Here is a 72,089-nt window from a genome sequence, read left to right on the forward strand (position 1 = left end):
ATTTAGTAAAATATTTTACATTTTTGTTAGAAGTCTCTATTTACTTTTTTCCGAAAGTCGAATATTCGAGAGTATTTATAGATATTAAATTTTAAAAAAAAATTAAAAAAATAAATATAATCATAATAAAATTTAATATAATTCAATTAAATGTATTAAATTAAAATACAATCTAAATACAAATTTAACGTAATTAATATACACACAAAAATTTTAACATACAAATTAAAATAAATAAAATAAAAAAATTCTAACAAAATAATATAACAATTTTTTGGTAACTGATCATAGTTAGATAATAATATTCATTTCTTGTAATGACATAAATTTAAATAATTAGTTATTATAACTTTAAATATTATACACATCAGTAATTTGTTTTTTAATAAAACTTTAATTTTAAAAAAATCATTACATTCATATACTTAATATAAAAAAAAAAATCTAACTTTTTATTTATAATATTTTGGAGTAACTATTTTATCTATTAAAAATTTAAAATATTATAAATCAATAAATTAGTAATTAGTATGTTAGATAATAAATATTCTCGCCGAAAAGAAAAATATATGTAATTTTGTTTGATATAAAATATTTATATAATTTATTTACCTATTATTACAGTACTTAATTAGCGGATTTTTTATTTAAATTAAAAATATATAATATTTACTAATTTAAATAAACATACAACTATTTACTAAAATACATTTTGGGTCACATCTCGGATACAGTGGGAGAAACCACACTAAAAATAAAAACGTATCACGAATGTACTGTTACCGTGTTGTGACACGCCACGTACTAGTCATATCTCGGATACAGTGCATCCATGATATGACCAAAATTAGTTTTTACCCACTGCATTCGAGATATACACAATTAGAGTGATCAGGGACAATGCATCTGAGATATGGTCAAGTGTGCATGGCAATTTTTATTTATAATCTTTAGAATATTTTTTTTAAAAGACATATATTTACATGGATAAACAAGTCAAATTATACATTTGGATGCACTAAAAAAGAGTCATACATTTGATGGAGGTCTATAAATATAAGTATTAAGCAAAATACATATATGAATAATAGTAACTAATGCCGTCCAACGGCAGGATTCAAGTGGTGTCCAATCCCACATCTACGAGGATGGGACACTCTGGGAGGACGGTATGGACGAGGACGAACACCTGGCTAGCTGGAAGTGAGTGGTAGACGCTGGTATGGTGGTGGAGGAGGAACTGATACAGTCATGGGAGGATAAGGAGCTGATACAGTCATGGGAGAAGGCGTAGGAGGTGATCTCCAGACAGTACCGGAGGTGGAATCGGCAGTGGCAGGGGTGGAGTCTAAAAGTGGGGTGACGGAGCAGAACCTGACTGGTGCGGTGGTGGAGGAGGAGTCTGATAGTGCCCTGGAGGAGCTGTCCCATGCCGGGTAGAAACACCGCTCGACGTCCATGGTATGTCGGTGTCGTCTCTTCTGTGGCGATAACGATTGGCCAAGGCATCCACCGCATGACTGGGTGCTCCGAGGATCTCGAACATGTCATCGATGTCCATCATATTATCGGATCCAATGTCGAACTGGGGCTGCTCCCAAGCTCTGTCATCAGTCGGGTGGTCAGCTGAGGTACCCGGCATAAGCCTCGAAGCAACGTCAGCCTCATGGTCAGCGAAGAATGCGTCAGAGGGATGCTCTACATGCGCATCGGGAATGACATCCTCGTGTACCCCCTCCTGTCAGGCATACTTGGCCTCCTACTGCTGGTCTGCATCATGAGGATCCCCACCGTCCCTACGGACGCGCTGACCACGTGCCTGTCATATCTCGGATGCACTGCCCTTAATCACTCTAATTGTGCATATCTCGGATGCAGTGGGTAAAAAGTAATTTTGGTCATATCACGGATGCACTGCATCCGAAATATGACTAGCACATGGCGTGTCACAACATGATAACAGTGCATCCGTGATACGCTTTTAATGTAATTTCCTCCACCGCATCCGAAATGTGACCCAAAATATATTTTAGTAAATAGTTGTACGTTTATTTAAATTGGTAAATATTATATTTTTAATTTAAATAAAAAAATCCTTAATTAGCACATGTTTTTTTCTTAACCACATTTTCCTACCTTATTTTTCTCTAATGTCATTAGATTTATCGATCTAATTAGACTTTAATTTTCATATAAGAAAAGTGAAAAAGCCCAAAAACATTTAATTGGCCATGGATTTTAACGTGGCAATCTGTGACTGGCTAAAAATTTTACTTTAGATTTTAGAGGAACACGCGGAGCTGAATGATTGGGTAAAAGTGGAGTTAGTCTCCGCCTGTCGCGCACGTAGGCAAATCCGTGCGAGTCCCTCGTCTTTGTCGAGCATCAAAAGGACCGAACAGCATAAAAATAAAGAAAAGTAAAGGGCAAATTCGACATTTCACTCACCCCACTTCCCTTTCCCTACCGATTACAGAACCCGAGCACGAAGAATAACAGAGACACAGAAACAGAGAGAGAGAGAGAGAGAGAGTTTGATAATTTGTGAGAGAATTTCTCAGAAACCCTAATTTCGGAGAGATCGGTGATGGCTTCGTCCAAGGACCGTGAGACCTTCGTCTACGTCGCCAAGCTTGCCGAGCAGGCTGAGCGTTACGAAGGTTTACGGCTTCTTCCTTTTCTTCTCGGACCCCCTCACATCGATGTGCTTGAATTTTTTTGATAACTGATGTTTTTCAAATTGCTTGTTTTTAGTTGATTTATGCTCTTCTTTGATTTTATAGCAGTTTCTGTGGAAAAATTTTATTCTTTTTTCGATGAGTTTGGCTTACTGCATACTGTTCACTGTCAGTTTGGTTGTAAGGTGAGTACAGAAAAGGAGATTGGTTAGGTTTAGGTTTCTCTTACTGTTGGAAGTCCTCAATTATTTTGTAGTTTCATTTTGCTGATTTTGTTTCCTTAGAGAAATTTTGGAGATTGGTTAGAGTTTGAAGATTTGAGCATGTGATTAATTTTTGTAACTTTGGGGCTGCATGTTCAAGTTGTGGAAATGATAGTTTTAACTGTTTTGAGTATTATAGTTGATTGAAGGGTGTTCTCATTTGCCTTTGATCTTGTCAAATGTGAAGCTTAGCTGATGATGCTTTTGTCCTTTTGTGCTTGTGAATTGTGACAGAGATGGTGGATTCAATGAAGAAGGTCGCAAATCTTGATGTTGAACTCACTGTTGAGGAGCGGAATCTTCTCTCTGTTGGTTACAAGAATGTGATTGGAGCTCGCAGAGCATCTTGGAGGATCTTGTCTTCCATTGAGCAAAAGGAGGAAACTAAGGGGAATGAAGTAAATGCGAAGCGGATTAAGGAGTACAGGAACAAGGTTGAGGCAGAGCTTACAAACATCTGTAACGATGTTATGAGGGTGATTGATGAACACCTTATACCTTCGGCTACAGCTGGTGAATCAACTGTGTTCTATTATAAAATGTTGGTATTCAAGTCTGATTCGTCATTACAGGTTCAGTGTTATATTTTTTGTTATGGATTAGGTGACTGTAAGGTGTTTGAATAATCTGTTAACAGGAAAGGAGATTACTATCGTTATCTTGCTGAATTTAAGAGTGGCAATGAGAAGAAGGAGGCTGCTGATCAGTCAATGAAAGCATATGAGGTGCTGTTTATATTATTATATATTGTTTTTGCTGTTTACACTTTGACTGCATCTTCTTCGCCATCATGTACCGAAGATATCTTCGGATCTGCCAATAAATATTGCTTTTTGTTTATTGCAGTCTGCTACCACTGCAGCAGAGGCTGAATTACCCCCTACACATCCCATTCGTTTGGGTCTTGCTTTGAATTTCTCAGTTTTCTATTATGAGATCTTAAATTCACCTGAGAGGTTTGTCATTTTCATTTTCTATCCTGAATTATAATGGTAGATTGGAAACTTAGTGTTCAGTATGGGATATGCAATTTAAGCATTTTCCAAAATTCAGGGCCTGTCATCTTGCAAAGCAAGCTTTTGATGAAGCTATTTCCGAGCTTGATACCTTGAATGAGGATTCATACAAAGATAGCACCTTGATCATGCAACTTCTCAGGGACAACCTTACCTTGTGGACTTCTGACATCCCAGAAGATGGAGGTAGTTAATAGTTATTTGTAGAAATTCAAGTAACCTTGTTCTATTGTTTTTCTATTACTTTTGCTAATATATGTAATAAGAGATGGCACTAGTTTTCTATGAATGTTCACTCCATTTTTCTTGATTGCAGAAGATGCCCAGAAAGTCAATGGCACTGCCAAGCTTGGTGGAGGTGAGGATGCTGAGGTTAGTACTTCTCTCAACTTGGTTCCTATAATTTCGTTTCTGTTTGATTGCATCAATTCATACATCTAATTACCTTCTTTTTGCAGTGAGTTGATGCTTGGTGCAACCTCCATAGGACTTTGATGCATGTGTTTGGGAATGAAACAAGAGGGCTGAGCACTCATCTGTGTATTAGCTAGAGATAGGGTTTTTCTATTTGTTTCCTCTTCTCTCTCTTTCTCTTTCTCTTTCTCTCTCTCCCTCTCTCTCTGTTGTCTTCTTGATTGGTCATACTTCCCAATAGGGGAAAAAGAAACAAACTCCATTTGTGCTATAATTATTGTATGGTTTTTAATTTGTGTGGTGGCTGGAAATGGTCTGTTTCATTCCCTGCCTTTCCTCCTTTGTGGGGAAATTGATTGATGAGTATTGCTTATGTTGTAATCCCCTATTTCCAATGAAATACTGCAACTTCATATGGAAATACTGATGTATTCCATATTGATTTTTAGATTATACTTCATGGCATTTTACTTTGACTTCTAAACCTTCACAATATCATATATTTTGAAAAGATTGGTACATTGGGTTACTACTCTCATTTTCATGGCAGTGGACCAACCATACATGTAACTGAATGCAAAGTTAATATTAGGTAAATTTATGAGTCTAATCATGAAATGGGGTATGATTGAAAAGGTAAGAAACTACTGAAGAGTGTGTAATGTTTTAATTTTTGTATTATCACCAGGGTTGGAAGCTTGAGGTGAACCAGGCCAAGTTTAAGTTTACGAAAATTGAATTCAATTTATTAACAATCAAGGCTAATTGAAAAGTTTAAGTTTGGCTCAATTGCTCAAATAGTATATCCATAATTTGTGTGTGTATATATAAAGAAAATTATAAATTTTATATCAAAAGAGAAATATAAAAATGTATTTCTTTTATCATAAATAACCTAATTAAATTCGTCTTATTTATTTATTAATTATTTAATCTGCAATAAAATAGATTAAAAAAATATGATTTAGATGCGATATAAATAAAGCCATATTAACTTCACATATTTAGTAAACATGCATGTCATATAAATTAAAAGTATACATAAGTAAATATGTATTAATAGTAATAATAAGTAACATATAATTATAATCAAGTGCATGAGTCCAATTAATCGAGTTTATCCAAACTTAAATTTCATTTAATATATGAGATCAAATTTAAGTTTAGACTTTGTTCACATACTCGTAAACTTAATTTATTAAACATTTAATGATCTGAATTTGAATTTGTTAAGAAGTCAGTTTGAGTGTTTATCAATTACTTTGGGTCTTGATTGATACTGATACACAATGTCATCATTGCTCTTTACATAATCTCATGGCTAGTAAATATAAAAGATCATTTACACATAACTTTAAAATGCCATTACCTTTACCATAGTTCACCTGAGGGAAGTATACTGAAGAAAAGAATAAAAGAAAGAGATGCATTATTTGTAATGATCATCCCATGTGAATCCTATATGCTTTATTTAATAGTAATAGTAAAAGAGTATGATGTTGACTTATTCTATGAATAAGGATGAATTATATACCAGTTATCACACATCTCTCAGAAAATGAAAGGGATTATTAAAAGTAAGGGATTTCACTTCACACATCATTTGAGGGCTGCTGATTTGGGAAGAAGATGGGATGATCCCAAAAGATGCTCAGAAGAGAAAGCTCTGTCAGTGTAAATAACACACTTCTTAATCAGCAGTGGCTACCGTTAAAGGCACGTGCACCTATTCAATAATTTTCCACTCCAAATATTTTTCCCCCACAAAACTCACTTCATTCCATAGAAGTTTAGAAAAAATTTTAAGAGGAGTGTTAGGAGTTAGCAAGCTTTGTAATTTATAGTTATCAATTAATTATCATTAATGTTTTTAATAGTGTGAGATTATATTTATAGTGTAAAATTATTTACTTTTTTTTTACTAGTTAAATATTGATAAAATTTTAATAAAAGTGCTAGTTTTTAAATTTCTCAATTCTTAAATATTCCGTATATGCATTTTTTTAATATTGATATTTACTATACACAACATAAAAGTAAGAAAGTAAAAGTATAATAAAATATAATATAATAATTTTGAAGTTGAAGTATACATTTTAGAATGTAATTTGTATACGAGAATGTTGTAAAATTTTCATACAATTTTGAGCATGAAAAGTTTGGTGAAAGTGATGAAACTATGAATCGCATATAAAGTATAAACTGATAGTGGCATCGCTTTATGCCGCAAATAATAAGTTCCAGTGGATGGAATATCCATAGGATGATGCTCTTCTAGTGACTCACGTTCACCAACTGTTTGATACTTTGCTTCACCCAAAAGACCAAACCACGCTGCATACCCCGCTCTGGTTCTCAATCATAGATTAATTCCTTACACACAAGGTGATCAAGTTCTATATAATCTATTTGAATAGTTAATTTAGCATCTAACTCTGTGTTAATTACCAATTCATTTTGTGTGCACGTTCCCTGTGACATGCAAGTAAATGAATGGAACTGGACCATGTGGTATTTATTTATAGGATTGCCAATCACTTAATAACCTCGTATTGTATATAACATAGATTTGGATAGGCACAGGTTTGGTTGCTGCCATGAGTTGCTGTTATGAGTTCAAAGGTTGCAATGAGGAAACAAAGATTTCAGCTGTCATTTTTGACTTGGATGGAACACTTCTAGATACTGGTATTGTATTCTTTATTACCCCTTTTGTTTCTCTCTATCTATGTTGTGGCAAAAAATGTGTTTCCGAAAAATGTTATGTGTAATTATTTTCGTTCAAATGTATGTTGATGCTTGTGGTGCAGAGAGAGCAACAAGGGGTGTGTTGAATGGATTTCTGGCAAAGTATGGAAAGGAACTTGACAAGGAGAAGGAGGAGAAGAAGAGGGTAGGGATGACACAGCAGGAATCTGTTGATGTAATTTTGAAGGACTATGAACTCCCATTGACACCTGAACAATTCATCAAAGAAATCACTCCTCTCTACAGAGAAAGGTAACACTCAAATTCTTCCTATAACAAAAATTTATGGCATTGGATTGATTCTTAATGTTGAAATGAAAGGTAACTGCTCGTTTGATACACAAAAACACTAAATAGTTAGGTGGATAAATTAATTGTTAACTGTAGTAGTTAGTCAGAAATGTGATTTTCTAAACATGTTTTCAAAGCTGATGGAGATTATGGACATGTTTTTCTGAACTTTTTTTTTCCAAATCAATTGGTTTAGGTGGACAGAAGCCAAAGCCTTGCCCGGTGCTAATCGCCTTATTAACCATCTCAAGAAAAATGGAGTGCCTATGGCCCTTGCTTCAAACTCCTTGAGAGAGAACATAGATGTGAAAATTTCTCATCATAATGGTTGTTTCCACTTTCCTGTTACCTAGCCAGTTATCACTTCCTTTTTTATTTTTATAATCACCATGCCATTTGTAATTATGCCAAGGAAAAACAGCATACTTTTAATTCCTTTTGCTTTCTTTCCATTATAGTTTTGTAATGAACCAAAGAATTAGCCTAATGTGTTTAAAGTTTTTCCAAAACACACACGGATGATATGACTTTGGAGGAATGTGCATCATTATGTTTGATAATGGTCATCAAACTCGAGAGTTGTGTTTAGGTAAAAAAGTTTACTATGTTAAAATTGTAAATTTATATTTGGGAACCTAAACTTACAAGTTAATTCCAGAGTTTGATAACCTTGTGGCTGATTAGTAACTGGAAATTTAAATTGATTGAAAGCAGTTCCTGAGTAGAGGATCTGCTTTGGAAAGATTTCCTTCTAAACCACAGGATGAAATTGTCTATACTTTTTTTTCTTTTTCTTTTACATTTTCCTTTTGTTCATGAATGCTTTTTGCATTGCCATGTTATATAATAAATTTCCAGCTTAAACTTATATATTTGATGATGTTTATAAGAATTGTTTTCTGCAGGTTGGAAAGAAAGCTTTTCTGTAATTCTAGGAAGTGATCAAGTTAAATCTGGGAAGCCTTCTCCGTATTTGTAAGATTCTCTGCTACTTGTAATTTTAAACATTGACATCTGAAATGCCTTGAAGGGAACATACGAAATATTTATAAGGTCCCCCAGGCAGAGTTCTTTCAGATATTCTCTTGACAAAGTCAATAATCCATGGCCATCAGTCTCAATTCCATGCAATGACTCCATATTTTCTTAGTTTTACCTACATGTCCATTTTTTAGTTAATTTTACTTTTGCAGTTTGATCATGCTAGTAAGAAAGTCTATCTGTTACAGATTTGAAGAAGCTGCTAAGAAAATGGGTGTAGATGCATCTAACTGCTTGGTGATTGAGGATTCCTTGTAAGTTCCCCAGAGTTTCTCCAAGAATATATGTTTAGTTTTATTTTGTGATTTTACAGTCTACAATATTTTTATTTCATGACTTACTGCTAATAAATCATTGAGTTCTTGACCAATTATGGTAGCTACTAAACATTCAACCCTGTATTATCATAACATCTATGCCAAGTTTTTATTCACCATTTGTGCAGCCACTCAAATGTTCTTTGTTGTAATAGTCATCTTTGCTGCATATAATTTGTGTTCTGCAAACTGCAATGTACTTTACCAGGGTTGGTGTCAAAGCAGCAAATGCTGCAAAAATGAAGGTAGTAGCTATACCGTCTCGAGGAGAAGTCGATTGTTATCTACTAGCAGATACTGTGCTTCACTCACTTTTAGAGTTTCAACCTGAGCTATGGGGCCTTCCACCTTTCGACGACTGTATGCACCACACTCACATCTTAGATTTATTTTTTATACATACTATATTCTCAGATGAGACCAATCTTTACAACCCAAATATTTGTGTAGTGCTAGATAACACATTGCCTATTGAGCCGATTCATGTGAGTGGTGTGTATGTTAGTGGAGCTCTACATGAATCTACAGGTTGGTGAAATTCTTATTTTCTTTGATTTCATAAAGTTGACAAGGTGATGAACAACTAATATTTTGTGTGTCGTGAACTATCATGTTCCTACTTAGATGAGTTATGACATTGAAGTAAGAAGTTATCTAACATACTCTTTAAACTAATTAGGAATGTGATTAATCTCAGATCTTTCAAAGCAGCTAACACAGTCACTCATTCCTTCAACTACACTCTTTCTAATTTAACAATTTTTATTTCAGCAAATTCCTAATGTTGTCCCTCACTGAAAATATGAAGGACAAAGTCGTTTCTCAAGATTTAAAAATGAGAAACTTTTCCATTCAGAAAAGGTAATTGGAAAAAACTGGTATTTGCACAAGCACAAAAACACCCACACAAAGGTCACAAAATCAAGGGAGTGGATAAGGAAATCTCACCCATGTACTCGTATTGAATTTAGAAAATGCAGAATTACAGTATGAAGTAATGAAACAGTAGGAATGAAAGATAGGGGCTGATATTAGAGAGCCAGCCTCTCTCCTAGTCTAATTCTCACTCCTTATTCCCAAAATCTGTCTTCTCTCCCTCAATCTATTATCAAATACCCTCAGCTCTCATGCTTCCCTCACTACCCGAGCCATGTGGCAAGTTAGTTACAACCATATTTCCCAAATCATTCTTTCCCATTTTACCCCCTCTCTTATTTTTCCTACTATAATGAAAAGGTAGAGGTGGAATTTTCCTTGATTTAAGATTTGAAGCTTCTATTCCTCTCTCCTGATACCCTTACATCATCAGGGAATGTAACAAATTTGTTCTTCAATACAAAATTCGCACACATACTGGAAGGACTAATATGTCTACTAATTTTGAATTATAAGGGAGTGTCAAAATGGTGAGGGATGAATTTGTCACTTTCAAATCCTAACGGTCCACTTTGTCCCTTGTGTTTCTGGCTAGGGACTAAATCAAAGGTTTATCATTTTCTTTTTATATCAATCTGATGAACTTTAATTCCTTAATGCAGAGAATGCAACAGGTGCTCTTCCTGGTCAAGTTTTTGGACTTTACTTTGGTTGGGGCAAGGTTCATGCTGATAGGAACTTTAAGATATTGGTTAGCATTCATTTGAACCATCTCAACCATGTTGCCAACAAAAGAATAGTGAGTAGCCAAAAAAGAAAAATGATAATCTTTTTTAAAAAAATTCAATGCAAAATTCTTCTTAGTATACAACATATTGCTATCTGGACAAACCATTGATTCTCTAAATGCTGCATTAAGAATATATTCTCTAATGAAGATTATTGTGGCTCATTTTGCAGCATATATGCCTTATTGATCCCAATAGTGATGACCATATGTATGAGCAACAGCGCATGCAAATTCATCTTGTTGGCTACATAAGTGCTTTTGACAAGAAGGTAATGATGATAATCTTATTATGCATGATGCCAAACAAATCTTAACAAAACAAAGTTGACTCTAGTAATTTTCCCTTTCTGGTATCTAACTTGTATGTATGAACAGGAACTCACATCAAGGGAATTGGAGAAACTAGAAGAATACAAGTCTATTGCAAGAGCTTCACTGGATTTACCATCATTCACTTATTCTTTTTAAGTAAAATAAAGCTTCACGTGGAGGATGCAGTTCACGTGAGGCTTTACAGTAATTGTTTGAGAAGATGAAACAAAAATTATCTAACTTGTTGCAGATTTCATAGCTGTGGAATTAATTTTATAACATAAGACGTGCATTGAAATGATTCATAAGGAAAAGGAAGTGCTTGTAAAGTTGTAACAGTAATAAATAATATATTACGAAATTCTTAAAGTGAAAATGCAATAATATAGCAATCAATTGTTGTTCATCATCCATGCATGCGTATATGTGGGAAAGAAAAATGCTATTGCTTCTTTAATTTTTCTTGGTTCTAAATTATACTTGAGAGTTGAGTGAGTCCCTAGAGGAAAAAAATACATGTATTGTTATTATAAGAACATTGATTATAGATAGACTAAACTTTGGTGCTGCCATGAGTTGCTGTTGTGAGTTCAAATGTTGCAACGAAGAAACAAAGCTTTTTTGAAGCTGATGGATAATATAGACATATTTTTCTGAACTCAATAAATATGGAGCGCTAATGGCCCTTGCTTCAAACTCCTCAAGAGAGAACGTAGACACACAAATTTCTCATCACCATGAAGGTTCTTTCCTGTTACTTAGCTAAGCAGTTACCTATAAGTCAGATTGGCCATTCTAGCTATGAATTGTTAATGCATGAATTTATAAGAATAAGTTTGTATATGAATTACAAATGTCCATAAGATCTATCTAACTAATTATAATGCTGTTTTATAGAGGAATTGGGTTGATACCTAAAAGTAATGACCAAAAAATAATAAATTTTGTTGTTCATCTAGTATTTTTTAATTATTAGAAAATTAGCAAAATTTATTATTTTTTACTATGAGTTAGCCGTTAATGTTTAAAATTATGTGTTAAAATATATTATTAGATTACTAAACTAAAATAATTGAGTTAATAACTAAAAGAAATGATTAAAAATAATAAATTCGGCTGGTCATATAACATGTATCTTCTTATAATTAGAAAATAAGATGTACAGAAAAACAATAGTATAAATGGTTAATTTTGACTTACAAATATAAGATTTTTAATTTTAATTAAATAATGTTTTTCTAAATAATAAAAATAGACTTGTTATTCTTTTTCAAATTTTTTGTTAAATAACTTTTTATATAAAAAATAATTTATTTTAGTCACGCAAAACGCATAAGTCAAGTTTACGTAAGTTTAATATAAAAATCCTTCTTTTCATGATTTATAAGAGCATTTTTAATGTTTAGTATTAATTCCATTTTATGTTGGGTCCCATAAAATATCACATAAGTATTTGTGGGATCAGTGACGAATCCAAAAAATTTTGATAGTGGGGCAAAATATATAATATAATAAAAAATTTTATAATAAAAATATTATGTGTAAATTATCAAATTATTCATTAATCGTTAGATATTTATATATAAATATATGTATTTTTAATTTGTATTTTTTATTTCAATATGTATACATGTGATTATTTTTTATGTACATATAATATAATATAATTAGTCTTTAAAATATATAATTTACAAATTAAAATACTAAAATAGTAATTTAAATGATAACATATAATTTAAAATTGGGTAAAGTATATTTTTTATCCCTGAAATTTAGCAAAAGTTTTAAAAATGCACTTAAGTTTTATTTTGTTTTAGTTTTGTCCCAAAATTTTTTTATTTGTATCAAACATACCGTTGACGGCTAAATTTTCAAAAACTTTAAAACTAATCTAACAATAATGCATGAAAATTATGCTTAATTTGCTTATGTTGAGAGTTGTTCTTATGAAATTGTTGTTGAATTAGTCTTAAATTTTTTGAAAAATTAGCCGTCAGGGGGTATATATTTGATGCAAATCGAAAACTTTTTGAATAAAATTGAAACAAAATAAAACTTAAGTGTATTTTAAAAACTTTTGTCAAACTTTAGGAACAAAAAATATACTTTACTCTTTAAAATTTTATTATTTAGGTTTTATATTTAAAAAAATTGAATAATCTTTTTCTTAATAATAATAATCGAAATATATCTCTTTTTATGTAGAATAATACTACATATTGAAGTTTTTTGTTAACTAAGTCCAACCAAATTAGTCTAAGATAACAAAAATCAGTTATGACTAACATTATTCAAAGTCTTATTGTTTAACTTAATTAGATTTAGTTCATAAAAAAACTTGAATGTGTAGTATTAATATATATATATATATATATAAATTTACTTCTCATACAATTAGAAGCCAAAAATATTAAAACTAATATAAAAAAGATAAATAATACTGTTTCGAGTCGATTTCTAAGAAAAAACACAAATTTTATTTAAATTGAGAATTGATCATTCTAACAATATCTAATATAAAATTTTTAAATTGACTATGAAGTACCAAAAATTGAGTAAAAAATTATTGTGGGGTCAAATTTAATAATTTAGTGGGAGCAAATAAATTTTATTATCATATACTACTAAAAAAAAATTTTAAATTATAGTGGAGCATTTGCCCCCACACTTATACACGTGCACCCGTCCCTGTGTGGAATCATATATTATAATATTTAATTTAAAATTTAATATAAAATTTGTCACTATAATATTTAGTTTCATTTCAATTTAAACTTTAAATTATTTTTAATTATTTTAAATAAATTTAATTAAATTGTGAATATTTAACTAAAATAAAAAATATAGAATTAGAAAATTAACAATTATATACCATATTTCAATTGGGCGGAAAATTAGAATTTTGTAAATAATTTAAAAAAGAACTTACGTTAAATTGATTCGGATTTATTTTCCTACCAAATTGATGATAATAAAAAATAGAATAATAAAATACGAAGTACAATTGAATACATCTAATTTATTTGAGTAAATTTTGATTGAATCTTTGTTACAATATTATAATAAAACAACGTTATAATATTACAATAAAACGTTATAATAACAATGTTACAGCAACATCATTAGTGTTCATTGAATGAGTTTAAATAAATGGCAGCATTTCACTCTTCTTTTTTTTAAGTAATACGATATCTTTTTACTATATTAATGCCATTTCAAAAATATATCCAATACAAATTTTAATTTTAAATTAGTTCATTTAAATACTCAAAATTAATCTATTGGAGTTGCTCTAAAATTCTCTGCTAATAAACATGCCACATCATTTTATATTTATGGCAAAGAAGTCTTAATTAGCACAAGTCGTAAATTTAATTTCCATAATGTTTAGAATACAATAAAAAATCAGCTCAAATTAGAGGTGTAATCAATTCAGTTTTAGGTTGAAGATCAACCTAATCGACCTGTTTGATTCTTTCACAATATCAACTGTTTAGTTTGTTGTTTGTAGGACAATCGAACCGAACCAAACTAACAGCGATTTGATTCGGTCGATTTTTCATTTTTTTTTTAAAAGTTAATAATCAGAATTTCAATCACCATAAAATGAGTTTAAAACGGTCAATAAACTAAAATAACAAGAATATATCACATCCAAATTCAATATAATTTTAATTTGTCCCAATAATTAAACATAAAAACAAAGATAATTAAAAATGCTTAACAAACAACAAAAATAAACACACTTTAAATTAAATAATAATCGAAATAGCCACTTTAAAACTAAATAAAAACCAAAACAGCCACCATGCTTAATCTGAATCCACACCAGATTCATCATCATTTTCTCCGATTGGTGCAATTTTTACAATTCGCCCTCGTTCAATTGAGAGTTTGAACTTGAAAATACACCGAAAGCATTTCCAACATACACCAATTTATAAACCAAATACACCAAAACATGAACGAAACAGATTCATCAATATAATAATTCAAATTCAGAACTCCTATACTTCATTTAATTCAAACCATCAACCATGAACTTAAATTTTCACAAACAAAAACAAAAGTATTCACCTACAAAATTATAAACTACTAACGAACTACATTAACTAGATTCGAACCACACTTTAGCCACTTGATTCGATCCAAAACAATAATCCACTTCGCCCTAGTTCAGTTGACAGTCTGAATTTGAATCATTCATTATCTTCAAAAACGAAATACTTATTAAAACCTAATTTCACAGCTTAATTTCAAAAACTTTGATCCAAATCTTCAAATCACATAAAAGAGCATTGATTTTGAACAAAGAGAACGTAGAGAAGGAACTGAACATAGAGAAAAAAGAGAAATACAGAGAATGCAGAAATAGAAGAGAATGTGAAAAACGCAAAAAATACTAAAAAAATCCGAAAAAAAAAACAAAATCCACATGAAAAAAAGCAGTTATATATATTCACACATTGAGTCAAAAGTTTATTAAAGATATAGCGCGTGGAGGTAAATTAGGTCAAAGCTACTTGGTTGATTAAAAGACTTGAATATAGAAATTTATTCAAAATATAAATATATAAAGGTAGCACAATACATGTACATTGTGGTCCACTAATTATGATTTCACACGTCAAATACCTCTTTATATATAATTTAAAAGTTTATGAACTTGTGCTTAAACAAAAATTTCTCTCTCGAGAAATTGGTATGAAAAAAAAGGGAGGGGATGGACAAATTGTATGATAAATAAATGAGTATTTATTCATTTTGGTCCTCAAAAAATTTTAAATCAAACACTTTTATTCCCAACTAAAATTAATTATTCGATTGGTCTCTAATAATTAATTCCGTCAATCACTTAAGTCCTTTGGGTCGTCAACTTTAACGGAAGATAAAATAGTCCCTGACAACTCTAACAGGGGATAAAATGGTCCCTGACCTCATTTGTTCAGAAACGACATTGTTTTCTTCCAATTTCCATCATATCTCTCATAATACTAACAGTCTAACACTGTAACTTCAAGTTACATAATGCACACTCTACAATTTCAATGTTCACAAGAAGAAAAATCCTCAACTTGTTCTCAACCAATTCATACTCGGGAAACTAATGACTATGTCTCTCGAGTACTTGTCGTCTTCGATGGATCACATGAATCTTGACAGCAAGTCTGATTTGTTAAGACTCATCGTTGTTGTCGCCATCTCCCTCCTCATCTACCCTATCATCTCCATAACCACATTGTCTACCACTCCAATCGCTTCCTTCAGCTTCTTCTCCGAAGCAATGTTCAGTAATCGCTTCAGTTTCTATATGAGTGGCAACGACGACATTGCTCATTGTACTGATAGCTTAGATACGAGGTTGAGGCTGTCTGCCAACTTGAAATCCGAAAGAGAAGAAATGAAACACTTAGAGTCCATTTCAAATGAGAATTTGCATATGATGTTGAAGAATAATCTTCTCATGATGTCCTAATGTCCAACAATCTATATTGTTTGCCGGAGAGTGGAGAAAGTCGTACTCTTGGGATAGTTGTAGAACTTGGTTTTGAGGATGTGGTGGACGTCGTCGGGGTTGGAGGTGATGCTGTTATCGAGGACGTGGAAGTGGATGCTTCTGGTGGGTGAAGTGCGGAGGAGGTGAGTATACCAGTCAGAGAGATTTAGGAAGTATGTGGTCCATGACATGTTGAGATAGATGCAACATTGATGAATGAGATTTTTGACGGTTTAGAATTTCACAATTAAATTCTCGTCGAAGTATAGCTTCTAAACCAATCAATAATCCTTTCATACAAATATTTGTTTGTCACAAGTAACAAACCCCTAAAATTATAAACCGAAGTATTTAAACCTCGGGTCGTTCTCCCTAGAAATTGCGATAAAGTGTCTTGTTATTGGTTGAAGGTATGTTTTGGAGTTTTTAGAATAAGAAGCAAGAAATGTAAATGGCAAAGGAAATAAACTAATAGCTAAAAAGGTCTTGGCAAAGTTTGGTGGTCAAGGATCTCTATCCCTATCACTAACCACAACATGAGAATTAGCAAGGATCAATCCCATTAAATCATCCTCTTACTAGGTAAAGAAAAGTCAAATGAGCTATATCAATCCAAGTCCATAAGTCCTAACTCTCCACTAGTCCAATTAGTGAGAACTAGAGTTAATGGCTCCCAATCATCAATCACTTGGACATTAGTAACTCAAGAGTTCCTAAGTTACCTTCCCAAGTCAAGAGGAACAAAAATCTAACTCACTACTAAAAGGAGCATTTTAACAAACACATAGAAGGCAATAAAGGCAAACATTATTAATTGTAAGAATTGAAGGAATCTACAACTACAAAAGCAAGAGATTAACAATAGAAAGGCAAAACAATTATGAAACAACAAAGAACTTACCAATTGCATTGAAGAAGAAATGTAGATCTACAAAAGAAAGTTCATAAGCTACAACTAACAATACAAAGGAATTACAAGAGAAGTAGAATGCTACAACTACAAGAGAACAATTAAGGATGAAAGAGGAAAATTAAGAGAGAAGAAGAAGAAGTAAATCTAGATCTAAACCTAATCCTAATTCTAATTCTAGAGAGAAGTGAGAGCTTCTCTCTCTAAAACTACTTCTAAACTAATCCTAATGTGAATGAATGTGAAAAAGGTGAAAAGATCCCCCTTTCCTTCAATCCTTGGTCCTTTAAAGCACTTCTGGCGCCAAAGTTGGTTGCAACTGGGCCCCACAGCTCCTCAGAATTCGCTGGGCACGTTTTCTATTTAAAAATCATGTGCATCCATCGACGCGTACGCGTACATTGCGCGTGCTCATCCCTTGAGTTTTTGCGATCCACGCATGTGCGTAGAGTGCGCATGCGCATGGATGAAAGTATCCAAATCTTTGGCTTTTTCATGTGTTCTCCACTTTGCATGCTTTCCTCTTCACTCCTTTGATCCATTCTTAGCCTTTTCAATCTGAAATCACTATCAAACACATCAAGGCATCTAGTGGAATCAAAGAAAGATTAAAGTCATCAAATTAAAGATCTAAAAGCATGTTTTCACATTTAGGCACAAATTAAGGGAGAATCACAAAACCATGCTATTTCATTGAATAAATGTGAGGAAAGGTTATCAAAATACTCTAAATTCAACACAAGATAAATCCTACAAATAGGGTTTATCAACCTCCACACACTTAAATCAAGCATGTCCTCATGCTTGAACCAAGAGAAAGACAAAGGATATCAACATTTATTCAATGTAAACTAACTAAATGCAACCTACCTATATGCAACTATCTACATGAATGCAATTGCTTGGTCAAAATAAATCAATTTCCAAGAAGCATATATGCACAAGGGCTAAGGACTAGCAAGTCTAATCCACAATTGAATTGAGTTATTAAATATTTTTATAAACTTGCAAGAAAAGAGATTATCATAGGTGAAAACATGTAATTGAGCAATCGAACCATCTCTGGATGTGTTTGCACTCTATTCGCTCAAGTATTTAGGGTTGATTCACTCAATTCTCCCCTAATCATACTTTCCAAGATTTATTTTTCATCTAACAATCAACATTTATTCCGTGCATGCATACAATTATCCTGAGGTCTTTTCTTTAGGTTGTAATGGGGTTAGGGTCAAGGTAGGATGCATATTTGGTCAAGTGGACTTGAGATTTGAATCTTTGACAAGTTTAAACTTCCCACCTAACCTATGACAACCTATACAATTAAGTTCTAGCCTAACTACCAATTTTTCACTTTTTCACATACTCATGCATTCTCTTTTTATCACAACTCATATGCATTGATTTTATTGAGTTTCACTTTGCTTTGGGACATTTTGTCCCCTTTTTATTTCTTTCTTTTTCTATATATTTTTTTCTTTTTTTTTCTTTTAATATATATATATATATATATATTTTTCCTTTCTTTTCGTTTTTTTCTTTTTTTTTCTTTTTGCAATAAAGTATATACAAGAGCATCAATGCATAAGGTTTTACATTTGATTAATACATGAGCATGTACCCAATTCCCAGTATTTACAACAAAGATACAAAACTACCTTTTTATTCACCCAATGTCCCAAGTTTTCCCACACTTGAATGATACACATACACTAGCCTAAGCCAATCAAAGATCCAAATAAGGACATTTATTGTTTTCCGGTTTACGGCTTGTAATGTGCTAAAATGAAGAACATGTGGGTTAATCGTAGGCTCAAATTGGCTAACAATGGAAGATAAAAGGTAAGGCTTTTTGGGCAAGTGAGCTAAATAAAATGATGACTTCAATCATATAAATGCATGAATACACAAAATAATGGACATAAAGAATCAAACAAATCAAAGATCACAATCATAGAAAGAGAATAATGCACACAAGAAGAAAAATAAGTGGTTATTATAAGATGTAACCACGCCGTTAGACTCAAATCTCACAAGCTTGTGTTCTTAGCTCAAAACATGTCCCACAAAATATATATAATTCAAGCAAGTTCTATGAAGAGTTTTCACTCAAATCAATTGAAGTGCCCTATAGATAATTTCTCAAAAAATTTTATTATTTTGACTAAGCTTATTATGTATATATATATATGCAAAAATAAGAAAAATGCTAATAAAAAATCCTAAAACCTAAAAATGAAATGCAAAAGTGTTGGGATTAGAAATTTGTCACCCGAAATCACCGATTGGTCGGACGACCTCCCCACACTTAAAAGTTTGCACCGTCCTCGGTGCACTCAAAGATGAGCAAGGGGATATGGCGACTTTCCGAGTTGCTACCTTCAGCTGGTAGGTTAACCGGTTGCTGCGTGTTCTTTCTTCCGCTTCTGTTATTGCTTATGATGACTCATCCTAAAAATAGAAGGTAAGATAGTAAGAAAGATAAATGCAAAAGTAAGGAAGCATACATTGTTGGAATGAGGTAAATCACTAGAACTGAGTGAGTGAATTAGTGTGACATTAAGAAAGATTAGGTATGTGAATTCTAAATTAGGCGCCTTTTAGAACACATATTAGCATAAAAAGTTATGTCACAAAAGAAGCATGCACTTCACTTATCCTAGTGTGCTTGAAATGCTCTAAACTTGAGGGGTAAAACAAGCATTAAAGAAGCATGAGAGCATTCAAGCCATAAACATATGGATGCATATAATAATGAAACATAATGCATTAAGATAAATGCACAACACCCATCAAGAAATTGTCTAGTCAAAGAAAAGGATTCAAATCACATGGTGGCTAGCTACAACATGTAATTCACGAAGAGTTACAAGCTCGAAGGCAATTCTCATCACTTGGTATTCTCGAAAGGTAAGCATGAAGAGCTCAAAACCAAGTAGCAAAATATAACCTCAAAAAGAACATCCAACAATGAACATCTAAAAACATTGATGCTAAAATAGCATTTAGGAAATAAGAGGCAGCAATGTATAGTAGACAAAATCTATAATCCAACACTGATAATGAGAACAAGAAAATGAAATGAAAACTAAACTAAGTACTTAACTAACTAGCCTAAGAATTGGTTATAGATAGTGTTTGGAAGTGTTGGATGAGTGGTAGGAGAGGGGAAGAAGAAAGGAGAAGGAAAGAAATGGAAAGAGGAGAAGAAAAGAAGTGGAGTGAAGTAAGGGCATCCATGCGTACGCGCACATGGCGCGTGCGCGCGGATGGTGGTGCAATGGACGCGACGCGTACGCGTGCATGGCAAACCAGAGAAGGGACACGTACGCGTCAGGTACGCGTCCGCGCAGGTCGATTTGTGCTTCAGGCATAACGTTGGCGCAGTGTGGGCACAACTCTCTGGAAAATGGCTGGAAGGTGGGATTTTGGGATCCACGCGTACGCGCACATGGCGCGTGCGCGTGGATTGGCGAAAATTCTTGATGCACGCGTACGCGTGAGGGGCGCGTACGCGTGGATGGTGCTTTGTTTTCAAAATTTTTCTATGTTTTTGCACCAATCCAAGCATTCTAAACCTCCAAACAGCTACCAAAATACCATAAAATCTTATTTAACATACTAAACTACTAACTAAACTCAACAAATCAATCAAAATATGAATTTAAACTAATTCTACCAATATTTATAAAAGGAAAAAAATGAAAAGAATTTACCATGGTGGGGTGTCTCCCACCTAACACTTTTATTTATTGTCCTTAAGTTGGACTTATGGGGAACTCCAATCAAGGTGGCTTGTGCTTGAATCCATCTTTGAACATCCACCAATGCTTGAATCTTTAATAAGCTCTATTCTTTAAGGATAATAACTCCAAGCATTGATGGAGTTCTTCACAAGCTTGGGGCTCCCAAAATTGATTCTTCTTGTGCGATCTGGGATCCCACACTTTATTTTCACACCCATCTTGAAGTTGCCTATCATTGATCCATGTGGGTGGTAGGCATGATGAATTCTCAATGAAGTGACCAAACATTCTCCTAGACCCAAGCGATTTAGCTCTATACCAACCTTTACTATTAAGCTTTGAACATGTCACCATAATGAACCTTGATTTACAATGCCAACCACTAACTATCTCCCTCTTGCTTTTAAATTCACAAATATTTCTAAGTTGACCATCCGTCTTAAGCAAACCATATTCAAGTGGGATAATAAAGCTTAGAGATAAGAGATTTACCCACTCGAATGAGAGAATGGATGGTGATGTGTTGGAGGGAGGTGTCTCCAATGTCCTTGCAAGCTCTACTCCCTTATGTTCTTTCTTGACCACCTTCACATCTTCACAAACTTCTTCAATTTCAATTCTTTGTTCATCAATTTCATCTAACTTTTCTCCGTCACTCAAATCATATATGGGAGGAAGAGAAAAATCTACCTCCACATTGCTTTCTATCTCTTTGGGAGAGGGTTCTTCAAACTCAAAGGATTCACCACCAAGAAGATTGGATGCATGATCTTCATCTCCAAGGGAACTCAATTCTTGCTCCATTCCTTCCAAGTCTTTATTCAACAATTGTCTTGGAGGTTGTGCACTCTCCTCCTCAACATCAAATTCAATCTTCTTGGATAGGTTCTCTTCAACTCTAGGTTTCCAAGGAGGTTCCGCATCTTCTAAGTCTTCAACCACTTCTTCCTCTTCTTCAATAAGCATAGGCTCCTCCAACTGCTCTAACACAACATAGCACTCCTCCTTCTTCACCGAAGTTTTCAATCTCTCCTTCATGCTATGCTCTTCCTTGGATTCTTCACATGTAGCTATAGGAGTTCCTTGAATATTCAAGCATTGGGAGGCTAATCGGCTTACTACCTCGGTCAAGGTAGCCACAAATTGTTGCACATCTCTTTTCATTTCATCTTGCCCTTGAAGAAGAACACCAAGGGTTTCATCCATTAGAGATTGGGGTGGATAGGAGAGTTCATTGTTTTGGAGAAAGGGTCCATGATAGGAAAGTGGTTCTTCTTGGTAAGGGTGTGGAGGTGGTGGTTCTTAGGAGTATTGATATTGGAATGGTAGTGGTTCTATGTATGGCTCATATGGTTCAAAAGGTGGTTGGTATGGTGGGTAAGGATCATGGTCATATGGAAGTGTTTGGTGAAAAGAGGCTTGTGAGTATGGTTGAGGGCTATGTTGAGGACATGGCTCATAGGCATATGGTGGTGGTTCTTGAAAGTCACAAGGAGATTCACCATAGCCATTGGATTGATATGCGTCATAGAATGGCTCTTGTTCATAGTTGATTGGTGGAGGTTGTTGCCATGAGGATTGATCATATGCATATGGCTCCTCCCACCTTTGGTTGTCCCATCCTTGATACATCTCTTCATTGTAATCTCCATTTCCTACAACATAGTTTTAATCAGACTCATAGCCAAAGTGAGAATTCATGATGAAAAGAGAAAATAAGAAACAAAATCTAATGGAAAACAAGAGAAACAAAATTCTATAACTAGCAAATAAAGCAAAAAGCAAGATATTCACATTATTTACATATATACAATAACCAATAACATAACACCATTGCAATTCTCCGGCAATGGCGCCATTTTGATGAATGGGATTTTTGACGGTTTAGAATTTCACAATTGAAATCTCGTCGAAGTATAACTTCTAAACCAATCAATAATCTTTTCATACAAACATTTGTTTGTCACAAGTAACAAACCCCTAAAATTATAAACCGAAGTATTTAAACCTCGGGTCGTTCTCCCTAGGAATTGCGATAAAGTGTCTTGTTATTGGTTGAAGGTATGTTTTGGAGTTTTTGGAATAAGAAGCAAGAAATGTAAATGGAAAAGAAAATAAACTAATAGCTAAAAAGGTCTTGGCAAGGTTTGGTGGTCAAAAATCTTTATCCCTATCACTAACCATAACATGAGAATTGGCAAGGATCAATCCCATTAAATCATCCTCTAACTAGGTAAAGGAAAGTCAAATGAGCTATATCAATCCAAGTCCATAAGTCCTAACTCTCCACTAATCCAATTAGTGAGAACTAGAGTTAATGGCTCCCAATCATCAATCACTTGGACATTAGTAACTCAAGAGTTCCTAAGTTACCTTCCCAAGTCAAGAGGAACAAAAATCTAACTCACTACTAAAAGGAGCATTTTAACAAACACATAGAAGGCAATAAAGGCAAACATTATTAATTGTAAGAATTGAAGGAATCTACAACTACAAAAGCAAGAGATTAACAATAGAAAGGCAAAACAATTATGAAACAACAAAGAACTTACCAATTGTATTGAAGAAGAAATGTAGATCTACAAAAGAAAGTTCATAAGCTACAACTAACAATACAAAGGAATTACAAGAGAAGTAGAATGCTACAACTACAAGAGAACAATTAAGGATGAAAGAGGAAAATTAAGAGAGAAGAAGAAGAAGTAAATCTAGATCTAAACCTAATCCTAAATCTAATTCTAGAGAGAAGTGAGAGCTTCTCTCTCTAAAACTACTTCTAAACTAATCCTAATGTGAATAAATGTGAAAAAGGTGAAAAGATCCCCCTTCCCTTCAATTCTTGGTCCTTTAAAGCACTTCGGGCGCCAAAGTTGGTTGCAACTGGGCCCCACAGCTCCTCAGAATTCGCTGGGCACGTTTTCTATTTAAAAATCATGTGCGGCCATCGACGCGTACGTGTACATTGCGCGTGCGCGTCCCTTGAGTTTTCGCGATCCACGCGTGCGCGTGGAGTGCGCGTGCGCGTGGATGAATGTATCTAAATCTTTGGCTTTTTCATGTGTTCTCCACTTTGCATGCTTTCCTCTTCATTCCTTTGATCCATTCCTAGCCTTTTCAATCTGAAATCACTATCAAACACATCAAGGCATCTACTGAAATCAAAGGAAGATTAAAGTCATCAAATTAAAGATCTAAAAGCATGTTTTCACACTTAGGCACAAATTAAGGGAGAATCACAAAACCATGCTATTTCATTAAATAAATGTGAAGAAAGGTTATCAAAATGCTCTAAATTCAACACAAGATAAACCCTACAAATGGGGTTTATCAGACATGCGTGGCAGTTACACCATGGCTTGATCTTGGAGGTGAAGAGGAGGAAGGAAAAGATGAAAAAGAAGACTGTGAAAGTGAAGAAGGAGAATGTGAATGTTAGGGTTATGCGAGATATGATGAAAATTGGGAAAGAACAGTGTCGTTTTCGAACAAATGGGTCATGGATCATTTTGTCCCCTGTTAGAGTTGTCAGGGATCATTTTGTCCGCTGTTAGAGTTGTCAGGAACCATTTTGTCTTCCATTAGAGTTGACGGAGTCAAGGATTTAAGTGACTGACGAAATTAATTGTTAGGAACCAATCGAGTAATTAATTTTAGTTGAAAACTAAATTGTTTGGTTCGAAATTATGGTTAAATACTCTAAATAAAACGAGTGCTAAATTTCCTTTTTTTCAACTTCTTTTCATTAGCCTTTTGATTAAGCGCACTCTTGCAATCAAAACAAGTTCAACTCTTGTAAACAAACAAAAACATACTTTGGTTGCTCAGATTGGTTTTGTGTCGTGTAGCACCTCTTCCTAATAACCTAGCTAGTCGCTATACTTACAAAGCCAAATGCAATTAAGCAATTTTCACCACAAAAATGTTTATTAAACCGTCCAATCCATGACAAATGCTAGTTGACAAAGGTGGTGAATACAAGTAATAAAAAAGAATAGCTATATTTGCACATTAAAAGTTTAGGTTTATATTACTAATAAACACGATTTAAAGGTGAAAATTAAGTTTATTGAAGTGAAAAGCCACGCTAAAAATCTAAAAATGGTTAAATTTGTATCGAAATAGTATAGTGAAAATGAAAGATAAGATTGGACGATTCATACAATGAGATATTCACTTCGATCTCCACCAAGCACAAACATTGTCCATTACTACATCTCTAGTGGTTCTCTATCCATATATGTACACACAAGCACACACAAAATGGTTCATCAATGAACTATATATAAATACAAAACAGCATTTACATATCAATCTTAAGCAAAGCATTAGATAGATATCAATCAATGGCTGATAATAAGGAAGGAGGGATTGTGAAGAAGGGCGACGAGGAAGGCCTAAAGATGGCCGTTTCGTTGCTGCAAGAGTATGAACTTCCGGCAGGGCTTCTCCCACTTCAAGATGTGGTGGAAGTAGGGTATGTGAAGAGCACAGGGTACATGTGGATAGTGCAGAAGAAGAAGGTGGAGCATGAGTTCAAGATGGTGAAGAAGCTAGTGAGCTATGACTCAGAGATCACAGGGTTCATATCAAAGAAGAAGATCAAGAAACTCAAGGGTGTGAAGGCCAAAGAGCTTATGCTGTGGCCACCAGTGAGTGAGATCAGTGTTGATGATCCACCAACTGGGAAGATCCACTTCAAGAGCCTTGCCGGAATCACCAAGACTTTCCCGGTTGAGGCCTTTGCCGCCGGCCAGTAATAGTATATGAAAAATAAGTCATCTTGTCGCTGTTATTCAACTTTCATTACATTAAAGCCAACATTTGCATGCTTGGCATAGAATAAGCAGATAAATGCTTTCATTTGCCTACTACTTTACCTGGTGTTGTTGGATTTGATTCAGCTATATTATATGAAGGTTTTTATGGTTTTGTTTTATTATTATTATTATTATTATTATTATTATTATTCTTTCATGCAAGTATTTAAACTTCAACAACAATAACAACAACAACAAAGCCTTGTTCCACTAGGTGGGGTCGATTACATGGATCAAACGACACCATTGATCTCTATCATGTCTAGAGAGAGACCCATTCACATATAGATCTCATTTGATCACTCCATTGATGGTCTTTCTAGGTCTTTCTCTGTCTTTCATCCCTTATCCATCTTCTATCTCATCCACCCTCCTAATTGGGTGTTCTGTCGGTCTTCTTTTCACATGTCCAAACCACCTAAGATGCAATTCTACCATCTTTTCTACAATAGGTGCTACTCCAACTCTCTCTCTCATATCTTCGTTCCTTATTCTATCGAATTACGTATGACCATTCTTCCATCTCAATATCTTCGTCTCTGCCACACTTAACTTATGTTCAAGCTTCCCTTTGGCCGCTTAACACTCTATACTATAAAGCATAATCAGTCTGATAGTAGTGCGATATAATTTATCTTTAAGTTTTAAAGATACTTTTTTGTCACATATAAAACCAGACGCATTTCACCATTTTGACCAATCTGCTTGGATCTTATGATTTACATTATGTTCAATATCTCCATTATCCCATATGATGCACCCAAGAGCCAAGATACTTAAAACTTTTAACTTTTCGTAGAATATTTTCTCCAATTTTCACCTCTTTATTAAGGTTTTCCTTTCGGCGACCAAACTTCTATTCCATATATTCCGTCTTGCTATAGCTTATGCACAGACCATACACTTTTAGAACTTCTCTCCATAAATCTAACTTCTTATTTAGGTCTTAATTAGAAATTTGAAACGAACTTGAAAGATTGTAGTTGTTTATCCAAGCACCGGTTCTTAATTTTTATTTTTTTATTTTTTTGTATTTTGGTCTCTACACAGGATCTTAATTTTGATTATGACCCGAGAAGAAAATACTGTAATATCATTTCAAACATAATGGGAGAAATGAGAGTCTTAACCAATACTGTACAATTTAATTCAGAATCAAACAACAAAATAAAAAACTATTGAGAGAAGGAAGAAGGAAAGGGGTTTTTTTTTTTTGGGGGGGGGGGGGGGGGAGGGGGTATATAGAACCGTCGCCTTTGGATTTAATACATTGGAGAAAGAAAATAAGAACCAAATTAGTTGAGGGAAGGAAAAAGATATACATAGATGATTTCAAGATGTTAACTAACATTTATCTCTGAGGTTTGCCTGCCTAAGGTGCTGTGAATTTTTTTGCCTTTTTAGTTGACCAAAGCAATGTTGAAAAAAAAAATGTTACTCATTTGTATGCATGAGAGAGAGTTGAACTTCCTAAATTTGGACTATTGTTGGTGTAATCTTAGAGCACCTTCTTCAATTCCATGTTGTGAAAAAAAAATGCGAAATAATAAATATGAATCCTAAAAATGTTAGAGACTACTATTTTTCCTGACTGAGTCCTCTAACAACTGGTGGATTGGCCGGATCATTTCCTTCACCTTCACCCCATTTTTATATATTTTGAAAGTTGGAACAATTCTAATGTTTTCAGCTTTTGCTATTGATAGACACTCTTCAACATCCACCTGCAATGGAATGCCAATGAGAATTTAGACCAATGTGAAAATTGTATCTTAGAATACTCATGAAGAGTCACTTCTTGCATTGCTTACCCTAATAAACTTGACAGATGGATATCTAACACACAATGTATTTACGAATGGAGATATTTCTTCACATAGTTCATTTGATGCCACTTTGAAATGAACTACCGAAACACCTGAATATTGAGATTTTCCTTATAAGTACATTAATTGAAGCAAGAAAAATGCTGAACCAACATTGTTAAGAACTTTTTAAAAAATTGCATATATACATAGGGTATTGAATTTACCAGCAGAAGCAATAGCTGCCTTGAATTTATCTAGTGCCAAGATTTCTTCGACTTCAACTCCAAACTTGGTAGCATATACCGCTTCACGAGATTTTTCCAATGCTAGTTTAGCCTGGCGAAGAAATTCAGCAACTTCACTGTCTTCGGGGAGTTCACACCTTAAAGTCTCGTAATCTTTAACAACTTCCGCCCATCTTTCAAGCTGTAGAAAGGTCATGCATATTAACAAGGGACAATGAAGAAGTTCAAGAGAAAAAGATAACAATAGAAATACTGAGGCAGATGCACAATGCAAGTGATTTCACCTTTGCATTTGATGCAGCTCTGCGGAAAAGTGCCTTGGTGTAATTTGGTTGAATGAGAAGAGCTTGGTTGCAATCTTGAACAGATTGTTCCCATAGTCCAAGTTTAGACCAACAAATAGCTCTATTGCAATATAGAACATAGTTGAAACAGTCATATTTGAGGCCTTCGCCATAAGCAGAACATGCTTGAGAGAACTTGCCAGAGCTGAAAAGATCATTCCCCCTTGATCGAGCTCTTGCAACCATTTTTACAGTATTAACAATCCTGGCAACTTCAACATTACTGTGATCTAACAGGCTAGCCTTTTCTGCTGCAGCAACAGCAGTCTCAAACCTGCAACAAGCTAACAACCCATCATTTGTTTCTTGAATCGCAGAGTTAAATGTTCTTTCTAGTCATGGATTTGGAATCTTAAGATTTTTTTACCTTCCCAAGGCCATCTCAACCTGTGCAGAGACAAAAGGCACGTAGGCTTCACCAAGCATGCCAAAAAACTTGGTTTGAGAGTAGGCCAGGGGACAACCTTCCACCTTGGGAATGTTTGAAAGTGTGGATTCCGCATCCTCAAACAGATGAAGCTTCAAATAAGCTTCTGCTTTACAAGCAACAAGCTAAGTAGTAATCTAATAAGTTAGGAATCGGAAGCAATGTGTATCAATTTCGAAAATATGGAATTTTATGCTCATTTTATTGATCAAGAGCCTACCAGAGGTGAGAAGTCTGCTCCAACCGCAATGGCCGCCTCTGATTCCCTAAGTACTCCCTTCCAATCACCAACCTTTCGTGCATCTTCACATCGGTTTAGATGCTTCTTTAAGAACATCAGTGTTTGCTCTTCATATTGATCCACCTTTAGCCCAGATAGAGAGAGGTGAAGCTGTGAGTTTTCTACCTGCCCAAAGCTACATAAGTTCCAAATCAATCAAGATGAAGAGAAACATCAAATCTACAACTTATAAAGCCATAAAAAATATGAAAATTTCTAAATTAGAACGGAAATTTTATCACATAAGCATCAAAAATTTTATTTGAACCCATATTTTAGACCCCATTTTTGACATACAGAGATCAATGTAACTGAAATAAGTCATGATTTCAGTTACATTTATAATGAACGTGGTAATGTAACTGAAATCTCCAATCATTGCATGATTCACACATTTTCCCATAGCCTATACACTAATGATGCAACTGAAATCTTCATTTATGAACACATAACTCTCCAAGTGTCTCAATGATGCTAAAAAATCAGTGCACCAGTTACACACTATATAAACAGTATAACACTATACCAAGAAAAAAGGAAAACAGAAATTTTAAAAATTAATAAAATCTATATGACTATCATTTTCAAAGGTTTGAAGATTGAACCATCAAGGTGATTGATTACTCTTCATAAACAAAAGCCCGATCATAAAAGAAGACAATAACACAATGTCATTGCATCCTTTCATCACAGACAACAAGGAAGTCTTATCCTACTTGATTTGAAATTAATCACATAAATCAGACAAGTCTGTCTCAAGTCAAATCATAGTCAAGCTCAAACCATTAACATCAAATTCATCATCAGTTCATCACACATAACAAATATCAAGAAGACAACACAACAATTTTGAATTTTATATATACCGCAAATATAGAGAAGCAAGCCTCTTATGCGCCCTGGCATAACCAGGGTCCAAACTCACAGCCTCATCACACTCCTTTGCGGCCTCTCCCAGCCTCCCCAACGCTGTAAGCGCCGCGGCACGGTTACTCCGGCACGCCGCATTGCCCGGTGACGCCGCAACAGCACGATCATACATTGCCAGAGCATCCACGAAGTTCCCATTCCTATAAAACTCATTCCCTAACCTCTTCAATTCTTCAGCATCACAACAACCGTTGGTGCTGTTCCCATGCTTGGCGCCCCCACCACCTCGCACGATGCTGCCGCGGCCATAGTTCACGGCGCCGGAGCCGAGAACATCTGGCCGGCTCGGCCCGCGCGTGGGTAGAGCAACCGGTTTGGGAGATTTTCCGGCAGGGAAGATGTTCCCGCCGGGAGAAAGGTTCGGGCTGGTGTTTGAGCTTCCTCCGGAGTAGATTAACGGAGCTCCGGCCGAAACAGTTCTCCGGTGACCTGGTTTGGAGCTCCTCGGGGGCGCCGGGACGGATCGGACGGCGTCGTGTGCTCCGGCGAGGTCGCCGGAGAAGTTGGCTGGGTTAGTAGGGGCACGGGGTGGATTCTTGGTTCTGGCGGCGGAGGTGGTGGTGAGTTTGAGAGGGGAAGGTCGTAGATCGAGGTTGGTAGAATCAGGCTTGTTCATGGTGCGGTCGCAACACACAGAATCTAAACCCCGTTGGTGTATAGCCTTAGACATTTTTTCTTTATTTTATTATTATTATTATTTATAGAATGAGAAATGAGAATGGAGATGGTGTTATTGTTTTTACAGTGGAGTGTGTAGTGGCTGGTCACCACTATTGGGAAGAAGAAGAAGAAGAAGAAGAAGGAGGAGGAGGAGGAGGAGGAGGAGGAGGAGGAGGAGGGAAGGGCAAATTCGTGAAAGAGAAAGGAGGGGACAATGGTTTGAGTTTAGGATGCCATGACATGAAGGCTGAAGCTACGGTGACAAGAGAAAGATAGTAGTCAAGGAAAGGGTAAACTCGTCTTTCCATCTTTCCAATGGATGAAAATTATTTTGCTAGATATTAAATGCGAATCAAATTAAGTTTTTACTATAAGTTCACCTAGCATTGTAATAGATTTCGAAAAAAAAAAAAAATGTGTAGCCAACACCTCTTCCTGCTAGTTATTTCACAAAACAGCCAACTTTATCCTAAAATACTGATTTAATAAATAAAATGCGATTTAAATGAAAAAGATGTTGATTTAAATTAACAAAATTATGATTTACCCTACTTACGTTTATTTAATTGATCTTGTTTGCAGTTTAATTAATAGCTAGTTATAATTGACTGATATTGTAATTGGTTATTTAATATAATTAGAGTAAATAGTTATTTTTTATTGTAAAAAATTCAAACGTTGATAAAATTGACTATAAAAAATTGACATTAAAGTTATATTTATGTAAGATATATTTTGTTCGACAAAAATAACTAATCTATAAATTTTTATTGATAATTTTGTAAATATTGTTCGTTTTTCATCTTCCTTTATCTTCAAACCCAATCTTTATTCCTAATAATATAACTGCCACTTTCGCTTCTTCTCCTTTTATTTTCCATTCTTTTCCACCACTACAACCACCAAAATTTGAAAATGGTTATCTAGTACCATTTACAATGCTGAAAATTGAACAAATTGAATGAACAATTAATTGAAATGAGAAAAAATTAAAAGAATTGAAAGCACAGGAGATGAAAAAGAAAAACACCTTAACATAGACGTGGTCATTAAACTCGAAAAGAATCTCATCTATCATAGTTTGACAGTAATGACATTTAGCCTTCAAAACGTTACTGTTTTCAATTTTTTTACTGTAACATTATACTCGCTCAGAAAATTGGCAACTCAAATAAAACAATTATTAAATAAAAAAAAATGGAGAATGACTAACTTCGTTACCGCTCCTTTGTAGCGCGCAGGCCATTTGGCCCGGGTCTCGTTTGACGAAATGCGATTTCCGACGAAACAGAGGTCTTCAGGGTTAGTGGTGAATGAGGAACCCTTGGACTTCTTTGACTTAGAAACGGTGTCGTTTGTGTGTTTGGGTTGGGATGTTTTTCTCTTATCCATCTCGGATGAGTAAGACAAAAAAGAGAATGATGGAGTGAGTAGGTGGGGAAGGAAATGGAGAAGTAGTGGTGTTGGAGTTGGTTATAGTCAAAGAAAAAGGGAGGGTGAGGGGGGTGGAGGGATGGTGGTGATGGAAGAGGGTTGTAGTGGCGGAGAAAGGTGGAGGGTAGAGACAAAGGAAGAGGGAGCGGCAATTATATTATTAGGGTTAGGGATTGGATTTGGAGATGAAGGGAGATGAAAGGTAAGGGATATTTACGGAATTATCAATAAAAATTTAAAGATTGGTCATTTTTATCGAACAAATTGTATCTTATATGGGTATAACTTTAGTTTTAATATTTCATGGTTAATTTTATCAGCGTCCGAATTTTTTATAGTAAAAAATAGTTATTTACTTAGTATAATTATTTTAAAAATTAATTTAATTCATATTTATTATTTATTAAATTATTTTGACTTGTTAAAACTTACAAAAAAAATTTAAATAATTTATATAATTTTTTGGATTAAGTACTGTTTTCGTCCCTAAGGTCTGGAGTGAAAATCAAATTCGTTCCCGACCTTTTTTGTTATTAAAATCATCCTTAACGTTACAAAACATTATAAAATCATCCTTTTATCCATAAACAACGTTTTTTCGGACAAAATTACCCTTAAACAAAAAAAATTATTAAAAAAGAAAAACCACCCCACCCCTTATCCCCATCCCTCCCACCTAAATCAGAAAACAAAAAGAAAATAAACAAAAGACACATAACAAAAGAAGACAGAAACAGAGAAGAAGAAGAAAGAAAAGGAAAGGAAGAAGAAAGAGGTGACAGCGGGAAAGAGTGTGGCCGCCACCATGCTTTCGCCGTTGTATCGTGACTATAGAGAAAGAGAGATAAAACGAGAAGATGAGAGAGAGAATGAGAGAAGAGAGGAAGGTGCAGAGGTTGGGAAGGTGGAGAGCAGAGAGTGGTTGAATTGATAGAAGCGTCTTCGAGTTCGTCGTCTTCATCTTCGAATCCCCCGACATGGCGGCACTGTGACGTGTTCTGGGAAGGGAGAGGCGACGCTTGTAATGGTTTTTGGCTTTCGACAGACGGTGATCTTGGGTGGCAGTTGGAAGGAAGAGGAAGAAGAATAGGAAGAAGAAAGAGAGGCGCACTGAGGGCGGCGGCGGCCAGAGGTTGATTATGGCAGTAGGTTCCCGCACCGCACCGTCACTTCCTTCCTCCTCTTTCTATTCTTCATTTTTTTATTGTTTTTATTTTTGAAGAATTTGAATGTTTTTTTATTTTTTTTTATTTCTATCGTTGTTGATTTTGGATCTGAGGTTACGGTGATGATTGTTAAATTGTTGTTAAATCTAAAATTTCTGTTAATTTATTTTGTGGATGTTGTTGCTGTTGATTCATTTTGATTTTGGTGTTACTGAAAGTGTGTTGTTGTTGCTGAATTTGTTGAATTTGTTATTGAATTTGTTGTTGAATTTAGTTGCTGTTGTTGCTTAATTTGTTTGTTAACTTGAACAAAAATTTGTTGTTAATGGAGTTTGATGAGAGAGAAAATGGGGGTTGATGTAGAGAGAGAAAGATAGGTGAAAAAAGAAGCTTCGGTTGGGAGTTTGAGTTTATTGGGTTGTTGGAAAAAAAACAAAGTTTGGGTCTTTGATTGGAGGAAGAAATGGGTTGGGAGGATTGATGGAGAAAGAGAGGGATAATAAAGCCGCTGCAAATGGGTTGGGAGGATGATGAATAAAGTTAATTTATTTTATAATTTATTTTTTACAAGGGTAAATTTGTCTTTTTAGAGCAAAAATGATGATTTTAAAGCGTTTTTAAACATTGATGATGATTCTAATAAGAAAAAAAGGTCGGATATGATTTTGATTTTCATCCCAGACCTTAAGGATGAAAACAGTACTTAACCCTAATTTTTTACTACTTCGTGGATATTAATATTATTGTATGTTATAAATAACATTCTATTTTAATATTTTATAGAACGATTATAACAACAAACTTATTGTAATTTCTTTGATAGTTAAATATCGTTATAGAACATTTGAAGAAATAATTTTAAGATTTGAAGTAAAAGATTATACTCAATATTAGAGGTGTTTGTAATGTGGTTTGAGTTGGTTTTAATAAAATTAAAGATTCATTCGATCTGAATACTAATTTTATTTGCAGTATAGTTTAGATTGAATGAAACGATTTTTTAGAAAAAATATAAATAAACAATATATACTATGTCTGTGAACAAAGATTTAAAAAAAAAGGTAAATTTAAATTTTTAATTAATTAAATAATTATTAACAGATTTTATGAGAGAAGAGAGTAGTGTTCCTTTTTTTTATTCATCTACTCTTTCTTCTCCTCTCACTTAATCCTTAAACCCTTTTTTCCTTTTCTTTCTTTTTCAGTCCAATGGGTCGTTCTCTCCTCTTTTTACTCGCAGCATTTCTCGCCGTCTTTGTCTCCGCCGTCCAAGACTCCGACGGAAAAATTATCCGCCTTCCTTTCGAAGCTTTTAAATTCTTTAAAGCGCTTTTCGACGACAGCAACAACGTGGAGGAAGGAACTCGTTGGGCCATTTTAATCGCTGGTTCTAATGGCTACTGGAATTATAGACATCAGGTATTGTTATTTTTATACTCCCATTCTTTCAAGCTTCAATTTTTTTTTCTTATGTTTTTCTTTCCTCAATGCTTTCCCTTGTTAGTATTTTGTTCCTTCTTTGTTTGACTGTTTAGTATGAAATTGATGAACTATTATTGGATGTTCATTTTATTAGGTATGTGGATAGTTATTTTTTATTCTAAAGTGGATGTTTATTTAATTTGGATTGAATTTAAGTAGATATAATAAAATTTGATGAATGTTCATTTTACTAGGTATTGGATGGTTATAATAAAAAGCTCGGGAACGCTGAAACTGGCTAGTGAAAGAGGGACCGATGGCGCATTGAGGGTTTAGGGAGAGGTAAGTCGTCCATAAAATAGTATGTAAAGTAGTGTTCAGAGTACTAAAAATAGTGTTATCAAAATAGAGTTCAGAAAATAGAATTAACAGCAGAGTATCAATCTTTCAGTAGCAGTAGGAGACACAAGCTTAAGCATCAGAGTCCTCTTCTTCAGTGTCCAGTATATCTTCCTCTGATAGTTCTTGATCCTCATCAAGTGAATTAAGGTTCGGTCGTGAGACTTTATTAGAGATTTCTCATATTGGAGTGTCAGTTTTCGTATTTTTTTTGCTAAATTTGACCATCTATTTAGTCATACTTATAAATTCTTGAAGTATATCTTTGACAACTCTAGTAATCAAGTATTTATGAAAAGTATGTAATGGTAAAAGGGTTAGAAGGTAGATGATAAAATGTAAAATATGAAAGTAAAATTTTTAAGAGAATAATTTATGATAGATTATTTTTTTTTATTACCTTCTATGAACCCAGAAATACAGTTTATTATTCACGTTGTTCAAATTTTTTATTGTTTATCTAGTAAAATCAAAATAAATATGACATCCATATTAAAGATCATGTCCAAAAGAGGCTAGTCTATCTTTGGATTCATGGTAAATGGTCCAGTTGTTAAAGACAGAAAATACTAAAAGTTTATTTAAAAATTATCTTTTAAAAACTAATTTAATAAATTATTTTTCAAAACAAAAACTTTATAGCCGAAGTCCATACAAATCGAATCCATTAGATTCGAATTATGAGAGACGAAGCAAACATGTAAATCAAAGTCAATCCATTGGATTTATTTGCATTTTAACCATGCACTTAATTCGAATCTATTTGATTCGATTTTCATTCAATAACGTTTTTTATCTAATTCGAATCTATTGGATTCGATTTACTACGTATTTATCAATTCGATTTATATAGAAATGTGCTTTAAGACTTTGATGTTGCATTTTTTAATTTGGGACATCCAAATAATATTGATGTGCATTTGGTTTATTGAGGTATTTTGTCCCAACTTTAATCACTATATTGAGGTAGCTCAAACTCAATAACAAATATAACCTTAGAAGAATATCCCCAAGTTCGGTGAGAGTTACGGTGCACAAACCTAGATTAATACTGAAACAAGTAATGAATTTCTCATCAGAATTTTGCAGAATACCTTCACAGGCCACTCTTCCATCATTGGAAAATGAACCATTCGAGTTGAGTTTGATGGACGGATGTTTAAGGAATATTTAGATTGAGCAAGATAATAATCTTTGACCAACTGAAAAATAAGATCATAAATTTTATCTTCTGCTAAAATTTTGTCTTTGTTTAAAAATAAGAGTATTTTTTTGAGATAAGAGAGTTTATAATAGTAAAAAAAGAAGAGATCATGATACTAATTTTTATATATTATGATACATTTCAGATAATTTTAAATGACGAATTTAAATTTTGATCACATACTATATTTTATTTTCAGTTCAACTTTCACTAAGTATGAAAGAGATTTTTAACAAAAATTCTCTAACCGAATTATGTGCGCTCCTCCATTCAATAAACAAGCATGAAGTTAGTTTATGTTAACGAAAAGTTTTGGAAAATAAAAATTTTTAATTAAAAATGATCAAAATTTATTATTTTTTATTTTATTTAACATATTTTATAATAAATAAATATTAAATAAGATAAAATTAAATTATTTAAACTGATATTTTTTTCCCTTTAATATTACCGAAGAATTAATATCAAAGCGGATAAAAACTTAAAATTTCATAGTTGAATGGTAGAAATTTGAACTTTGAAGACTGAAGTAATACTTATACTTTGGCCAGTAAATTTATATTTAACTAAGTAATTAAATATATGGTCAAAGAAACATTTAATATTGAAGATTTGATGCATGCGTGCATGCGCTTAATATCTGGTAAATTAACAAATCACGCTTTCTAAGTTTTCTATATCAACCTGTCACATATAATAAGCGCCGTCAAATCAATTCATGCGTCACATTATTAACACTTTATTATTCACCGTATGAATAAGCTATATGTACTATTAAGAAATCTACACAATTAATTAAGAGGAATAATGAAGAAATTTCGAACCCACTATAGTTGACAAGAAATTATTATATTATTGTTAGTGAAACGAAAAATTAAGAAATTATTATAAAATAGTTATTGCTGAAAATGTCATATCATAAAGTATTCTCAATAGAGTATAAATATTATTAATTAGGAACACCTTATCATAATAGAGTACAAACTATTATCAATTAATGAAACATAAACTTTTATATTGTATTTTTATTAATTAGTAAGTTAATTAGATAAATAGTATCTTATCATTATTTACTTTAAAACTTTTATCTATAAATAGATTTTAAAGAGAAAATTTCAATATATACTAAGTTTATAAATTTACATCATCTTAGTTGTTATGTATTATTTTTGTATAATAAAAAATTTATTATTATAAATTATTAAGTGTTATATTGTGAGGATATTATTAAGATATAATACTTTTATATTTTCATATATAAATTTTTATCTCTATTTATTTATTTTCATCACATTTTTATAATATGTTATCATCAACATGAAAGCTCTTAAGAAAAAATTTTTTAATTATATCAAATTTTTTTTATTTGAAATTTATACCACTTCATATTTTTAGAAAAAATTATTTTATCATAGATTGTAGATGTTAAAATTCATCTTAACTCAATGGACTTCGATAATGCCATTAAAGCAAACAATAATGCATCACTAAAAGATCATGCTACGACAATAATTATTTTTGTCGCCATCTTGATGAAGGATTGAAAAATAAATATATTACCATAAAAATTAATAGAACTATGGAATAGTCTAAAAAAAAGGTATTATCAGTGATTCTCTCAAATTTTCAATATGAATGGTTATCTTTGTGGTTATAGGATCTTAAATCCATCATTGAATATAATTTCATAATGTTCAAAATAACCTCACAATTAAAATTTACGAAAAAAAAATGTTACTGATAAAGATATGTTGGAGAAAATATTTTCGACCTTTAATTTCATGCGTCGAATATGCTCCTGCAACAGTAATATCAAGAGAATGAATTTATAAAATATTCTGAATTAATTGTATGTCTTTATGGCAGAACTAAATAATGAATTGCTCTTGAAAAATTATAAAATCCGCCCTTCTGTCTCTGTTTTATTTTTCAAAGTAAATGTGACACATTATAATCACAAAAATTATAAATACCACTATTTGAGTAACAAATATGATAAAAAAAGAAAAAATATTTTTCAATAATAAAAAATCCTACAAAAAGTGAGATAATAATAATAAAAATAGACACGATAAGAATATAGAAAACATATATTATCGTTGTGGTGATAAAAGTCATTGGTTACGTATTTATCGTATGTCAAAGTACTTTGTTAAACTTTACCAAACATTTTTAAGAGAATAAAAAAAAATAGAAACTAATTTTATTTTAAAAGATGCTTCTACTACAACTCATTATGATAAATATTATCATTTAAAGTTTGTTTAACTCTTTGCGCAGTTTCATAATGTTCTTCACCAACAATCCGAGGTTGGAGCATAGTTGACGTTGAATCTAAAGGATCTACAGCTGGATAGATACCTTTGGCAGCCAATCCTCTTGATAGTACGGTCGTAGCATCCAAATGTGCAAATGTCGTAGCAGGGGCAGGGTCGGTCAAATCGTCTGCGGGTACATAAACTGCTTGAATAGAAGTTATGATCAATAATAAAAATATTGAATAATTTTTTTTATTGTTTTTTTTATTTTAGGTATATTAATATCTGTTTTTACTTATTTATATTTAAATTTATTTATTTTTAAATTTTTCATTCAATGTAAGTTTCAAAGAATCAATAAATAAATTTGTGCTATTATAATATGTGTACAATATAATAAATAAAATAGTAATGCAAGTAAAAATATGATTTAACTCATTACATATAAATGCATTAACAAAATGATTGAATTATAAATTTCAAAAGAAAATTATTTTTAAAAATAAATCATATGTTAAATTGCATTATCATATGCTTATTGAGTTAATATTTAAAATGGCCCTGGAAATTTGGCTCCTGACGTAATTTAGCTCTTAAACTTTCAATTGACTCAAATTATACCATGAAATTTTGACCCGTACCCCAATTTGATCCTTTCGTCATTTTTCGTTACCGCAAAGCTCACCTGGCAAATTTCAGGAGCCATATATATGGTCAATAATTTGGTTTTGATTTTTATTTTCTATTTCAATCATTTCTATTTTTTAGATTTTGTGAAAAAAAATTTTATACTAAACCAAACAATAAAAATAGGCACCAATCAGCCCCTAGTTTTCTTGAATAAAATTTTATTTACCAAATATACTTGATTTTAAGGAAATCAGCCCCTAGTTTTCTTGAATAAAATTTTACTTACCAAATATACTTGATTTTAAGGAAAATTTGATTGATGAATCCTTAACTCTTAGCTCCCGATTTTGTTTGTTATTTCTACTTTGTTTCTCCAAAACTGCAGAACTATTACTGCTACTTTTCCCAGCATGAAAATGTATCATTCTCTGTCAAGGATTTTGCGGCATCTTAAGGGCAAAAGAAACGGAAAGACGAGATTTTGATTAATTACCTCAAATTTAAGGTCATAATACACGTAACAAGAAATTCCAAATGTGATAATAAAATGCAACAAGCAACTTTCTTGAGTTCCAGAAATCCCCAAATTTGAAATCCCCAAATTCTTGAGTTCCATTATCAAAAAGCAGTTTAGACATGATAGTTGAAAGGTGAACAAAACCGATCATTCCCTCGACAATTTCTTTAGTCAACCGTGAGAGCATTGTGTTGATAAAGGAGAAAGCATGAACAGGCTCATTAACATCTTTCATGTAACTATCCAGTGCAGCCACATACTCATGTCTAATGGAATGAATAAATCCACAAACCTAAAACCCAACAAAAATAAAAAGGTTAAATAATGATAAAAGTTAATATTTGGTACCACTAAACATCTGGGGCACCAAGAGGTTAATATGATTGAAAGGGTCTATGTACTCACTTGGTGATATTGAAATTTCATCTTCATCAAACGCACATCTAAGGACATCTAATGTAGCTTCAGTATCTAACTCTAAGAGAATATATACATTTAGATAGGGTTGTTTTGCAACTAAGTTTGATTTTGCCTGTGATTTCGAAGCATTAGAGTCTTCTAACACTATGCACTATGCAGATCAGGGTCAAGTTGATTTCGCCTGTGATTTTGAAGCATTAGGCCAAGTTGAAAACTTTTTACACTTGTTTACCTAGCACTATACAGATCAGGGTCATCCAAAATTTTCAAGCACAAGTAGCGGAAGATTTAGAAGAGGAGTGGAGGCAGACGGCCAACCCGAGAATCGCGATGGCGAAGAAGAACTAGAATGTGCAAAGCCAGAGCAGAGGCAGATGCTGACCCATAACTGTGACGGTGATGATGACTCAGAGGCTGAAGCAGAAAATGGCGAAGGCTAATTGAATAAAGAAGCACAAGAAAAGGCAGATCCAGAGGACATGCTAGAGCTACCCGAGACTTGCTCCTGCTCTCCAATTCACCAAAAACACAATGATTTGGGAGATATGGGAATTGCTAGGTTTTTCGTTTTAAATTGGGGGCTAAATTGATGCATACAAAAATTTTGCCATGTCAGGCCACCATTGAGGCTTGATAAACCACTATTTTATGGTTTATCTTGTGCTTAATTGAGTGCTTTTTATCAACTCTTTACCCACTTATTCATACTATTCGCATGTTTTACGTTTTTCTTCCTGATTTTTGTGCTATGATTGAAAACATGTTTCTTTGGCCTTTAAATTACTAACTTTAATTCTCTCTTATTATCATTCGATGCCGTGATATGTGTGTTAAGTGATTTCAGAGATTACAGGGCAGGAATGGCTCAGAGGATAGAAAGGAAGCATGCAAAAGTGGAAGGAATACAAGAAGTTGAAGAAATTGCTAAGCTGTCCAGCCTGACCTCTTTGCATTCAAACAGTCATAACATGAGTTACAAAGATCCAAACGATGCGGTTCTAGTTGCGTTAGAAAGCTAACGTCCGGGGCTTCGATTTGATATATAATATGCCATAGTTTCCCTGACGCTAGGCGACGCGAATGCGTGCTCCACGCGGACGCATTGCAGTGACGAAAATCAGCATGGCAGATTTCTTCTCCAGCGATTTCTTGGCTGTTTTCGACCCAGTTTTCGGTCCAGAAAACACAGATTAGAGGCTATAAAGTGGGGGAATCCATTCATTCATGATCATGTCTTCCATAATTCACTTTTCATAATTTAGATGTAGTTTTTAGAGAGAGAGGTTCTCTCCTCTCTCTTAGGATTTAGGATTAGGATTCCTCTTAAAGGAATTAGGATTTTTTATTATTTCACCTTTATTATTTCAACTTACAATTTCTTCTGAGTTCTAGGTTCAATGTCCTTTTTATTTATTTTATCAATTTAGCTTATGAACTCTTTATGTTTGGATTAATTTCCTTTTATTAATGCAATTGAGGTATTTCAGATTTATTTTTAGCTTTTCATATTCTTGGCTTTAATTGATTAACTGGAGGCTCTTGAGTTATCAAACTTATCGTGATTGTTAATTAATTTCTCTAATTGAATTGAATCCCACTAACTCTAGTCTTTCCTTAGGAGTTGGCTAGAACTTGGAGATCTAACTAATTAGTCCACTTGACTTTCCCTTACTTTCGTAAGGGTTAACTAAGTGGGATTAAACTCAATTCTCATAAGGATAACTAGGATATGACTTTCGAATTTTCATACCTTGCCAAGAATTTATTTAGATATTAAATTATTAATTCCTGCAATTTATTTTCCTTGTTCAAACCTTTCAAAACCTAAAATTCTACCTTTTCCATAGCTAATAATAATTCATACCTCGCTGCAATTCCTTGAGAAGACGACCCGATGTTTGAATACTTCGGTTTATAAATTTTATTTGGTTTTCTTAAGTGACAAACAAAACTTTTGTAAGAAAGGAATTCTTGTCGGTCTAGAAGCTATACTTACAACGGAAATTTATTTGCAAAAATTCTAGATCGCGCGAGAGTTTCGTTCTTCAAAATGGCGCCGTTGCCGGGGAATTGCAAACGTGTGCCTTATTATTGGTTATTGTAAATATTTACTTTTTGCTTGTTTATTTGTTTTTATTTTTGTTTTTATTTTTTCTTTTTCGTAAATTAAGAGGTTATTGCTCTTCAAACCTTTTCAAAATTTAAATCTTTTTCAATATTTTATCTTATATTGTTTACTTTTTCAAAATTCAAATTTCAAAATTTAAAAATTCAAATTTAAAAATTTTCAAATTTCAATAATCTTTTAATTTAAATTTGTTTTTATTTTCGTTTTTAAATTTTATTTGCTATTATGAGTTCTCACCCCCGTCGCTTTGAGTTTGGTCCCAATGCTGTTGCAAGGAATGGAAATTATAACAGGAACATGCATCAAGGTCAAAACAATCAGAGATGGAAGGAGCCACGAGGATCTGATCAACCCTTTCGGCAACATCACCTTCCAAGATATCATGGACAACGACCATCCTACAACGCATGCCAAGACAATAGATATGGTGGACCCCCTTGTAGTTACCAGCAAGCTCCATCATATGCCAATGAACCACCTCCTCAAAATAGCTTTGGACCGCCATACTCACAAGCCCATTTTCTACCATTCACCTCCATATGACCATAACTCGTACCCACCATACCAACCACCTTATGAGCTAAATGAACCATACACAGAACCACCCCCATTCCAACACAACTACTCTCATGAACCACCACCTCAATATACACCATCTCCATATCCTTATCAAGAAGAACCACCTCCGTATTATGAGCCCTCTATCCCAACCAATAAACCTTCATATCCACCCCAATCTCCAATGAATGACAACCTTCGTGTTCTTCTTCAAGGGCAAGCGAAGATGCAAAGGGGTGTACTGGAACTCAAGACTGCCTTAACCGAGGTAGTAAATATAATAGCTTCCCGATATCTGAGCACTCAAAGTGCTCCCATGGCTACATGTGGAGAATCAAAAGAAGAGCGTAGCATGAAGGAGATACTAGAAACTTTGGTGGATAATGAGGAACATAGCTTTTTATTAGAACAAGTGGAGGAAGCCATAATAGTTGCAGAGGAAGAAGTGGTTGAAGATTTAGGAGATGCAGAACCTCCATGGGAAAGTCAAGACATAGAGCCTCCCTCCAAGACGGTTGCATTTGATGTTGAGGAGGGTGTACAACCTCCAAGGCATATCATGGCTAAAGACTTTGAAGAGGTTGATCAAGAGATGGAGATTCAAGAAGAAGAAGCACAACCTCCTATGCCCTTAGTAAGTAATGAAGAAGAGATTGAATTGGAAAAAATCTACCAAGAGGAAGAGGTTGAAATTGAAGAAGCTTACAATGAGTTGGAAGTTGTCCAAGAAGAGCCCAAGGGAATGGAGCTTGATATCACTTTGCCAAAGCTGCTGGAGACCTCTCCACCTAAGTTGCCATCATCCTTTACAACATTCAAGTGGGTAAAATTTATTTCCCTTAGCTTTTTAATTCCACTTGAATATGGGCTAATAGAGACGGATGGTCAACTTAGAGCTCTTTGTGGCATAAAGAGTAAGAGAAAGATGGTCAGTGGTAAGAATTGTCCTGCCAGGTTCATTATGGTTGGAAGCTTTAAGTTTAAACGCAAAGGTTGGTGTAGAGCTCAATTAAATGGGTCTAGGAAGTTGTTTGGATGCTTCAGTGAAAATTCTAAAGCTGAACCACCCGGATGGAATCATGATAATCAACTTGAAGACGGGTGTAGAAACAAGATTTGGGATCCAGGAATATATGAGGATCAACTTTGGGAGCTCAAAGCTTGTGAAGAACCCCATCAAAGCTTGAGGAATTTACTTAGTATCAATAGAGCTTATTGGAAGTCCAAGCATTGGTGGAAATTTCAAGACGAGTTCAAGCACAAGCCGCCATGACAAGGAGCTCAGCACATGTCCAACTTAAGGACTTTAACTAAAAGTGCTAGGTGGGAGACAACCCACCGTGGTATGATCGTTCCATTTTCAATCTTATTTAGTTTTGTTTGTTTTTGAGTTTTATTTTATTTTATTGAACCTGGAATTATTCATAACATCTGCATCAGCATCTGCATACTGCATTCTGCATTTTGCATTAAAAAAAAAACACGCACGCGACGCGACAGCGTTACTGACGCGTCCGCGTCACCAGTGCGTTTTGAAGAAAAGAGAATTGAACAGAGTCGCAAGAGCGTGGCTGAAGGCGTGCCTTTGGCACAAATTGATCTACGCGACCGCGTCCGCGTCATGTGGGAAAAATGCCTCCCACGCGTCTGCGTCACCCACGCGAACACGCGGCCCTGTGAAATCGACGTAAAGAGGTGTATGGCAAAAAGTTATGATGGAGTGGGGCTGGAACCATGCTAGCAGCACAAGCCCTACCACGCGAACGCGTGCCCCACGCGTTCGCATCATTTTTAAAAGAAAGGCCATTCACGCAATCGCGTCAACCACGCGATCGCGTCACCCAGATTTTTGGCAATATGCATTTACAACAGAGAGTTGCGCGAACGCGAGGCTGCACTCGCGCCAATCGCACAAATCAGGCCATGCGATCGCATGACCCACGCATCCGCGTCATCTGACCTTATCGCGCACCACGCGACCGCGTCACTCACGCGTCCGCGTCGCCTGCGCCGCACAGCTTATCCAAATCAGCACCAAAAATCTTATCTTTTCTTCCCCAATCCTGATTTTTCCTCCCTCCTTTCTTACTTATTTCTTCTTCCCTTCTTTCCCTTCTCATTCTTCTTATCTTTCATTTTAATTTACTTAATTTAATTGCATATTTTCATTCATTGCATTATTTTCATTGGTGTTAGAAATTTATTTGGGTCATTATTTTCTATATTTTTGTGGATTATTAAAATGGTTTGACAATTATATATTACTTTTTAAAGGGTTGCTTGCATGTTCAATTTAATACATTCAATAACTTATTTACCATGCATGCTATGTGTTTGTGAAAACGCCCGTATGGCATTGTGCACTATTTTTAGATTTTTTTTATTCTACTACTCTAAATGCTTGCTTTTCACAAAACCCTTTTTATATTTTATTAATTAAATATAATTGTTATTCAAACATGTTAGTTTGAAAGACTTGGTAATCTAACTTGGACATTGAATGCTTGATCTATGCTACACATGCCTTTGCCAGCATGCCAATAAACACCTTGCATTTAATTGTCATCATATGCACTTGCTATATTTCCATTGATGATTTTTCACATGTAGTCATGACCATGTGTTAACGTCATTCTCCCTTGTTGTGCATTGATTACCACCTTTCCCGCTCTCTTCCTTGCTCTAACCCTTAGCTTTAAAAGTTACTTTCCTTTTTCCCTTTTCAGGATGGCTACCAAAAAGGATAAAGAGAAAGCTACTCTCAAACCACAGGTAAGGAAAGGAACAAAAAGAGCCCCAGCTGAGAAACCACAACCCCCATCCACTTGCACATCTTAGCATGCACCGAGGACGGTGCAATCTTTAAGTGTGGGGAGGTCGATACCGACTTTCATGGGTTAGTTACTTCATATTTTAACACCAATATTTAATTTTCTTTGTTAAATTAGTTGTTGCATTTGCATATTTGTTTGATTTTATGCATTTAGTTACTACTTAGTTGAAAAATAATAAGTTTCTTTTTAAGACCCTATTTTTGAAAAATTTCACTAATTTAAATTAAAAAAAATTATTAAAATTTTCTATGTGTTAAATTTGTTTGAAGTTATATTTGGAACATGATTTTTGAGCCAAAGAACACACAACCTGTGAGATTTTGAGCTTATTTACATGGTTACATTATTTAATCATAAATTTTTATTCTTGTGTGTTTTTTTCTATAACTGCAATCTTTACTTTGTTCCATTCTATATGTCCATTATTTAGTGTATTTACATGCTTGCATATGATTGAGGCCATTATTTGTTATTAGCTCACCTATCCCAAATAAGCCTACCTTTTACATCACCCTTGTTAGTCACTTTGAATTTTTTAACCCCCTTCTATTTCATAACCACATTACTAGCCTTAAGCAGAAAAACAAAATAAAAATCCCAAGTTGAATCCTTGGTTAGCTTAAGATAGATATTGTGTATAATTTAAATGTGAAAAATTTTATGGGAACATGGGATGATAGAAAAAAAAACGGAATTAAATTGAATAAGTTATTTCAAGGTTTGGGAAGCATGCTCATGTGAAGTCAAAATAATTAAATTACCATGTGCATTGAAAAAAAAAGAAAAAAATATAATAATAAAAAAATAAAAAAATTAAATTTTTAAGTAATTGAATAATGGGACACAAAAATTTTCCCAATGCAAAATAAAAAAAATCAATGCACATGGAACAAAATTCAAAAATAAGTTTGATACATGAGCATGTAATACAAAAGTGGGAAAAATTTGGGTAGCTAGGTAAAGCATTTTAATTAATACACATGGAACACGTTGTTGATCTTCCCTATGAAAAGAATTTCAAAGAATCAAAAATCCCTACAAAAGCCCGCCCAATTCAAATGAATGAGCAGCTTTTGCAGCATTGTTAATAGGAAAACAAAAGTCTATCGTCTCGACACCCCAAACATCCTCAACCACTACCAAAACTCAAAAAACCCAAACCAATTACATATCTACAAACAAAACCGCAAATATTATCCACATAGAGCCTCAATTCTGGGATAGCTCTCCAAACAAAGTCATCCCAAAAATTTTCCCTACTGGATTCCACTTCAGGCCCTTAGCACCTAATAAAACTCGCCATTTTTACGAATTCATCTTAATAGATACTGACTCGGTATCTATTAAACATTACAAGGATAAAACCAATCCCGAATTTATAACCCTTTCAACCATTCAAATTCTCAAGATTTTATCCCCAAAGCAATTTGGGAACAACCTAAACAAAATTCAAAAATTTTCTCAAAATTATGACCCAATAGGTTTTAATTATTGGGACTACATGGAAGCCTGGACTAAAGTATTTTGGTTTCAAAATACTCAGTTCAGACATTCATGGTTAATTTATTTTAAAAGAAAAACCAATTATGTTTTTCCAAATTGGTTCTACCAATGGTGGGACTTCTTTGGACCAATCCAAGAAATTTTACCCTCACCAACAGATGAAGGGTATAAACTTTTCCAATCAAACTTTAACAATCAGGAAACATGTGTTCCTGTAATGTTAAAATTTTTCTCAATATTTTCGTTGGCATGGGTATTCTCATGGCAATACAAGTATGCAAAACCAAACCACCCCAAATCATTTCCAATCCTTCAAAGGCATGGTTATGTCAAGTGGTGGTCTCAATTTGATGCCTCAATGGCCTACCCAGAGAAGGTAAGAGAATGGTTCAAATCCAATCCTGAAAGTCAAAAGATTTCAGATCCAGAAACTGCCCTGTTCCTCAATCAAAAAGCCCAAATTGCTGCAACCCTTGCAGGAGCTCAATCGAAAGAAACTCTAGCAAAACATCTTCAGCAAATCATGCAGATGATTGAAGAAGACAAAAACCACAAAGATGATCCCACTTCCTCAGCAGAATCCTCAAGCAGTTATAACCAGAATGAAGACGACTACTTTGGAATCGACCTAGGAGAGGATTAGTCTTTAGTCTTTAAAATTCAAAATCCATGTAATCAAAAAATCCATTGTTAACTTGTACTGTAGAAATAGTACCGGTAATGTGCACCTGTACTGTAGAAACAGTAGAATCTCCAATTATAAAAGGAAGCCTTGCATTCATTGAGAGGCACCCTTCAGTTTTAGATATCATAGAGAGAAGTTAGAGAGAGAGGCTCTGAGAGGTCCCTTGTAAGCTCTCCAGCTCTTCTTCTTCCCTCTTCTTTTTATTTCAATCATTGAATAAAACTTTCAATCTGTTCTTCATTTTCGTGTTTTCATATTTACATTTCTGCAGTTGCATATGTGTGCGGACTACCGCCACATCTAACTTCATACTAACAAGCATATGCGTGCGGACTACCGCCGCATCTAACTGCATCTAATTTCATATTTACTTTCTTTCTTTTGCATCCGTCATACTGCATTCATACGGCTACCTATAGTTTACTCCTTCTTCCCCTTTCCCTCCTAGATCCACTTCAATCATCTGGTATCAGAGCCTCTCTCTCTAACTTCTCTCTATGATATCTAAAACTGAAGGGTGCCTCTCAATGAATGCAAGGCTTCCTTTTATAATTGGAGATTCTACTGTTTCTACAGTACAGGTGCACATTACCGGTACTATTTCTACAAATCATTGTGTCTAATATCTCTAAGACACATGAGGATGGAAGCATTCAAGCCTTCTCGGATGAGAGGTTTGACTGCAACCTGGACACATCCTATGTGAAGATATCTGTAATGACGTGCATGTTCTCTGGCAGATTGTTTGGTTAAGAGATGGAATTCCTCACCGGAATCTGGTCCTAAAAGAATATTATTTTCAGCGGTTTTGATGATATAGTCTGATTTTCTTTTGTTGTCATCAGGGACATAAAGCTCATCTTGGGGGATTTTGGGTATCTCCCAATTGTCGATGGCTTGATTGATATCTTCGAAGCAAACTTCCTCTTCGAAGATATTATGTTTGGGAGAAAGTTCATCAGGTCTAGCCACTTTCTCAGTAAGGGGATTGGAGGAAGAATGGATTGGAGAGGTGGTGGAGGAAGATGGAGAGGAAAAAGAAAGGCGTCTAGAAAGAGAGCGGAAGAGTTTAGACATATTTTCATAAAATCTGATATAATTGCCCTCCTTTGGTTCAGAAGGAATATAAATATTATCACTAAACTATCACTCAAATTTTTGGATCTGGGGTTTTAACTCTTTTTTTTTTTTTGCAATCTTTAAATCCATAGTCACCAGGAGTTCTTACGTTTGGATCTTATCACTTTCAAGAACATCGTCAAATTAGCCTTACTGCCCATCAACAAGGGTCTTATTGCTACAGTTCTCTTAAGTGATAAAAGTAAACAGCCTGTACTTCCAGATTTAAAGAGTGGTTGTTTTGATGTATACATAATTTCCAGGTCTAAAAAAAATAAGAACAGTAAACATAATTTCCAGATCCATGAACCTCAGAGATAGCTTAATGATAATATTAACATTCCTACTTCCCCATCAGGCTCTGATACCAGATGATTGTTGACCTCAGACTGGAGGTCCTGAATAGTTATGGGACGAATAACTTGTTTTTCTAATTTTTTGAAAATAGGTTTAACATCATATTTATTGCTAAGGACCAAATTTTTGGGTTTTTTCTCCTTTTATAAAGATTTTTTTAGTTTCAAAAGAAAGTCTTTCTTTTGTTCAGGATTGTCGATAGCCTCAATAGCATCAAATAGGAGATCTTGATCTTTGGATAAAACACCAATTTGCTTGACATCTGAATCTGAAGATGATTCAATGTCATCGATTTCGATGTTATTGATATCATCCGAAGATTCTCGGTCAGAATCATTTTCTGAACTTTCTAACATCAGATTATTAATCTGTTCCTCAATCAGAGGATCAAGGTTTAGATTATTAATCTTTCTTTTTAACCGGCAGTATTTGCTAATATGTCCAGGTTTCTTACAAGTATAGCAAATAATGGGATTCTTTTGCGGGTAATTTTGGAAATTCTTTTGGAAACTCTTTTCGTTTTTAGGTTTTTGAAAACCTTTTCTAGATCTTCTGAGATTCTTTTCAGGATACGGTTTAGTAAAGACTTTTCGATTGGATGGTCTTTTGGATTTCCTTGGATGACAAGCAGGAAGACCGAATTGTTCACAGAAAGTTCCCATATCAATACGATTTTGGTTTTTCTCTCGAGCAAGTTGCCTTTGGATTTTGTCATCTTGACAAATCTTTAGAGCAACCTTCTGGATAAAAGAAACCAATTGACCATAACTTAACTCGTCGTAGGGTATTATCCCATCCGGGGTTAAGCTACGTATTTTGTCCCTTACTTTATCTCCTAGGGATTTTGGGAGTCCAGCAAGAAACTTTTCTTTCCAAAAAGGTTGTTGACTGTCTTCTCTGGTGTAAACCCTAGTAAGAAAGGTGTCTTTATACCACCAGAAATCAGACAAAGTTTTGCATCTGAGATTGGAAAGTAGTTCAGCCGAACGATCTTTCCAGAGAGATGGATCACCAATGAAATGGCTTGCTATAGTAAAGATTAGGGTATTAACAGCATCGGGGATGGGTTCCCTGTCATCACCAATGATAGGTTCGTTCTGATCATTGACTTTTATGGTAGAGAAGATTGAGTGTTTTTGGTTATCCGAAAGGTAATTATCCCACCATCCTTTGAGTTGGCCACTGAAACCGGAAACAATAACATTGGCTATTGCTTCTTCAGAAGTTTCATGGGCAGCTTGATAGGCTGTGCCTACCATAGTCATATGCTGAAGCATACTCATGATGTTATATTCAGTTTTACCATCTATGTTCCATTCATAGACATTATTGGCATTGAAGCTGACAAAACCTAGTTCTCTTTCTTCGAGAGCTAGGTCGGGAGCGGAAACACGATTGTAACCATACGCAGAGGGTTTGGTTAAACCCTTCCACTTGGTTAGGGAATTTGTCAGAATAGGGCTGATTTTGAGGGATGATTTGTGGGAATCATCACTTTGTTCGGAGGAGGAGTTGTTAGACTCATGACAAAGGGCATTAACTGCTTTGGATGAGCGTGTTTGAATACGAGAAGTAGACTCACCAGAGTTTGGAGTTTCAGGGACAGTAGAGAAACGGTTTAAAAGTTGGTCAATTTTTTGAATAACTTCTGAATCACCGGATTGTTGTTTTAAAATGGAAGTTTTAAGACTTTGATTTGCTTTACTACTCATTTTAAAAGGTTTAAAAGGGGTTTTTCAATACTTTTAGAAGTAGAGGCGTCAGAAACATTTTTGAAAGAAAAAGTAGATCCCGAAGTGGATCCCGAAGATGAAAGGTTGTCACCCAGACATTGTAAAAACCTATTGGTGTAATTAGATTGTTCAATAAGATTTTTAATATCTTTTGGGGCAACAGCTTCATCAATATTTTTTGTTTTAAAAGGAGAAGCCATAACAGGGTTATGTCCTTCTGTGTTTGAAATAACAAAAGGTCCTTTTAGAGGAAACTCAGATCTAACAAAATTCCCATCTTTAACTTTCCAAGTTGAAATAACATTTGCTGAAAGCAAGTTTTCCTTGTTTTTGAAAGGATAAACTAGATTGTTTTTGATGGAATAAGCATGAAACCATTCAAAGAAAGGAATATGCATCTCAACTTCTTTTAGAAAACTGTAATATTTTTCTTTGAATGATGCAATTTGAGCAGCTGTGTGCGTACGTAAATACCATTCTCTGTGGAGGTCATATTCCTCAGATTCAAGGTTTTTACGTAAGGCTTCCCTATCTATGATAAATTCTGTGCTACTCATTGGGTATTATTCACAGAAGAATATTGAGCACCATGCATAAATGAGTATGTTGGAGATTGAATGGAAGATTCTATCTCAATATCATCATCTGAATGCTTATCATCGGTTTGATAAACTGGTTGAGAAATGTTTGAATTGTTTTGTAATCCCAAAATATTGATTTCAGAATGTACGGGTTTTGAAAATTTTGAAAACTGTGATTGAGAAGTCACAGAAAAAAACCTTCTTGCTGAAGCAAAATCATTAGATGTCCCTGCTTCAGATCTGGAGGAAAAAGAATTTCTCCTGTCGAAGAAAATTTCTACTTTCCCAGATTCATCCTGTTTTATTTCTCTTAGGAGAGGTGCTTGTCTAGGTTGTGTAGGGATAGCTCTATCAATAGACCATGACTGGGGGAGATCAATTTCATCCCACCTGATGAGCCTCGAAATCATGACATTAGCCTTTGTCATGTCAGTGACAAACAAAGTAGTTTCACGATCTTGGGATTTAAGAAGGACCCTAGAATTACAAGTGTTCATGACCTTGTATTGAATCCTATAGATTAAAGCAGCTGGAATGGATCCTTCCTTCATGTTAAGACCATGAATTCGGATGTTTAGGAAGAGAGAATCAAGGATGTTGGTATCTAACAGGCTGACCGTTTTGTTTGGAAAGCAGTTGAAATAAACTGGACCATGTCCAAGACTTGTTTCAACTGTTCCGATAAGGGAGTCTTGGAATAAACGGAATTTGATACCAGATGGTTGATAATATTAGACATTACCGGTACTTTTTCAAACAAAAATCCGTTTTCTTGGTCATATAATCTTCCAAGGCACTATAACTCCAATTGAAAGATCAATTTTGTTTGCAGAAAAGTTTCCAGATTATATCCTTGATAAACCTCAGCTCCAGAGGTTCCTAGGTTGTCTCAATTATGTTTCGGATTTCATCCCAAATCTTAACAACCTCATTAAGCCTCTCCATGATAGGCTTAAGAAAAATCCTCCACCTTGGACAGAAAAACATTCTGATATTATCAGGTTCCTTAAAACCAAAGTCCGCAATCTTTCTTGTCTTTACTTACCGGTTCCTCATGCATTCAAGATAGTGGAAACAGATGCATCAGATTTAGGATACGGCGGTATCCTAAAACAAAAACTGCATGATAAAGAATGTATCATTGCATTTACATCCAAACATTGGAATAGTACTCAACAAAAATATTCCACTATCAAAAAAGAAATTTTAGCCATTGTTTTATGCATCACAAAATTTCAATCTGACTTACTCAATCAAAAATTTTTAGTCCGAGTTGATTGTAAATCGGCTAAAGATGTTTTACAAAATGATGTTAAAAATCTTGCATCAAAACAAGTTTTTGCCAGGTGGCAAGCTATTTTAAGCGTCTTTGATTTTGATATTGAGCACATCAAGGGCAACTCAAACTCTCTCCCTGACTTTCTCACACGTGAATATTTGCAGGGAGATAAACAGAAAGACGATGCCTAAAAAGGCAACCTTAGCCTCAGCAAGGGGCAGAGGCATTTGCCTAGCCTTACCAGGGCCAATCAGAAGATCTGGGTCTAGCACCCCAACGGAGTCATCTACCCAACAACCCACTCAACAATCTGGGTCATCTACCCAACAACTCACCCAACAAGCTGGGTCATCTACCCAACAACCTACCCAAAAATCTTTTGAACCACAAAACAATCAAGCCAAACAATCTCAAAAGAGAAATCCAGGAAATCAGGAGAAATCAAGACAATCATCAACTTATTCTCTCTCAATTAATGCAAGTGGGAGAATCTAGTGATGAACTTGATCAAACAGAGTGTTCTAAGGAACAAGAAAATAAAATTTCTGACGACAACGAGGGAAAAGAAATTCTGAGAATAATCAATGTATTCTCTTTTATGAAACATCGTGTTCATATTCGAATTGTCGTTAAAGATTTTGTTTTTGACACCATTGCACTCTTTGACTCAGGTGCAGATTCAAACTGTATTAATGAAGGTCTGATCCCCACAAAATATTTCGAAAAGTCTACTGAACGCCTTAGCTCAATAACGGGCGAAAGGCTAAGTATCAATTTCAAACTAACAGGTGTTTTTGTTGAAAAGGGTAATCTCAGAATTCCCACTGAATTTATTATTGCAAAAGACATAAAAAATGATGTTGTCTTGGGGACACCTTTCATAATCCTTTTGTTTCCTTACCTAGCAGATTTTTCAGGTCTTACCTCTTTTGTGGGAGGACAGGTAACCTTCTTTGAGTTCCTAGATTCACCAAAACAAAAATCTTTAAACCTAATTGAATCCAAAACAAAACAGATTTGTTTTTTGAAAGAAGAAATCTCTTTTAAAACCCTTGAATCCCAACTCTCTCAACCAAAGATTCAAGACAAAATCAAGAATATATATATATATATATATCCTTACATTTACCTCAGCCCCATTACAATCCTGAAAAGACCTCATGATGTTTGCATTGGTACATTAAATACTTGTTGATTGATTAGATGAAGAAAAAAGTTTAGAAAGCATGATTAGAGAAGAGTAGAGTGAATTACCCTATACACTTGAGTGATTAGAGTGCATATACACTACTAGTCAGGGTTCAATGCTTAATTCTATGTTCCCTGGTTTCATGAGCTATCTTCTTACAAGTTTACCTGTCTTTTATTGTATAATTTGAATTAGTGAAATCTGATTTATGTATGTTCTTGGAAGATTTATTTACTTTTAACCAAGTAGGTAGAAACATTCTACATGTAGTTGCATTCATATAGATAGGTTGCATTTCATACATTCTATCATTGCTCTTCACCCCTTTATAGCTTCTCTTGAGCTTAGCATGAGGACATGCTAATGTTTAAGTGTGGGGAGGTTGATAAACCACTATTTTATGGTTTATCTTGTGCTTAATTGAGTGGTTTTTATCAACTCTTTACCCACTTATTCATACTATTCGCATGTTTTACGTTTTCCTTCTTGATTTTTGTGCTATGATTGAAAACATGTTTCTTTGACCTTTAAATTACTAACTTTAATCCTCTCCTCTCTTATTATCATTCGATGCCGTGATATGTGTGTTAAATGATTTCAGAGATTACAGGGCAGGAATGGCTCAGAGGATGGAAAGAAAGCATGTAAAAGTGGAAGGAATACAAGAAGTTGAAGAAATTGCTAAGCTGTCCAGCCTGACCTCTTCGCATTCAAACAGTCATAACTTGAGTTACAAAGGTCCAAACGACGCAGTTCCAGTTGCGTTGGAAAGCTAACGTCTGGGGTTTCGATTTAATATATAATATGCCATAGTTGCTCTGAAGCTAAGCAACGCGAACACGTGCTCCACACAGACGCATTGCAGTGACGAAAATCAGCGTGGCAGATTTCTTCTCCAGCGATTTCTGGGCTGTTTTTGACCCAGTTTTCGGCCCAGAAAATACAGATTAGAGGCTATAAAGTGGGGGAATCTGTTCATTCATGATCATGTCTTCCATAATTCACTTTTCATAATTTAGATGTAGTTTTTAGAGAGAGAGAGGTTCTCTCCTCTCTCTTAGGATTTAGGATTAGGATTCCTCTTAAAGGAAATAAGATTTCTTATTATTTCAACTTTATTATTTCAACTTACAATTTCTTTCGAGTTCCAGGTTCAATGTCCTTTTTATTTATTTTATCAATTTAGCTTATGAACTCTTTATGTTTGGATTAATTTCCTTTTATTAATGCAATTGAGGTATTTCAGATTTATCTTTAGCTTTTCATATTCTTGGCTTTAATTGATTAACTGGAGGCTCTTGAGTTATCAAACTTATCGTGATTGTTAATTATATTCTCTAATTAAATTGAATCCCACTAACTCTAGTCTTTCCTTAGGAGTTGGCTAGGACTTGGGAATCTAACTAATTAGTCCACTTGACTTTCCCTTGCTTTCGTAAGGGTTAACTAAGTGGGATTAAACTCAATTCTCATAAGGATAACTAGGATAGGACTTCCGAATTTTCATACCTTGCCAAGAGTTTATCTAGATATTAAATTATTAATTCCTGCAATTTATTTTTCTTGTTCAAACCTTTCAAAACCCAAAATTCTACCTTTTCCTTAGTTAATAATAAGTCATACCTCCCTGCAATTCCTTGGGAAGACGACTCGAGGTTTGAATACTTCGGTTTATAAATTTTATTGGGTTTGCTTAAGTGACAAACAAAACTTTTGTAAGAAAGGAATTCTTGTCGGTCTAGAAGCTATACTTACAACATAAATTTATTTGCAAAAATTCTAGATCACGCGAGAGTTTCGTTCTTCAAGGCTACCAGGTGTTAACTACATGTGCCACGTCAGTTTTCTGGTAACGAAAATAGACGGAAGGGTCAATTTGAGCCACGTCTTAAAATTTTAGGGTACAATTTGAGTCAATTAGTAATTTGAGGGTTAAATTAAGTCGGGGTCAAATTTCAGGAGTCATTTTGAGTATTAACTCTATGTTTATTCTTTCTTGTAAAGAAAAGGATGAATATACAATGAGAAAATATTTGTCTTACAGATAGTGCAAATGCACACATTATTCTCAAAAACAAAATTTGTTTTGTCAACCTTGCACATGAAGAGACAAGTGTTGATACCATTATGGGTACATGTAAAATGATTGATGGCTTTGAAAGAGCTATTCTTTTATTTTCTAGAGGAACAAAACTCGTTATAGATAATGCGCTATTATCAATAAAGTATGAAAAAAACTTGTTAAATTTTAAAGATATCCATAGGAATGGATATCATATTAAAACAATAAATAAGGATAACAATAAGTTTCCCTGTATTACGAGTTTTAATTCAAATAAAAAAGTCATATTAAAAATATTGGCTATGCTTTCTTTTAGTATATATTATACTCATATTAGTGTAATTGAATCACATATTATATAAGCCAAAAGTTTACTATCCCTGTTGGTAGGTCTCCAACTAAGTGAGGCCCACAAGTTAAAAACAAATAAAAAATAAACCATAATGAGAGAGAGAGAGAGAGAGAGATTGATTTTAAGACTCTCTTTTGAAAAGAAAGAAATAGTAAGGAAGAGCAGGGTTTTCGCGTTGAAGAGAAGAAAAAAATTGGAAAAAAAGAGCATTGTCATTTTGATCTTATTGACCTGGTAAACTTGCTTCATTTTTTATAAAATTTTAGTATGTTATTCCTGGTATAGAGATGAACATGTGGATATAACTTGCTAGTTGTATTGCCTTCTCTTTTGTCTAATTTGAGATACCCACTTTGTGGAGGATTTATGTTGATTCCATTAGTTTTGGTGATCAATTTTGTTGATTGTTGAGATGCCCTAGTGCCACTAGGAAGACTGATTGTGTACCCATTATTTTGATAGTGAAAGATTTTACTGGACTAGGTCCCGTGAGTTTTTTGTCCCTCTTTTGCGGGTTTTTCCAAGTTAAAATTCTGGCATCTGATTATTTAATATCTGCCATTATATTTGCTGCTTGGAGTATCTTTGGAGTTGCCTATTTAATCGCACAGGTTGTTGAAAAATTATTTTTGGTGCTTCCGCTATTAAACAGGTTCTTGTTTGAGCCTTTGTTAAGTTTTTCCAACAAAGTGGTATCTAGAGTTTTGGTTGTTTATCTCTGTGCTGATTAAATGGAGGAAAATATTCATGGGCCAAATATGGTCAAATTGAATTCCCAAAATTACTCGATTTGGAAGACCCTCATGGAAGATATGTTGTATAGCAAGGACTTGTATGATCCCGTGGAAGGGGATTAATCCAAAGGTACTAAATCCGATACTGAATGGAAGAAACTGAATCAGAAGGCAGTTGCTTTAATTAGACAATGACTTGATTTTAGCGTGTATCCACATGTTGATACTGAAACGAATGCCGAGAAGACGTGGAAGAAATTGAAAGAGTTATATGAGAGAAAGAATGTGCAAAACAAAGCATTCTTGATTAGGAAGCTTGTCAATATGAAGTATATTGAAGGTAAATCAATGTCGGAGCACTTGAGCATTTTTCAGGAGACGATGAACCAACTAATAAATAATGAAATCACTTTGAATGATGAGTTGCAAGCCTTGTTGTTGTTGAGCTTTTTGCCTGATAGTTGGGAAGTTCTGGTTGTGTGTAAACCCCGTTAAATTAGTAAATAATTAGTCAATAAATTAATTCTTAATAAAGAAAATTAGAAATATGAATATTATATTAAATTAGGATAGAGCTCATCAAAACGAGAATTTTGACACTAATTTCAAAAAATTTGGTCAAAGATTGAACTGAATGGACCAAACCAGTTGAACCGGACCCAAAACAGGCCCGTGGGCCCAACTGGCCCAGCACTTAAGTGAACGCAAGCTTTCTTCTTCCTCATTTCAGCTGAAGCAGCACTGAAAGCTTTAGGGGGAAAGGAGAACGAAGAACATTTCCTAACCCTTACGGTAAACTTAAACTACCGTAACTCCTCCGTCCAAGCTCCGATCGCTGCACCGTTTGCGGTCATGCAACCACCACGTCGAGCTCTACGTTTTTCTAGAACAATTTCATTGATAACTTGTTTATTCAATCTCAGCCTCCTCTTCCCCCAAATTTTCGAAAATTGAATAGAGATGTTGAATTTCTTTGCTTTTTTATGTTTTAGAATCCAATTAACTTGAGGAAAACATTCACTCTTGCTTATATGAATCTTGGGTAAGGTGATGATACCATAATTTCATTTTAATTTTATTGAATTTATGTTTTGAGTATTAAATTGGGTATATATGTGTTATGAATGTGTATTAGGTTGTGAATAAATAATTGGAGCTTGAAATTGTGAATATCGAAACTTGGAGGAAGCTGAACACTAGTATTTTGTTGAGGTTATTGTGGCTGTGGTGGTTTTAATAAATTTCCTTAATTACTACGAGGAAACCAGCCAAGGTATGGTTTAAGTTTCTTGCATTTAATACATAATGTTCTGTGAAAACTTAGGCTAGATGACCATAGGATAAGTTGGAACGTATGGAAATGTGTGATGCTTAGTGTCCTTAGTATTTTGGATGAGAATTGGTTATGAAATGGTGATTGTTGTTGTATGAGTAATAGTGTGGTAAATGTTGAGTTGATGATGACATGATTGTGTATAAATTGGTTAAATGGATAGTGAAATTGTGAGTTGTGAAAGTATGCCATATGGTTGAATCTTGAATGATGAATTGGTGTAGGATATTGTGGCTGGGTTATTGTGGGTATTAGAATTGATTTTCAGGTATGTATGGCTGATATGTGAATGAAATGAGCAGTGGAATAGAGGTTTTATGAGTTTGGAAAAGAGTTGGTTTTGGGTCTGAACTTCGGTGAGCCATAACTTGGCTTTCGGACCCTCAATTTACTTCCAACTTATTTTAAATAAAAATTAGGTTCATGAAGTTTATGTCATTCAAAGAATGGGTGAAAAATATTTTAAATTGAAGAAGTTATGGGTGTTGGAAGATTTGAACCAAAAACTGTTTTTATCCTTTCAATTCTGCAGCTTGTTACTGAATCAGATTTTTTTTAAAACGTACGTCCACGTATACGCGTGGCCCCTGTTCCAGTAAACATGATTTTTGAGTTTTAAACCCTATTTCAAACTTCTAAACCTCTATTTTCATTCCTTTAATCATAAATAATCGTATTAAACCTGATAATCAGATGAAGTTAGAAAATGGGGATAACTTGGAGACGAAGTAAAGCTGAAAAGTGATGAATTGATTATGAAATGTTACGGATGATTATGTATGATACTTGGCTTGAATAATTAAATGATCTGAGATACGAGATTCCCTGGGTAAAGTACCATGGCTTGCCACCACGTGTACCAGGTCGAATACTCGATACCCTGTTGACCCTACGACGTAAGGGTGACCGGACACTTATAAATTCCCGGGAATGGTACCCCCATTGAGCGATTTGATATATATATGAGAGAGAAAAAGCTATGCATAGACTCATAGGGATGCACGTCGGGGGACAGCCCAAAGGTTTAGGGAACCGAACTTGTCGGGTTGGCTTGATAACCGACAGATGAGACTCATCAGCCATAGGACAGGCATGCATCATGTGCATATTACTTGAATTACTTGTTTGTGCATTAATTGGGTGTGCCTAAGTGCATTTGCTATGTTAAATATATATTTGCTACCTGCAGTACTTGTAACTTTCTTGTGTTTACTTTTATCTGCTTATTTGTCTGTGAAATATTGTCGGAGATGGAGGTATGGAGGAAAGGCAGTGGGACTTAGGTTTAAGATTAAGTTAAGCTAGGCTTAGATACTCTTAGAAAACCACCTTTTATGGCTTCTGTTTAATACTTTAAGTTCTATAATCTGAGTGTCGGCGTTCTAGGATTGCCTCTGGCATTCCCAGAACCTTATATCTTATATGTGTAGCACCTTTACCATACTGAGAATCTCTGGTTCTCACCCTATACTATGTTGTTGTTTTTCAGATGCAGGTCGATGACGAGAGGACTTTTGCAAGTAAAGAATTTTATAAAAATAATCACGTTGTAAGTATAGTTTCTAAACCAACAAAGAATCCTTTCGTAACAAAAATTTTGGTTGTCACTAAAGCAAACCCAATAAAATTTATAACTGAAGTATTTAAACCTCGGGTCATCTCTCAAGGAATTGCAGGAAGTGTATTTATTATTGGTTATGGAAGATTATCTTTTTGGGGTTTTTGAATAATGAACAGGAAAAGTAAATTGCAAGAGTTAAAGCAATAACTAATAAAGCTCTTAGCAAGGTATGAGAACTGGAAATCCTATCCTAGTTATTCTTATCAATTGTGATGAGAATTATTCATTACTCCCACTTAGTTAACCCTTACTAAATAAAGGAAAGTCAAGTGGACTAATCAATTTGATTCCTCAAGTCCTAGTCAACTCCTAAGGAAAGACTAGCTTTAGAGGGATCCAAATCAACCAGCAAATTCCAATTATCAATCAACAAGGGAGTTTGATAACTCAAGTGTCACCAATTACTCAACCAAATCCAAAAGGAGAGAAATCTAAATATTGAAAGCATCAATCACATAAATTGAAGAAAGCAACCATAAATCTGAAATACCTCAAATTGCATTAAATAAAGAAATCAAATCTAACATGGAGTTCATAAACCAAATTAGGAAAATAAATAAACTAAAGTAATAGAATAAATAAAAGTAGAAGAGAAATTAAATTAAAGGAACATTGAACCTGGGATGGAGAAGAAATTGAAAGAAGAAATCCTAATCCTAAAACCTAAGAGAGAGTAGATAGCCTCTCTCTCTCTAGAAACTACATCTAAAACCTAAAATTATGAATTATGAATTGTTGTGTGAATGAATGAATGTACTCCTCCACTTTATAGCCTCTAATCTGTGTTTTCTGGGCCGAAAACTAGGTCAAAAACAGCTCAGAAATTGCCCCCAGCGATTTCTGATACGTCCAGCACGTGGCAAAGTCACGCGTACGCGTCGTCCACGCGTACGTGTTGATTGTATTTTCTCCAGGTCACGTGTGCGCGTGATCCACGCGTGCGCGTCACCTATCTTCGAGTCAGCTATGACAAATTATATATCGTTGCGAAGCCCCGAATGTTAGCTTTCCAACGCAACTAAAACTGCCTCATTTGGACCTCTATAGCTCCAGTTATGGTCAGTTAAGTACAAAGAGGTCAGGCTGGACAGCTTAGCAATTCCTTCAGTTTCTTGTATTCCTTCCACTTTTGCATGCTTCCTTTCCATCTTCTAAGCCATTCCTGCTCTATAAACCCTAAAATCACTTTAACACACATATCAAGGCATCGAATGGTAATAACATGGGATTAAACATAGCAAATTTAAGGCCAAAGAAGCATGTTTTCAATCATAGCACAAAATTAGGAAGGAAAATATAAAACCATGCAATTAGTATGAATAAGTGTGCAAAGAATTGATAAAAACCTACTCAAATTAGCACAAGATAAACCATAAAATAGTGGTTTATCAATCTCCCCACACTTAAATAGTAGCATGTCCTCATGCTAAGCTCAAGAGAAGCTATAAGAGAGTGAAGATGAATGGTAAAACTTATGAAATGCAACCTATCTATATGAATGCAACTAAATGCAAAATATTTCTACCTACTTGGTCAAAGTAAATAAATCTTCCAAGAATAGACATGAACTGGATTTCACTAATTCAAATCATAAAATAAAGTACAAGTAAACTTGTAAGAAGAAAGCTCATGAAAGCCGGGAACAAGGAATCGAGCATCGAACCCTCACTGGAAGTGTATACACTCTAATCGCTCAGGTGTTTAAGGTTCAATTCTCTCAATTCTCTTCTATCTTTGCTTTCTAAGGCTTACTCTTCATCTAACAATCAACAAAAATTTAATGCACAAAATACACATATCAAGAGGTCTTTTAAGGGTTGTAATGGGGTTAGGGTCAAGGTAGGATTGTATTTGGCCAAGTGGACTAAAATCTGAATCTTTAATTAACTTAAACTTTTCCCACCTAACTTAAGACAATCCATATAATTAAAATACAAACTCTAACTACCATTAACTATGTTTTCCACATATTCATGCATTCGAAATTTTGAGTACAACACATATGCATTGTTATCGCAATTTACTTTGGGGCATTTTGTCCCCTCTTTATTGTTTGCTCTTTTTCTTTTCTTTTTCTCTTTTTTTTCTATTATTATTTTTTTATTTTTTTTATTTTGTTTTTATCAATACATATGATTAAAGTATTGAATGTATAAACATGTCCTCAACATTCTTTTTCACATTTCCTCAAGAATATACAACACCCAATTCTCAAACCAAATATTTTCAAACCCAACTTTCCCACACTTAAATCATGAGCACTCTCACTAGTCTAAGCTAACCAAGGATTCAAATTAAGGACATTATTGTTTTCCGTTTAGAGTTAGTGATGAGCTAAAGTAAAGAACAAAGGGGTAAAATAGGCTCAAAATTGGTTTGCAAGGGATAATGAAAGGTAAGGCCATATGGGTATGTAAACTCAGTGAAACAAAGGCCTCAATCATATAAGTGCATGCATACATCAAACTATGGAAATATAGAATTAAGCAAGACAAAGATCACAATTTTAGAGAGAAAAACACACACCAAAACTAAAATATTGGTTGATAAAATGCAACCAATCAAATAAGCTCAAAAATCTCAGAGATTTTGTGTGTTTGAGCTCTAAACCATGTTCCAGTATAATATTTCTTCAAACAAGTTCAATAAAAATTTTAATTTAAATTAGTGAAATGCTATAAAAAGTTTCTTGAAAAAAAGAAAATATTACTTCAACCAAGTAGTGGTAAAATATGCACAAAATTAAGCAATCATGCAATCAATTAAACATGCAAATGCAACAATGAACTAGCAAAGAAAATAAAACATTGGTGTTGAGAAGAAAATAACTAACCCATGGAGATCGGTATCGACCTCCCCACACTTAAAGATTGCACCGTCCTCGGTGCATGCTGAGATGTGCAAGTGGATGGGTTGCTCCAACTGATGCTTTTCTCCAAAGATTGTGCAGATGGACTTGTTTGTAGCTCCAGTTAGAAACTTTTCCTTTTCCCTCGCGGTGGCCAGCCTGAAAAGGGAGAAAAGAAAGGTAACATGCAATTCAAAGGGATAGAGCAAGGAAGAGGGCAGTACAAGTGATAATCATGCTAAGGTAAAGAAGAATGTCATTAACACATGGTCGCGACTTCATGTAATTAGGACATCAACGGAAATATAGCAAGAAATATGAAGGCAATTAGATGCAAGATGTTTATTAGCATGCCAGCAAAGGCATGAGTAGCATAGATCAAGCATTAATTGCTAAATGTATTATCACTCGTAACAAACTAACAATCACATTTGTATTGACAATTATAATTAATTAATAAAATATAGGAAGGGTTTTGTGAAAAGCAGGCATTAGAGTAGAAGAGTAGAATAATTAAAAATGCACAATGCTATACGGACTTATTCACAAACACTTGGTATGCATGTCTAATATGATAGGGAAAGGATTAAATTTGAACATGCAAATAACCCAAAAATAATAATTAGTGAGAATTGTCAAATAACTCCCTAATAATCCACAAGCAAATATGGAAGAAAATAATCACCCAATTAGATTTCTAACACCAAGTAAAATATTGCAAAAATAGATAAATAATAAAAAAAAGAAGAAAAAGAAAATAGAAAGAAAGAACCTTGAGAAGAAGGTGATAAAGAGAGGTAATGAAGAACGTGAGGTGAAGAAAATATGATGGAAGGGAAAAGAAGAAGAGAAGAGTAAAGAAAGAGAAAGAATGGAAAAAGATGGGAGAATAAAAAAGAAAGAAAAGAAAGAAGAAGAAAGAAATTAGGATTTAGAAAGATAAGATATGAAAAACAGGGCTGCGCGGGGTTCAGGTGCGGATTCGCGAATGACGCGTACGCGTACTCCACGCGTACGCGTGGGTCGTGCACTGAGGGGGGCGACGCGTAGGCGTCGATCACGCGTACGCGTGACCATATTTGTGCTATTCACGCGAGGGCATCGTGGTGCTCGCACAACCCTCTGTTCGTTTTGGGATATGTGCCAAAATGTCATATGACGCGTGCGCGTTAGGCACGCGCACGCGTGGAAGGGCAAAAGTGGAAAATGACGCGCACGCGTTAACGACGCGTACGCGTGGGTGGGTTTGTGCTTCTAGCACAATTCCAGCACCAAGCCAGCATAACTTTCGGCCAATACACCTTTTACGTCGAATTTGCAAGGTCACGCGTGCGCGTCATTGATGCGTACGCGTGAAGTGCCAAATTCTCATATGACGCGTACGCGTGAGGGACGCGTACGCGTGGTGATGCTTGTGCGATTGGCACACTTTATACACTGTTCCCACGTAACTTTCTGTTCATTTTTTTTATGCAGATGAAAATGCAGACTATATGCAATACTAATGAGAAGAGTCACTAAAATAAAACTAAAGAGAGAAAAGAAAGAACGATCATACCATGGTGGGTTGTCTCCCACCTAGCACTTTTAGTTATAGTCCTTAAGTTGGACATTCAGTGAGCTCCTTGTCATGGTGGCTTGTGCTTGAACTCGTCTTGAAACTTCCACCAATGCTTGGACTTCCAATAAGCTCTATCAATACCAGGTAAATTTCTCAAGCTTTGATGGAGTTCTTCACAAGCTTTGAGCTCCCAAAATTGATCCTCATATATTCCTGGATCCCAAATCTTGATTCTACACCCATCTTCAAGTTGATCATCATGATTCCATTCGGGTGGTAAGCAATCCGACTTCTCACTAAGGCATCTAAACAGCTTCCTAGACCCATACAATTTAGTATTCTTTCAACCATGATACTTCAGCCGTGAGCTTCCTACCACAATGAACCTAGGATTGTGTTGCCAACCACTAACCATCTCCCTCTTACTCTTATAGCCACAAAGAGCTCTAAGTTGCCCATCCGTCTCAAGCAAAGCATATTCAAGTGGGCTAATTAAGTTTAGAGATGAGAGATTTACCCACTTGAATGAAGGGATGGATGGTGATGGCTTTGGGGAAGAGGTCTCCAACAACCTTGGCAAGGTGATCTCCAGCTCCATTCCCTTTGACTCCTCTTTGACAACTTTCACCTCTTTGCAAGCTTATTCAATATCAACCTCTTCCTCTTGGTAGCTTTCTTCCAATTCGATCTCTTCTTCATTGTTCACCAAGGGTATGGGAGGTTGTGCTTCTTCTTCTTTAATCTCCATGTCAAGTCCAATGGGAGAGAATTTAAATGTAGATAAAAATTCATCAATGATTGAATCCATCTCTTGATCATCCCCTTCAAAGTCTTCAACCATGATATGCCTTGGAGGTTGTACACCCTCCTCAACATCAAATTCAAACTCCTTAGAAGGGGGCTCTATGACTGGGCTTTCCCATGGATGTTCTGCATCTCCTAAGTCTTCGACCACTTCTTCCTCTTCAATAATTCTGGTTTCCTCCACTTGTTCCAGTACAAAGTCATGCTCCTTACTGTCCACCGGAGTTTCTAGTGTCTCCTTCATGCTACGTTCTTCATTAGATTCTCCACATGAAGCCATGGGGGTTCCTTGAGTGTCCAAATGTCAGGAAGCTAATTGATTTATCGCTTGCTCCAGTTGATGAAGGGTTGCATGAAATTGATCCACTGTTTCCTTGAGACGATTCTGTGATTCTTGTTGCGCTCGACTATCATAAGTAGGATCATAGTGCTCTTGGATTGATGGATATGGACATGGTGTATATGGAGGTAGTGGTTCTTGGGAGTAATTGGGTTAGAATTGGGGTGGCTCTATGTATGGTTCATACAGTTCATAGGGTGGTTGGTATGGTGGATAAGGGTTGGGGTCATATGGAGGTGAATGGTGTAAAGGAGCTTGTGAGTATGGTGGTTCAAAGGTATGTTGGGGAGGTGGTTCATAAGCATATGGTGGGGCTTGTTGGTAACTACAAGGGGGTCCACCATATTCATCATCTTGGTACGCTCCCTGGAATGGCTCTTGACCATAGTAATTTGGTGGAGGTGGTTTGTCACGAAAGGGTCCACCATAACTATTGTCTTGGTATACATCACAGAATGGTTGTTGGTTATAGCGCATTGGAGGGGGTTGTTGCCAAGAGGGTTGATCAAATCCTTGTGGCTCCTCCCATCTTTCATTCTTCTAACCTTGATGCCTGTTCTCATTATAGCTTACATTCCTTACAACAACATTGGAACCAAACTTAAAGCCAGAGGGGTGAGAATTCATAGTGACTAAAGAAAATAAAAACAAAAACTAATAAAAAATTAATGAAAATAAACTCCTAAAACTAGAAACACTAACAAAGAAACGAAAAAGCAAATATTTACAATAACCAATAATAAGGCACACGTTTGCAATTTCCCGGCAACGGCGCTATTTTGACGAGAGGACTTTTGCTAGTAAAGAATTTTATAAAAATAATCACGTTGTAAGTATAGTTTCTAAACCAACAAAGAATCCTTTCGTACAAAAATTTTGGTTGTCACTAAAGCAAACCCAATAAAATTTATAACCGAAGTATTTAAACCTCGGGTCGTCTCTCAAGGAATTTTAGGGAGGTGTATTTATTATTGGTTATAGAAGATTATCTTTTTGGGGTTTTTGAATAATGAACAGGAAAAGTAAATTGCAAGAATTAAAGTAATAACTAATAAAGCTCTTAGCAAGGTATGAGAACTGGAAATCCTATCCTAGTTATCCTTATCAATTATGATAAAAAATTTTCATTACTCCCACTTAGTTAACCCTTACTAAATAAAGGAAAGTCAAGTGGACTAATCAATTTGATTCCTCAAGTCCTAGTCAACTCCTAAGGAAAGACTAGCTTTAGAGGGATCCAAATCAACCAGCAAATTTTAATTATCAATTAACAAGGGAGTTTGATAACTCAAGTGTCACAAATTACTCAACCAAAGCCAAAAGGAGAGAAATCTAAATATTGAAAGCATCAATCACATAAACTGAAAAAAGCAACCATAAATCTGAAATACCTCAAATTGCATTAAATAAAGAAATCAAATCTAACATGGAGTTCATAAACCAAATTAGGAAAATAAACAAACTAAAGTAATAGAATAAATAAAAGTAGAAGAGAAATTAAATTAAAGGAACATTGAACCTGGGATGGAGAAGAAATTGAAAGAAGAAATCCTAATCCTAAAACCTAAGAGAGAGGAGAGAGCCCCTCTCTCTAGAAACTACATCTAAAACCTAAACTTATGAATTATGAATTGTTGTGTGAATGAATGAATGTACTCCTCCACTTTATAGCATCTAATCTGTGTTTTTTGAGCCAAAAACTGGGTCAAAAATAGCTCAAAAATCGCCCCCAGCAATTTCTGATACGTCCAGCACGCGGCAAAGTCACGCGTACACGTCGTCCACGCGTACGCGTGGATTGTATTTTCTCCAAGTCATGCGTGCGCGTGATCCACGCATGCACGTCACCTATCTTTGAGGCAGCAATGAAAAATTATATATCGTTGCGAAGCTCCGGATGTTAGCTTTCCAACGCAACTAAAATCGCCTCATTTGGATCTCTGTAGCTCAAGTTATGGTTAGTTAAGTACGAAGAGGTCAAGCTGGACAGCTTAGCAATTCCTTCAGATTCTTGTATTCCTTCCAGTTTTGCATGCTTCCTTTCCATCTTCTAAGCCATTTCTGCCCTATAAACCCTGAAATCACTTTAACACACATATCAAGGCATCGAATGGTAATAATAGGGGATTAAACATAGCAAATTTAAGGCCAAAGAAGCATGTTTTCAATCATAGCACAAAATTAGGAAGGAAAATATAAAACCATGCAATTAGTATGAATAAGTGTGCAAAGAATTAATAAAAACCTACTCAAATTAGCACAAGATAAACCATAAAATAGTGGTTTATCAATCAATAGGCACCTCCTTAAGCGTCTGAGCTTTTGAAGCGAAATGGTTACCGGGTTATTTTTTGGATTGTATATATATATATGTACTTCGTTTTCTCTCCGCATGACTTGCTCCTTTTGATCCTCTTAGAGGCTTATGGAGAGACAGGATTTTTGTTTATGTAAATTTGGGTTTTGAATATGTATATATATGTGTATATATCCTCCGGCCAGTCTTGACTTCGCAGGCTGAGTTAGGAGCTTGTTATTTTGTATCTTTGGCACTCTATTCCTACTTTTATTATCTTATGCTTGATAGTTACAGTTTTCTTAGCATGCAAGTTAACTCATTTCATGAGCGTTGCGCTTTTGTCTCGCGATTTTTGTTTTATCTGTTCTTCAAGACTCCTAGTGTATTATATTCTTCTTCTATTATATATACACTTTCTATTTTAGAGGTCGTAATACCACACCACCTCTGTTTTATGGCTTAAGCGTAAAGCTGAGTGTGGTAGGGTGTTACATTGTGACACTGACTAACTCAGCTCCAAAAGGAAAGTTGACGTTAGCAAGGTTAAAGAGAGCATGTTGAATGAAGAAGCCAGAAGAAGAGAGCGAGGTGTGATTAATGCCTCCTCCCAGTCAGAAGCACTGGTTTTAGAGTCACAGAAAAGAAGTCAAAGTAGAAAACCTCACAGTTTTGACAAGTCAGAGAGTCGAAGCAAGTCAAGAGGAAAGTACAAGTTAAGAAAGGAGTTCATTTGTCACCATTGTGGCAAGTCGGGGCATACAAGAGGTATTGTAAGTTCTTGAAAAGAGAACAATCAATAAGAAGAAACGAAGACAAAAGTAAAGATAGCGATAAAGAAACTTTATGAAGATGTTCTTATCACATATGATGAAAATTATGTGAATCTTGTCTGTGATGATTCCAATTGGATTATGGGCTCTGGTGTCTTATGTCATGTCACTCTGAGGCGTGAATTTTTCACTTCCTATACTGCTGAAAATTTTGGCAAGATCAAATTGGGAGATAAAAGAGTGTGTGATATCATTGGTATGGGTGATATGTGACTTGAAGTCAATATGGGATGCAAGTTGCAGTTGAAGAATGTTAGGCATGCATCAAATATGCGGTTCAATCTTATTTCAATGAAGGTATTAGATCAAGAGGGGTATTGCACTTCTTCTGATAGTGGAAAATGCAAGATTACCAAAGGAGCTCTCATTATTGCTAAAGAAGACAATAGTCTCACTACTCTCTACCGGTTGCAAGCTGTAACGACCCAACTTCTAGCATGTCATGACCAATGCTTGCCACCAGGCGCTACTTCACAACTTTCCTTAGAGACTCTAGACCTTATATTAAATATATACATATGAGCCTGTAGCGCTAGTCGAGATCGCGTGTCAGATATATAGATATAACGAAATAGATAATAGTCAAATAGATAATATATACATGATGCATAGAAAATACAAAAAACATAGTAATATCATACAAATATGCCCAAAGGCTCATTCAGTACATCATGATTCACATTGGGTTATGTCGTTGCTTATTTATGAAAATATTTACAGACTCTATATTTATACTAACAGGCCTCGACTCACAAGAGTCACTCTAGTCTGGGACCCATTCTAACTTGTTTACATATGTATTTACAAAATCACTTAGCCCTCTAAAAGTCTATACAAAGCGAGGGCAAAGACTAGTCTGCTATTATTATAACTACTGCTGGTCATCGATCCTGGGTAGCTGAAGAAACACGGAAATACTATGTGGAAGTAAGAGAAGTCGCTCTGACCCTCCGGTAATTCTACTGCTGCTCATTAGTCCCAAGACTGGAAACTCAAAGAAGATCTCTCCGGTTTGTATCTGTGGAATAGGGAAGTAAGGGGTGAGAACCTAAAGTTCCTAGCAGGGTACTACACAAGAAAACCTAAGGGTTTCGCGGCCTAAGTCTAAGCCTTTGTGCAATTAGGTCGGTAAGTCACACAAACAAGTACAAGCACAAGTATATAGCAGAATAGTAACCAAGCACGGAATCCAAGAAGCAAAGACAAAATACAACCATAGGTACAAGTAAGCAATCACAAACATAGAGAATCCAACAACCAAGTATGATGCATTCCTGGTCCTAAACAAGCCATGAGCTCATGCGTCGGTTGACTACCCGTAACCCGACGTTACCTAGGAACTAGTCTTAGATATGGTTTCCCAATTGCGTCCGTCCGTATATACGTGTCGATGTGGTTAAGCATACCACCAGTCCGTGACAACAGGCAATCGTCGCAAAGTTTGACGTCATAATATACGCACAAAGGGGAAACATAATTTTAGCAATCAGCGGGTAAATATCCGCCTCCAAACAACGTCTAGCACCTTGGGGTTTACAGTTTTTTTCCCGCGGCACATCTCAATAAACTTTATCTCTAAGGGACTTCTCTGCCCTTCTTTTTAAATAAAACTTGTGCCCGATCCTTTCTTAAAATATCTCAACCTTGTTACATATTTTACCATTTTGTTCTTGAAATTTTTGTACATTTTCAATTTTACCCTTTTAAACATAACTTCGTTTTTTTTCTAGTTTTTTTAGGCTTTTAGTGGCGCTTTTATCACTAGTGTTATTACTTCACCATTTTACCCTCATATTTTTTTTCTAATAGACTTTTTCTCCTTTATTGAGTTAATTAATTATTTTTAATTTGACTTTAGGCCTAAAATTACTAATATGCCCCTAAGTACTCTAGTATTACCGTTTAACCTTATTTAACGTCAAAATGTTATCGGATTAATTCTAATATTTTTCTATGACCAAATTATCCATAATACTTTTAATTAATATCAATTCTATCCTTAGGGACCTAAAAGATCATTTCACCTTTTATTAATTTATTTACTTATTCTAGTTACCACTTTTTACCATTTTACTTCTAATTTTTTTTCTAATATTTTTATTTAGACCCAAAATTTTATTGTAATTATCATTTTAACCCAATTAATTTATATAATTACTATTTTACTGCTAATGATACTAAGTTCATAATTTTATTTATTTTTTATTTAAATTACATTTTTAACTCTCTTTTTACCCAAAAATGACCATAACACCCTTTTTACTTTTACACATTTGTTCCATATGATTAAAATCAGTTTTCTAACCTCTTTTTAACCCTTATACACATAACTTTCATGATCATTTAGTGGCTGGATTTTTAGGGGTGCAGTTTTTCGTTTTTATCCACTTTAGTGACTTTTAAGGCTTGAAACTTAAACCCCGAGTGTTCCATTAATTTTTTACTATTCCATACATTTTCAGAGGCAAATAGCTTCATATATCACTCAAATAATAGTCCAAAAATAGAGAAGTATCACTGAATTTTCAGAATTAAAAATTAAGCACAAAATCACCACAAAGTGACTCATATAAACACCGAAAACAAGCACAAATATACTCTAACTAATCCTAACCCTTACCTCTTATATAACTCAGTTATTAAACATTTCACATACTGAAAAACATGCATACAAGGGCGGGAGCACAGCTGATGATGGTGCAGTTTGGTTTTTGGCCAAAAGTGTCACAAAAACGTTGAAATTCAATCACTTTGAGCTCGAATCTCTCTAACTCCTTAGGCGTGCTCCATGGATACTTCAAGAGAAGTTTTCTATACATGGAGAAGAGTAAAAATTCATCATGGTTACTTTTTCTTTTTAAAAGAAAAAGAAAAGGAGAAAGAACAAGAGTTTACCTAGCCGAATTCGGTATAAACGCAAAGATTGGCGAAAACGGACAAGAGTTTCTACTTGTATGGTTTGAGTCCTTGAAGAACACTTGAAGAATAGTATATGAATGGTGAGATAAGAGGCTGAAAACTCAGGTAGTGTGTGCATTATTTTCTCTCTTTCTCTCTCAAGAATTTGGTCAAAAGAGTGTAAAAATGTGTAAAGTGTTTTGTAAATTTTGTGGCAAATGCTTCCTTAAATAAAAAAATCAAAGTCTTAGTGAATTTATGATGGTAAAATGTGCTGGAATTTTTGTGGTCAAGGGATGGGATTTTGATGAAGAAGGGGCATGAAAACGAGAAAGCTTGGTCAGCACTTGCGTGTCGAGCTTATCCGCAAGTAACCGCAGTTAGTTACTCGAGGTTAAAAATACAGCAGAGAGGGGTGAAAGTTTGAGATAGTCTCGGCCTAGAGGTTGAGAAGGAAAGACAAGTTACTTGGGTGGCAAGTAAGAAGATTTTGGATATCTAGAAGTCATTTACGGAATACTAGTCAGAAATTCAGTTCAGAGTAAATGTGATAAAATAAATCATGAATGGATAGCTAATATAAA

The 72,089-nt window shown here is 34.7% G+C and overlaps 4 protein-coding genes across 10 annotated transcripts; 3 read left to right on the forward strand and 1 right to left on the reverse strand.

The window, feature by feature from the left end:
* The first annotated feature begins 2,309 nt into the window (after positions 1–2,309).
* On the forward strand, positions 2,310–4,824 carry LOC112726653 (14-3-3-like protein D). The gene is made up of 7 exons (XM_025776133.2): positions 2,310–2,660; positions 3,176–3,482; positions 3,579–3,666; positions 3,788–3,897; positions 3,995–4,143; positions 4,274–4,329; positions 4,416–4,824. The coding sequence occupies exons 1-7, from the start codon at positions 2,588–2,590 to the stop codon at positions 4,416–4,418; spliced, it is 786 nt and encodes a 261-aa protein (XP_025631918.1). The 5' UTR covers positions 2,310–2,587; the 3' UTR covers positions 4,419–4,824.
* A 1,093-nt stretch (positions 4,825–5,917) lies between these two features.
* Positions 5,918–11,157, forward strand: LOC112726654 (bifunctional riboflavin kinase/FMN phosphatase). 7 transcript variants are annotated; one of them, XM_025776135.3, is made up of 11 exons: positions 5,918–6,756; positions 6,949–7,059; positions 7,182–7,371; positions 7,607–7,737; positions 8,316–8,385; positions 8,640–8,705; positions 8,977–9,128; positions 9,219–9,296; positions 10,307–10,443; positions 10,605–10,703; positions 10,810–11,157. In XM_025776135.3, exons 2-11 carry the CDS (start codon positions 6,969–6,971, stop codon positions 10,900–10,902), a joined length of 1,107 nt encoding a protein of 368 aa, XP_025631920.1. In that variant the 5' UTR covers positions 5,918–6,756; positions 6,949–6,968; the 3' UTR covers positions 10,903–11,157. The 7 variants fall into 7 exon arrangements, with proteins under 7 accessions (XP_025631920.1, XP_072064732.1, XP_029146380.1 ...); XM_072208631.1 differs by having other exon boundaries at positions 5,933–6,087; positions 6,955–7,059; XM_029290547.2 differs by having other exon boundaries at positions 6,434–6,756; positions 6,939–7,059.
* A 14,082-nt stretch (positions 11,158–25,239) lies between these two features.
* Positions 25,240–25,653, forward strand: LOC112729594 (uncharacterized). The gene has a single exon (XM_025779764.1). It carries the CDS (start codon positions 25,240–25,242, stop codon positions 25,651–25,653), a length of 414 nt encoding a protein of 137 aa, XP_025635549.1.
* Positions 25,654–26,983: 1,330 nt separating this feature from the next.
* Positions 26,984–32,022, reverse strand: LOC112726656 (inactive TPR repeat-containing thioredoxin TTL3). Its single transcript, XM_025776137.3, has 8 exons — positions 31,621–32,022; positions 29,684–31,348; positions 28,758–28,953; positions 28,478–28,662; positions 28,051–28,384; positions 27,746–27,947; positions 27,525–27,631; positions 26,984–27,437 (listed from the first exon to the last, which is right to left on the reverse strand). Exons 2-8 carry the CDS (start codon positions 30,415–30,417, stop codon positions 27,282–27,284), a joined length of 1,914 nt encoding a protein of 637 aa, XP_025631922.1. The 5' UTR covers positions 30,418–31,348; positions 31,621–32,022; the 3' UTR covers positions 26,984–27,281.
* Positions 32,023–72,089: the final 40,067 nt, after the last annotated feature.

This window comes from Arachis hypogaea, chromosome 12 (assembly GCF_003086295.3).
Source record: "Arachis hypogaea cultivar Tifrunner chromosome 12, arahy.Tifrunner.gnm2.J5K5, whole genome shotgun sequence".
Lineage (NCBI taxonomy): Eukaryota > Viridiplantae > Streptophyta > Magnoliopsida > Fabales > Fabaceae > Arachis > Arachis hypogaea.

What these genes read in the sequence shown, in the direction of transcription:
- LOC112726653 (XM_025776133.2), top strand. Translation starts at nt 2,588, where the DNA reads ATGGCTTCGTCCAAGGACCGTGAGACCTTCGTCTACGTCGCCAAGCTT. An exon ending in ACTGTGTTCTATTATAAAAT is followed by an intron (nt 3,483 to 3,578) that starts GTTGGTATTCAA and finishes ATCTGTTAACAG; the next exon opens with GAAAGGAGATTACTATCGTT. An exon ending in ATCTTAAATTCACCTGAGAG is followed by an intron (nt 3,898 to 3,994) that starts GTTTGTCATTTT and finishes TCCAAAATTCAG; the next exon opens with GGCCTGTCATCTTGCAAAGC.
- LOC112726654 (XM_025776135.3), top strand. Translation starts at nt 6,969, where the DNA reads ATGAGTTGCTGTTATGAGTTCAAAGGTTGCAATGAGGAAACAAAGATT. An exon ending in ACTCCTCTCTACAGAGAAAG is followed by an intron (nt 7,372 to 7,606) that starts GTAACACTCAAA and finishes CAATTGGTTTAG; the next exon opens with GTGGACAGAAGCCAAAGCCT. An exon ending in ATGTTGCCAACAAAAGAATA is followed by an intron (nt 10,444 to 10,604) that starts GTGAGTAGCCAA and finishes CTCATTTTGCAG; the next exon opens with CATATATGCCTTATTGATCC.
- LOC112729594 (XM_025779764.1), top strand. Translation starts at nt 25,240, where the DNA reads ATGGCTGATAATAAGGAAGGAGGGATTGTGAAGAAGGGCGACGAGGAA.
- LOC112726656 (XM_025776137.3), bottom strand. Translation starts at nt 30,417, where the DNA reads ATGTCTAAGGCTATACACCAACGGGGTTTAGATTCTGTGTGTTGCGAC. An exon ending in GGCAGCTATTGCTTCTGCTG is followed by an intron (nt 27,632 to 27,745) that starts GTAAATTCAATA and finishes CTCAATATTCAG; the next exon opens with GTGTTTCGGTAGTTCATTTC. An exon ending in CATCTGTCAAGTTTATTAGG is followed by an intron (nt 27,438 to 27,524) that starts GTAAGCAATGCA and finishes ATTCCATTGCAG; the next exon opens with GTGGATGTTGAAGAGTGTCT.